The following is a 61871-nucleotide window of genomic DNA, read 5'->3' as shown; positions in this document are numbered from 1 at the left end:
AATTTACGCCGCAGATGAGCATGACAACTGACCCTTGTCCAGTGGTGCTGAAACAATTTTCAGTGTGGGGGTGCTGCCATCAAAGGGCTTCTGAAAATCCAGGAATCATACAAAGAACCAGTCCTGCAGAATGACCCACGCACATTCAGAAAGAGTGGTGATGCGTTGGTTACTTATTGGTAATCTTCATTAGCCTTAGTCCATTGCGTCCTTGTGACAGTCATTACAAAGTAAAGTGATGTCACCCTCCAAGAGGAAGAAAGGACAGGAGGATTCTTAAATGCTAGCGCCATGCACCCAACCTGGGTGCCAAGCCCTTGCCAAAGGACTGATGGGAATTTGGGCAGGATGTAATGTTTGTGACAAGGACAAGATGGACTTAGGGTAATGCAGAGTTCAAAACATTGGTACTCAAATGCAAAACAGAAAATGTATTAAGCGATAATGCTTCACAAATGTATGCATTGAGGCCCAAGTAACCACCCTAGGAATTTCCTAGATTGTTACTCACTGGAATTCAACCCAGGAGGTGGCCATTCCTCTCGTAGACCATCCCTGACCTGGAAGATTTTCTAAAAACCCTTGCAAAGCCAGAAAAATTGACAACTTAATCCACCTACTCAGAGTCATAAAAGTCACCTTCTTGTCTTTTCCAGGCTGTCCAAAAGTCACAAACAAGGAGTCGGTTTTCCTGAACTGCAGAGGCCTGGTGACATAAATGAAAAGAGCTCTTTAAACATCAAGTGTATTCAACAAATGTTCTTCCGGAGAGGAAGGAGAGGGAATGAAAGAAGGAAGAATTATTTCCTAAGATCTATCAAAAATAGACTTAACCTTTGCAGCAAAGGTAGGGCTAGGCCTTAAAGTTACCCCGTCTTCCAAAGTATCAAATGAAGAGAGGACAGCATTTTAAGGCTCCCAGCTCCCCAATTGTTCTCAGCAAGGTGATAGCAAATAGGAAAATAACTTTATAGGAGACAATCTTTAATTGTACAGTATCCAGATCCTCAAAGAGATAAAATTGGAAAGCCTATAAAAGAGTAGGAAGATTCTGAGTTGGAGAAAAGGGATTTTTCATTGTTCTTACCATTGACAAAAGATCATAACAGTCTAGACACCAAAGAGTGTAACTTCGATGAAAGTTCAGAAAAGTCCCTAAAAGCCTTTATCGCAAACCAATGAGCTTTCAGAGTGGAAAGAGATTCAAGTGAAACCCATTCAGAAGAAAATGCAAAATAGCAGACAAACTACAGGTAGGTGCCAAAAGATCATGAGCAGAACATCACGTCTGAAAGGACTTCCAGTTCTTTGAGTAAGACTTCGAAGTAGAAGGCCTGCTGGAGTGCTGAATTAACTCCACTAAGGAAGAGGAAAGACCCTTTGCTAGCAGTCCAGACTTCTCAACCTCCAAAGCGATAGAGTGAGTTGGAGCAAGAAGGTCAGGGCCGACGTTCTGAGAAGAGACACACTTGAGCAGTACCCAAGGAGGTAGAAGAGCCAGGGGTTCAGAAGAGGAAACCATGACATCTCTGGACAATCAGGGCCAACAAGAATCAAGTTCCCTCCCCCTGCTGAGACTTGAAGAGAACCATCTGGATCAATAAAAAGGGGGGGAATGTATAAAGGAGACTTCTCAGCCACTTTATCACCAATACGTCCACTACATAGCCTCCTTGTTCCGGAAACCTGGATCAGAATCGACAAAGATGAGCATTGTCCTTGTTTGAAAAGAGATCCAGAAAGGGTTTCACAAACTCTCGGGATATCTCTCAAAACAACGACCTGGATAACGTCAACTCCAGCAAATTTGGAAACCTCCAGCTGTCTGCCATCACATTGTCGGTGCCCTTGATGTGTACTGCCGACGTATGCAACAGGTTGATCTCTGCCCAATAGCCCAATTGTTCTGCTATTGCATTGAGGGATTTTGAATGCATGCTTCACTGCTGGTTAATGTAAAAGACCGCTACCTTATTCTCTGTCTTTACTAGCACATTTTTCTGAGACAGATGATGATGGGAAAACTTCAAAGCCCTGAAGCTTACCATTAACTCCATCTACTTCCATGACCTCCGACTCTCTAGGAAAGACCACTTGAATCGACATGATCAGTCCAACACAGTAGCTCTCCAGCCAGGTTTGCTGGCATCTGTTGCGAGGAATTCAGGAGGATCCAGGTGTATTAGTGTCCACTTAGACCAGTGGTCTTCAAATTCTTTAATGCCACATCCACCCAAAGGGAAAAAAAAAACATTGGTGCCTCCCCTCTGAATTTTCCAGAATTTTTCTATCAAATTGACACTGTTTAAATATGTCTAGACCTATTTAAACATTGCAGTTAAGTTCTGTTACTGTTTTAAAAATGCAATCAAATACATGACCCCAAATATACTATTCTGGTCAGGCAGGCCGTAATAACAAATTGCAGCGTCATGCTCTGCTGAGTAAACTGATCTCACGGCAGTGAGGAATGCACAGGCCGGGTGGTGCCCGGCGCACGAAAGCGCGCCTTCTTGTGTTGTACGTCTCTTTGCGCAAATGCAAACTCAAATTTCCTGCACTGTGGTCGGCAGGAGAGACATGGGAAGGTGCAGTAGGGAAGGCTTGAGCAACAAACCGTTGGCTATGTTTTGTTGTTACTTTGTTGACATGAGCTAGAGTAATTTAAAGCAGAAGGAACGGCCAGACCTAAAAACAACTCTCTTACCTCCAACGCCGAATAACCACTATAATTAGAATATCTCAAAAGCAGCTGGCCTTGTAAACTTAATGAGCAAGCAAGCCGATGCATTTTGGGTTTTGTTGTAAAAGAATAGAAATCCTATCCATCCTTTCCTTTTCTTCCGGCAACAACCAATGTTACAAAGATATCACAGCACACAGTGACATTGACTGAAAGAAGAGGCGCTGAGGCTGGCGTGCAGCACTCAACAGCTCTTGTTATTGCAATCCAGGCAGGGGACGGAAGGAGAAAAGTATGAAGGAATTGCGATAGTGAGACCGACTCTTCTGTGTATCTGCATGTCATGGAAAAAGGAGAACTCTGTCATGCATGGCTGGTTAGCTCAGTTGGTTAGAGCGTGGTGCTAATAACGCCAAGGTCGCGAGTTCGATCCCCGTACGGGCCAAGTTAGGTTTTTTCTCTCAAGTAAACTCTTTTTTTCTCATTTAATCAAACGCTTTTAAATCCATACACTCTGTTGCTCCAGTACACGTTCACTTTCCATTAGTCCTTCTTTTGCCACTTCTGACAAAAGCTCAAGCCGGCAGCGCCAGTAGAACAACAGAAGTGCAAGAGATTGTCTCTCCAAGATGGAGACACTGGCTCAGACTATGTCACGTGAGAGGTGGAGGGAGACCAAGAGCTTAATATTAGATGCGTGGGGATAAGAGGAACATAACTCAGGTGAACAGATTCTGGATAGTCATGCTATAGCTAGGATCAGCAATGTTACAGGGGAAAGGATAGGAAAATAATTAGGTGACAGAAGTATAGAAGTGGCTGCAAGGGGGCGTGTCTCTTAACAGGGCCGAAAGATACACTGAAGGCGAAGGTGAAGTGAAAGAAGAAAGAAAGATCAAAGGAAATCAACAGTGATTGAGAGAAAACTCACAAAGGCAAATTGAGCAAAAGACAGGACCTGGGGAGTTAGACTACTTCAATGCAAATTTACGCCGCAGATGAGCATGACAACTGACCCTTGTCCAGTGGTGCTGAAACAATTTTCAGTGTGGGGGTGCTGCCATCAAAGGGCTTCTGAAAATCCAGGAATCATACAAAGAACCAGTCCTGCAGAATGAGCCACGCACATTCAGAAAGAGTGGTGATGCGTTGGTTACTTATTGGTAATCTTCATTAGCCTTAGTCCATTGCATCCTTGTGACAGTCATTACAAAGTAAAGTGATGTCACCCTCCAAGAGGAAGAAAGGACAGGAGGATTCTTAAATGCTAGCGCCATGCACCCAACCTGGGTGCCAAGCCCTTGCCAAAGGACTGATGGGAAGGTGGGCAGGATGTAATGTTTGTGACAAGGACAAGATGGACTTAGGGTAATGCAGAGTTCAAAACATTGGTACTCAAATGCAAAACAGAAAATGTATTAAGCGATAATGCTTCACAAATGTATGCATTGAGGCCCAAGTAACCACCCTAGGAATTTCCTAGATTGTTACTCACTGGAATTCAACCCAGGAGGTGGCCATTCCTCTCGTAGACCATCCCTGACCTGGAAGATTTTCTAAAAAGCCTTGCAAAGCCAGAAAAATTGACAACTTAATCCACCTACTCAGAGTCATAAAAGTCACCTTCTTGTCTTTTCCAGGCTGTCCAAAAGTAACAAACAAGGAGTTGGTTTTCCTGAACTGCAGAGGCCTGGTGACATAAATGAAAAGAGCTCTTTAAACATCAAGTGTATTCAACAAATGTTCTTCCGGAGAGGAAGGAGAGGGAATGAAAGAAGGAAGAATTATTTCCTAAGATCTATCAAAAATAGACTTAACCTTTGCAGCAAAGGTAGGGCTAGGCCTTAAAGTTACCCCATCTTCTAAAGTATCAAATGAAGAGAGGACAGCATTTTAAGGCTCCCAGCTCCCCAATTGTTCTCAGCAAGGTGATAGCAAATAGGAAAATAACTTTATAGGAGACAATCTTTAATTGTACAGTATCCAGATCCTCAAAGAGATAAAATTGCAAAGCCTATAAAAGAGTAGGAAGATTCTGAGTTGGAGAAAAGGGATTTTTCATTGTTCTTACCATCGACAAAAGATCATAACAGTCTAGACACCAAAGAGTGTAACATCGACGAAGGTACAGAAAAGTCCCTAAAAGCCTTTATCGCAAACCAATGAGCTTTCAGAGTGGAAAGAGATTCAAGTGAAACCCATTCAGAAGAAAATGCAAAATAGCAGACAAACTACAGGTAGGTGCCAAAAGATCATGAGCAGAACATCACGTCTGAAAGGACTTCCAGTTCTTTGAGTAAGACTTCGAAGTAGAAGGCCTGCTGGAGTGCTGAATTAACTCCACTAAGGAAGAGGAAAGACCCTTTGCTAGCAGTCCAGACTTCTCAACCTCGAAAGCGATAGAGTGAGTTGGAGCAAGAAGGTCAGGGACGACGTTCTGAGAAGAGACACACTTGAGCAGTACCCAAGGAGGTAGAAGAGCCAGGGGTTCAGAAGAGGAAACAATGACATCTCCTCTGGCCAATCAGGGCCAACAAGAATCATGTTCCCTCCCCCTGCTGAGACTTGAAGAGAACCATCTGGATCAATAAAAAGGGGGGGAATGTATAAAGGAGACTTCTCAGCCACTTTATCACCAATACGTCCACTACCTAGGCTCCTTGTTCCGGAAACCTGGATCAGAATCGACAAAGATGAGCATTGTCCTTGTTTGAAAAGAGATCCAGAAAGGGTTTCACAAACTCTCGGCATATCTCTCAAAACAACGACCTGGATAAGTCAACTCCAGCAAATTTGGAAACCTCCAGCTTTCTGCCATCACATTGTCGCTGCCCTTTATGTGTACTGCCGACGTATGCAACAGGTTGATCTCTGCCCAATAGCCCAATTGTTCTGCTATTGCATTGAGGGATTTTCAATGCATGCTTCACTGCTGGTTAATGTAAAAGACCGCTACCTTATTCTCTGTCTTTACTAGCACATTTTTCTGAGACAGATGATGATGGGAAAACTTTAAAGCCCTGAAGCTTACCATCAACTCCATCTACTTCCATGACCTCCGACTCTCTAGGAAAGACCACTTGAATCGACAGGATCAGTCCAACACAGTAGCTCTCCAGCCAGGTTTGCTGGCATCTGTTGCTAGGAATTCAGGAGGATCCAGGTGTATTAGTGTCCACTTAGACCAGTGGTCTTCAAATTCTTTAATGCCACATCCACCCAAAGGGAAAAAAAAACATTGGTGCCTCCCCTCTGAATTTTCCAGAATTCTTCTATCAAATTGACACTGTTTAAATATGTCTAGACCTATTTAAACATTGCAGTTAAGTTCTGTTACTGTTTTAAAAATGCAATCAAATACATGACCCCAAATATACTCTTCTGGTCAGGCAGGCCTTACTAACCAATTGCAGCGTCATGCTCTGCTGAGTAAACTGATCTCACGGCAGTGAGGAATGCACAGGCCGGGTGGTGCCCGGCGCACGAAAGCGCGCCTTCTTGTGTTGTACGTCTCTTTGCGCAAATGCAAACTCAAATTTCCTGCACTGTGGTCAGCAGGAGAGACATGGGAAGGTGCAGTAGGGAAGGCTTGAGCAACAAACCGTTGGCTATGTTTTGTTGTTACTTTGTTGACATGAGCTAGAGTAATTTAAAGCAGAAGGAACGGCCAGACCTAAAAACAACTCTCTTACCTCCAATGCCGAATAACCACTATAATTAGAATATCTCAAAAGCAGCTGGCCTTGTAAACTTAATGAGCAAGCAAGCCGATGCATTTTGGGTTTTGTTGTAAAAGAATAGAAATCCTATCCATCCTTTCCTTTTCTTCCGGCAACAACCAATGTTACAAAGATATCACAGCACACAGTGACATTGACTGAAAGAAGAGGCGCTGAGGCTGGCGTGCAGCACTCAACAGCTCTTGTTATTGCAATCCAGGCAGGTGACGGAAGGAGAAAAGTATGAAGGAATTGCGATAGTGAGACCGACTCTTCTGTGTATCAGCATGTCATGGAAAAAGGATAACTCTGTCATTCATGGCCGGTTAGCTCAGTTGGTTAGAGCATGGTGCTAATAACACCAAGGTTGCGGGTTCGATCCCCGTACGGGACAAGTTACATTCTTTCTCTCAAGTAAACTCTTTTTTTCTCATTTAATCAAACGCTTTTAAATCCATACACTCTGTTGCTCCACTACACGTTCACTTTCCATTAGTCCTTCTTTTGCCACTTCTGACCAAAGCTGAAGCCGGCAGCCCCAGTAGAACAACAGAAGTGCAAGAGATTGTCTCTCCAAGATGGAGACACTGGCTCAGACTATGTCACGTGAGAGGTGGAGGGAGACCAAGAGCTGATTATTAGATGCGTGGGGATAAGAGGAACATAACTCAGGTGAACAGATTCTGGATAGTCATGCTATAGCTAGGATCAGCAACGTTACAGGGGAAAGGATAGGAAAATAATTAGGTGACAGAAGTATAGAAGTGGCTACAAGGGGGCGTGTCTCTTAACAGGGCCGAAAGATACACTGAAGGCGAAGGTGAAGTGAAAGAAGAAAGAAAGATCAAAGGAAATCAACAGTGATTGAGAGAAAACTCACAAAGGCAAATTGAGCAAAAGACAGGACCTGGGGAGTTAGACTACTTCAATGCAAATTTACGCCGCAGATGAGCATGACAACTGACCCTTGTCCAGTGGTGCTGAAACAATTTTCAGTGTGGGGGTGCTGCCATCAAAGGGCTTCTGAAAATCCAGGAATCATACAAAGAACCAGTCCTGCAGAATGAGCCACGCACATTCAGAAAGAGTGGTGATGCGTTGGTTATTTATTGGTAATCTTCATTAGCCTTAGTCCATTGCGTCCTTTTGACAGTCATTACAAAGTAAAGTGATGTCACCCTCCAAGAGGAAGAAAGGACAGGAGGATTCTTAAATGCTAGCGCCATGCACCCAACCTGGGTGCCAAGCCCTTGCCAAAGGACTGATGGGAAGGTGGGCAGGATGTAATGTTTGTGACAAGGACAAGATGGACTTAGGGTAATGCAGAGTTCAAAACATTGGTACTCAAATGCAAAACAGAAAATGTATTAAGCGATAATGCTTCACAAATGTATGCATTGAGGCCCAAGTAACCACCCTAGGAATTTCCTAGATTGTTACTCACTGGAATTCAACCCAGGAGGTGGCTATTCCTCTCGTAGACCATCCCTGACCTGGAAGATTTTCTAAAAAGCCTTGCAAAGCCAGAAAAATTGACAACTTAATCCACCTACTCAGAGTCATAAAAGTCACCTTCTTGTCTTTTCCAGGCTGTCCAAAAGTCACAAACAAGGAGTCGGTTTTCCTGAACTGCAGAGGCCTGGTGACATAAATGAAAAGAGCTCTTTAAACATCAAGTGTATTCAACAAATGTTCTTCCCAAGAGGAAGGAGAGGGAATGAAAGAAGGAAGAATTATTTCCTAAGATCTATCAAAAATAGACTTAACCTTTGCAGCAAAGGTAGGGCTAGGCCTTAAAGTTACCCCGTCTTCCAAAGTATCAAATGAAGAGAGGACAGCATTTTAAGGCTCCCAGCTCCCCAATTGTTCTCAGCAAGGTGATAGCAAATAGGAAAATAACTTTATAGGAGACAATCTTTAATTGTACAGTATCCAGATCCTCAAAGAGATAACATTGGAAAGCCTATAAAAGAGTAGGAAGATTCTGAGTTGGAGAAAAGGGATTTTTCATTGTTCTTACCATTGACAAAAGATCATAACAGTCTAGACACCAAAGAGTGTAACATCGATGAAAGTTCAGAAAAGTCCCTAAAAGCCTTTATCGCAAACCAATGAGCTTTCAGAGTGGAAAGAGATTCAAGTGAAACCCATTCAGAAGAAAATGCAAAATAGCAGACAAACTACAGGTAGGTGCCAAAAGATCATGAGCAGAACATCACGTCTGAAAGGACTTCCAGTTCTTTGAGTAAGACTTCGAAGTAGAAGGCCTGCTGGAGTGCTGAATTAACTCCACTAAGGAAGAGGAAAGACCCTTTGCTAGCAGTCCAGACTTCTCAACCTCCAAAGCGATAGAGTGAGTTGGAGCAAGAAGGTCAGGGACGACGTTCTGAGAAGAGACACACTTGAGCAGTACCCAAGGAGGTAGAAGAGCCAGGGGTTCAGAAGAGGAAACCATGACATCTCTGGCCAATCAGGGCCAACAAGAATCAAGTTCCCTCCCCCTGCTGAGACTTGAAAAGAACCATCTGGATCAATAAAAAGGGGGGGAATGTATAAAGGAGACTTCTCAGCCACTTTATCACCAATACGTCCACTACATAGGCTCCTTGTTCCGGAAACCTGGATCAGAATCGACAAAGATGAGCATTGTCCTTGTTTGAAAAGAGATCCAGAAAGGGTTTCACAAACTCTCAGCATATCTCTCAAAACAACGAGCTGGATAACGTCAACTCCAGCAAATTTGGAAACCTCCAGCTGTCTGCCATCACATTGTCGGTGCCCTTGATGTGTACTGCCGACGTATGCAACAGGTTGATCTCTGCCCAATAGCCCAATTGTTCTGCTATTGCATTGAGGGATTTTGAATGCATGCTTCACTGCTGGTTAATGTAAAAGACCGCTACCTTATTCTCTGTCTTTACTAGCACATTTTTCTGAGACAGATGATGATGGGAAAACTTCAAAGCCCTGAAGCTTACCATTAACTCCATCTACTTCCATGACCTCCGACTCTCTAGGAAAGACCACTTGAATCGACAGGATCAGTCCAACACAGTAGCTCTCCAGCCAGGTTTGCTGGCATCTGTTGCGAGGAATTCAGGAGGATCCAGGTGTATTAGTGTCCACTTAGACCAGTGGTCTTCAAATTCTTTAATGCCACATCCACCCAAAGGGAAAAAAAAAACATTGGTGCCTCCCCTCTGAATTTTCCAGAATTCTTCTATCAAATTGACACTGTTTAAATATGTCTAGACCTATTTAAACATTGCAGTTAAGTTCTGTTACTGTTTTAAAAATGCAATCAAATACATGACCCCAAATATACTATTCAGGTCAGGCAGGCCTTACTAACCAATTGCAGCGTCATCCTCTGCTGAGTAAACTGATCTCACGGCAGTGAGGAATGCACAGGCCGGGTGGTGCCCGGCGCACGAAAGCGCGCCTTCTTGTGTTGTACGTCTCTTTGCGCAAATGCAAACTCAAATTTCCTGCACTGTGGTCGGCAGGAGAGACATGGGAAGGTGCAGTAGGGAAGGCTTGAGCAACAAACCGTTGGCTATGTTTTGTTGTTACTTTGTTGACATGAGCTAGAGTAATTTAAAGCAGAAGGAACGGCCAGACCTAAAAACAACTCTCTTACCTCCAACGCCGAATAACCACTATAATTAGAATATCTCAAAAGCAGCTGGCCTTGTAAACTTAATGAGCAAGCAAGCCGATGCATTTTGGGTTTTGTTGTAAAAGAATACAAATCCTATCCATCCTTTCCTTTTCTTCCGGCGACAACCAATGTTACAAAGATATCACAGCACACAGTGACATTGACTGAAAGAAGAGGCGCTGAGGCTGGCGTGCAGCACTCAACAGCTCTTGTTATTGCAATCCAGGCAGGGGACGGAAGGAGAAAAGTATGAAGGAATTGTGATAGTGAGACCGACTCTTCTGTGTATCTGCATGTCATGGAAAAAGGAGAACTCTGTCATTCATGGCTGGTTAGCTCAGTTGGTTAGAGTGTGGTGCTAATAACGCCAAGGTCGTGAGTTCGATCCCCGTACGGGGCCAAGTTAAGTTTTTTCTCTCAAGTAAACTCTTTTTTCTCATTTAATCAAACGCTTTTAAATCCATACACTCTGTTGCTCCAGTACACGTTCACTTTCCATTAGTCCTTCTTTTGCCACTTCTGACAAAAGCTCAAGCCGGCAGCGCCAGTAGAACAACAGAAGTGCAAGAGATTGTCTCTCCAAGATGGAGACACTGGCTCAGACTATGTCACGTGAGAGGTGGAGGGAGACCAAGAGCTGATTATTAGATGCGTGGGGATAAGAGGAACATAACTCAGGTGAACAGATTCTGGATAGTCATGCTATAGCTAGGATCAGCAATGTTACAGGGGAAAGGATAGGAAAATAATTAGGTGACAGAAGTATAGAAGTGGCTACAAGGGGGCGTGTCTCTTAACAGGGCCGAAAGATACACTGAAGGCGAAGGTGAAGTGAAAGAAGAAAGAAAGATCAAAGGAAATCAACAGTGATTGAGAGAAAACTCACAAAGGCAAATTGAGCAAAAGACAGGACCTGGGGAGTTAGACTACTTCAATGCAAATTTACGCCGCAGATGAGCATGACAACTGACCCTTGTCCAGTGGTGCTGAAACAATTTTCAGTGTGGGGGTGCTGCCATCAAAGGGCTTCTGAAAATCCAGGAATCATACAAAGAACCAGTCCTGCAGAATGAGCCACGCACATTCAGAAAGAGTGGTGATGCGTTGGTTACTTATTGGTAATCTTCATTAGCCTTAGTCCATTGCATCCTTGTGACAGTCATTACAAAGTAAAGTGATGTCACCCTCCAAGAGGAAGAAAGGACAGGAGGATTCTTAAATGCTAGCGCCATGCACCCAACCTGGGTGCCAAGCCCTTGCCAAAGGACTGATGGGAAGGTGGGCAGGATGTAATGTTTGTGACAAGGACAAGATGGACTTAGGGTAATGCAGAGTTCAAAACATTGGTACTCAAATGCAAAACAGAAAATGTATTAAGCGATAATGCTTCACAAATGTATGCATTGAGGCCCAAGTAACCACCCTAGGAATTTCCTAGATTGTTACTCACTGGAATTCAACCCAGGAGGTGGCCATTCCTCTCGTAGACCATCCCTGACCTGGAAGATTTTGTAAAAAGCCTTGCAAAGCCAGAAAAATTGACAACTTAATCCACCTACTCAGAGTCATAAAAGTCACCTTCTTGTCTTTTCCAGGCTGTCCAAAAGTAACAAACAAGGAGTTGGTTTTCCTGAACTGCAGAGGCCTGGTGACATAAATGAAAAGAGCTCTTTAAACATCAAGTGTATTCAACAAATGTTCTTCCGGAGAGGAAGGAGAGGGAATGAAAGAAGGAAGAATTATTTCCTAAGATCTATCAAAAATAGACTTAACCTTTGCAGCAAAGGTAGGGCTAGGCCTTAAAGTTACCCCATCTTCTAAAGTATCAAATGAAGAGAGGACAGCATTTTAAGGCTCCCAGCTCCCCAATTGTTCTCAGCAAGGTGATAGCAAATAGGAAAATAACTTTATAGGAGACAATCTTTAATTGTACAGTATCCAGATCCTCAAAGAGATAAAATTGGAAAGCCTATAAAAGAGTAGGAAGATTCTGAGTTGGAGAAAAGGGATTTTTCATTGTTCTTACCATTGACAAAAGATCATAACAATCTAGACACCAAAGAGTGTAACATCGACGAAGGTACAGAAAAGTCCCTAAAAGCCTTTATCGCAAACCAATGAGCTTTCAGAGTGGAAAGAGATTCAAGTGAAACCCATTCAGAAGAAAATGCAAAATAGCAGAAAAACTACAGGTAGGTGCCAAAAGATCATGAGCAGAACATCACGTCTGAAAGGACTTCCAGTTCTTTGAGTAAGACTTCGAAGTAGAAGGCCTGCTGGAGTGCTGAATTAACTCCACTAAGGAAGAGGAAAGACCCTTTGCTAGCAGTCCAGACTTCTCAACCTCCAAAGCGATAGAGTGAGTTGGAGCAAGAAGGTCAGGGACGACGTTCTGAGAAGAGACACACTTGAGCAGTACCCAAGGAGGTAGAAGAGCCAGGGGTTCAGAAGAGGAAACAATGACATCTCCTCTGGCCAATCAGGGCCAACAAGAATCATGTTCCCTCCCCCTGCTGAGACTTGAAGAGAACCATCTGGATCAATAAAAAGGGGGGGAATGTATAAAGGAGACTTCTCAGCCACTTTATCACCAATACGTCCACTACCTAGGCTCCTTGTTCCGGAAACCTGGATCAGAATCGACAAAGATGAGCATTGTCCTTGTTTGAAAAGAGATCCAGAAAGGGTTTCACAAACTCTCGGCATATCTCTCAAAACAACGACCTGGATAAGTCAACTCCAGCAAATTTGGAAACCTCCAGCTGTCTGCCATCACATTGTCGGTGCCCTTGATGTGTACTGCCGACGTATGCAACAGGTTGATCTCTGCCCAATAGCCCAATTGTTCTGCTATTGCATTGAGGGATTTTCAATGCATGCTTCACTGCTGGTTAATGTAAAAGACCGCTACCTTATTCTCTGTCTTTACTAGCACATTTTTCTGAGACAGATGATGATGGGAAAACTTTAAAGCCCTGAAGCTTACCATCAACTCCATCTACTTCCATGACCTCCGACTCTCTAGGAAAGACCACTTGAATCGACAGGATCAGTCCAACACAGTAGCTCTCTAGCCAGGTTTGCTGGCATCTGTTGCTAGGAATTCAGGAGGATCCAGGTGTATTAGTGTCCACTTAGACCAGTGGTCTTCAAATTCTTTAATGCCACATCCACCCAAAGGGAAAAAAAAACATTGGTGCCTCCCCTCTGAATTTTCCAGAATTCTTCTATCAAATTGACACTATTTAAATATGTCTAGACCTATTTAAACATTGCAGTTAAGTTCTGTTACTGTTTTAAAAATGCAATCAAATACATGACCCCAAATATACTCTTCTGGTCAGGCAGGCCTTACTAACCAATTGCAGCGTCATGCTCTGCTGAGTAAACTGATCTCACGGCAGTGAGGAATGCACAGGCCGGGTGGTGCCCGGCGCACGAAAGCGCGCCTTCTTGTGTTGTACGTCTCTTTGCGCAAATGCAAACTCAAATTTCCTGCACTGTGGTCGGCAGGAGAGACATGGGAAGGTGCAGTAGGGAAGGCTTGAGCAACAAACCGTTGGCTATGTTTTGTTGTTACTTTGTTGACATGAGCTAGAGTAATTTAAAGCAGAAGGAACGGCCAGACCTAAAAACAACTCTCTTACCTTCAATGCCGAATAACCACTATAATTAGAATATCTCAAAAGCAGCTGGCCTTGTAAACTTAATGAGCAAGCAAGCCGATGCATTTTGGGTTTTGTTGTAAAAGAATAGAAATCCTATCCATCCTTTCCTTTTCTTCCGGCAACAACCAATGTTACAAAGATATCACAGCACACAGTGACATTGACTGAAAGAAGAGGCGCTGAGGCTGGCGTGCAGCACTCAACAGCTCTTGTTATTGCAATCCAGGCAGGTGACGGAAGGAGAAAAGTATGAAGGAATTGCGATAGTGAGACCGACTCTTCTGTGTATCAGCATGTCATGGAAAAAGGATAACTCTGTCATTCATGGCCGGTTAGCTCAGTTGGTTAGAGGGTGGTGCTAATAACACCAAGGTTGCGGGTTCGATCCCCGTACGGGACAAGTTACATTTTTTCTCTCAAGTAAACTCTTTTTTTCTCATTTAATCAAACGCTTTTAAATCCATACACTCTGTTGCTCCACTACACGTTCACTTTCCATTAGTCCTTCTTTTGCCACTTCTGACCAAAGCTGAAGCCGGCAGCCCCAGTAGAACAACAGAAGTGCAAGAGATTGTATCTCCAAGATGGAGACACTGGCTCAGACTATGTCACGTGAGAGGTGGAGGGAGACCAAGAGCTGATTATTAGATGCGTGGGGTTAAGAGGAACATAACTCAGGTGAACAGATTCTGGATAGTCATGCTATAGCTAGGATCAGCAACGTTACAGGGGAAAGGATAGGAAAATAATTAGGTGACAGAAGTATACAAGTGGCTACAAGGGGGCGTGTCTCTTAACAGGGCCGAAAGATACACTGAAGGCGAAGGTGAAGTGAAAGAAGAAAGAAAGATCAAAGGAAATCAACAGTGATTGAGAGAAAACTCACAAAGGCAAATTGAGCAAAAGACAGGACCTGGGGAGTTAGACTACTTCAATGCAAATTTACGCCGCAGATGAGCATGACAACTGACCCTTGTCCAGTGGTGCTGAAACAATTTTCAGTGTGGGGGTGCTGCCATCAAAGGGCTTCTGAAAATCCAGGAATCCTCCAAAGAACCAGTCCTGCAGAATGAGCCACGCACATTCAGAAAGAGTGGTGATGCGTTGGTTACTTATTGGTAATCTTCATTAGCCTTAGTCCATTGCGTCCTTGTGACAGTCATTACAAAGTAAAGTGATGTCACCCTCCAAGAGGAAGAAAGGACAGGAGGATTCTTAAATGCTAGCGCCATGCACCCAACCTGGGTGCCAAGCCCTTGCCAAAGGACTGATGGGAAGGTGGGCAGGATGTAATGTTTGTGACAAGGACAAGATGGACTTAGGGTAATGCAGAGTTCAAAACATTGGTACTCAAATGCAAAACAGAAAATGTATTAAGCGATAATGCTTCACAAATGTATGCATTGAGGCCCAAGTAACCACCCTAGGAATTTCCTAGATTGTTACTCACTGGAATTCAACCCAGGAGGTGGCCATTCCTCTCGTAGACCATCCCTGACCTGGAAGATTTTCTAAAAAGCCTTGCAAAGCCAGAAAAATTGACAACTTAATCCACCTACTCAGAGTCATAAAAGTCACCTTCTTGTCTTTTCCAGGCTGTCCAAAAGTCACAAACAAGGAGTCGGTTTTCCTGAACTGCAGAGGCCTGGTGACATAAATGAAAAGAGCTCTTTAAACATCAAGTGTATTCAACAAATGTTCTTCCGGAGAGGAAGGAGAGGGAATGAAAGAAGGAAGAATTATTTCCTAAGATCTATCAAAAATAGACTTAACCTTTGCAGCAAAGGTAGGGCTAGGCCTTAAAGTTACCCCGTCTTCCAAAGTATCAAATGAAGAGAGGACAGCATTTTAAGGCTCCCAGCTCCCCAATTGTTCTCAGCAAGGTGATAGCAAATAGGAAAATAACTTTATAGGAGACAATCTTTAATTGTACAGTATCCAGATCCTCAAAGAGATAACATTGGAAAGCCTATAAAAGAGTAGGAAGATTCTGAGTTGGAGAAAAGGGATTTTTCATTGTTCTTACCATTGACAAAAGATCATAACAGTCTAGACACCAAAGAGTGTAACATCGATGAAAGTTCAGAAAAGTCCCTAAAAGCCTTTATCGCAAACCAATGAGCTTTCAGAGTGGAAAGAGATTCAAGTGAAACCCATTCAGAAGAAAATGCAAAATAGCAGACAAACTACAGGTAGGTGCCAAAAGATCATGAGCAGAACATCACGTCTGAAAGGACTTCCAGTTCTTTGAGTAAGACTTCGAAGTAGAAGGCCTGCTGGAGTGCTGAATTAACTCCACTAAGGAAGAGGAAAGACCCTTTGCTAGCAGTCCAGACTTCTCAACCTCCAAAGCGATAGAGTGAGTTGGAGCAAGAAGGTCAGGGACGACGTTCTGAGAAGAGACACACTTGAGCAGTACCCAAGGAGGTAGAAGAGCCAGGGGTTCAGAAGAGGAAACCATGACATCTCTGGCCAATCAGGGCCAACAAGAATCAAGTTCCCTCCCCCTGCTGAGACTTGAAAAGAACCATCTGGATCAATAAAAAGGGGGGGAATGTATAAAGGAGACTTCTCAGCCACTTTATCACCAATACGTCCACTACATAGGCTCCTTGTTCCGGAAACCTGGATCAGAATCGACAAAGATGAGCATTGTCCTTGTTTGAAAAGAGATCCAGAAAGGGTTTCACAAACTCTCAGCATATCTCTCAAAACAACGAGCTGGATAACGTCAACTCCAGCAAATTTGGAAACCTCCAGCTGTCTGCCATCACATTGTCGGTGCCCTTGATGTGTACTGCCGACGTATGCAACAGGTTGATCTCTGCCCAATAGCCCAATTGTTCTGCTATTGCATTGAGGGATTTTGAATGCATGCTTCACTGCTGGTTAATGTAAAAGACCGCTACCTTATTCTCTGTCTTTACTAGCACATTTTTCTGAGACAGATGATGATGGGAAAACTTCAAAGCCCTGAAGCTTACCATTAACTCCATCTACTTCCATGACCTCCGACTCTCTAGGAAAGACCACTTGAATCGACAGGATCAGTCCAACACAGTAGCTCTCCAGCCAGGTTTGCTGGCATCTGTTGCGAGGAATTCAGGAGGATCCAGGTGTATTAGTGTCCACTTAGACCAGTGGTCTTCAAATTCTTTAATGCCACATCCACCCAAAGGGAAAAAAAAAACATTGGTGCCTCCCCTCTGAATTTTCCAGAATTCTTCTATCAAATTGACACTGTTTAAATATGTCTAGACCTATTTAAACATTGCAGTTAAGTTCTGTTACTGTTTTAAAAATGCAATCAAATACATGACCCCAAATATACTATTCTGGTCTGGCAGGCCTTACTAACCAATTGCAGCGTCATGCTCTGCTGAGTAAACTGATCTCACGGCAGTGAGGAATGCACAGGCCGGGTGGTGCCCGGCGCACGAAAGCGCGCCTTCTTCTGTTGTACGTCTCTTTGCGCAAATGCAAACTCAAATTTCCTGCACAGTGGTCGGCAGGAGAGACATGGGAAGGTGCAGTAGGGAAGGCTTGAGCAACAAACCGTTGGCTATGTTTTGTTGTTACTTTGTTGACATGAGCTAGAGTAATTTAAAGCAGAAGGAACGGCCAGACCTAAAAACAACTCTCTTACCTCCAACGCCGAATAACCACTATAATTAGAATATCTCAAAAGCAGCTGGCCTTGTAAACTTAATGAGCAAGCAAGCCGATGCATTTTGGGTTTTGTTGTAAAAGAATACAAATCCTATCCATCCTTTCCTTTTCTTCCGGCGACAACCAATGTTACAAAGATATCACAGCACACAGTGACATTGACTGAAAGAAGAGGCGCTGAGGCTGGCGTGCAGCACTCAACAGCTCTTGTTATTGCAATCCAGGCAGGGGACGGAAGGAGAAAAGTATGAAGGAATTGCGATAGTGAGACCGACTCTTCTGTGTATCTGCATGTCATGGAAAAAGGAGAACTCTGTCATTCATGGCTGGTTAGCTCAGTTGGTTAGAGCGTGGTGCTAATAACACCAAGGTCGTGAGTTCGATCCCCGTACGGGCCAAGTTACATTTTTTCTCTCAAGTAAACTCTTTTTTCTCATTTAATCAAACGCTTTTAAATCCATACACTCTGTTGCTCCAGTACACGTTCACTTTCCATTAGTCCTTCTTTTGCCACTTCTGACAAAAGCTCAAGCCGGCAGCGCCAGTAGAACAACAGAAGTGCAAGAGATAATCTCTCCAAGATGGAGACACTGGCTCAGACTATGTCACGTGAGAGGTGGAGGGAGACCAAGAGCTGATTATTAGATGCGTGGGGATAAGAGGAACATAACTCAGGTGAACAGATTCTGGATAGTCATGCTATAGCTAGGATCAGCAACGTTACAGGGGAAAGGATAGGAAAATAATTAGGTGACAGAAGTATAGAAGTGGCTACAAGGGGGCGTGTCTCTTAACAGGGCCGAAAGATACACTGAAGGCGAAGGTGAAGTGAAAGAAGAAAGAAAGATCAAAGGAAATCAACAGTGATTGAGAGAAAACTCACAAAGGCAAATTGAGCAAAAGACAGGACCTGGGGAGTTAGACTACTTCAATGCAAATTTACGCCGCAGATGAGCATGACAACTGACCCTTGTCCAGTGGTGCTGAAACAATTTTCAGTGTGGGGGTGCTGCCATCAAAGGGCTTCTGAAAATCCAGGAATCCTCCAAAGAACCAGTCCTGCAGAATGAGCCACGCACATTCAGAAAGAGTGGTGATGCGTTGGTTACTTATTGGTAATCTTCATTAGCCTTAGTCCATTGCGTCCTTGTGACAGTCATTACAAAGTAAAGTGATGTCACCCTCCAAGAGGAAGAAAGGACAGGAGGATTCTTAAATGCTAGCGCCATGCACCCAACCTGGGTGCCAAGCCCTTGCCAAAGGACTGATGGGAAGGTGGGCAGGATGTAATGTTTGTGACAAGGACAAGATGGACTTAGGGTAATGCAGAGTTCAAAACATTGGTACTCAAATGCAAAACAGAAAATGTATTAAGCGATAATGCTTCACAAATGTATGCATTGAGGCCCAAGTAACCACCCTAGGAATTTCCTAGATTGTTACTCACTGGAATTCAACCCAGGAGGTGGCCATTCCTCTCGTAGACCATCCCTGACCTGGAAGATTTTCTAAAAAGCCTTGCAAAGCCAGAAAAATTGACAACTTAATCCACCTACTCAGAGTCATAAAAGTCACCTTCTTGTCTTTTCCAGGCTGTCCAAAAGTAACAAACAAGGAGTTGGTTTTCCTGAACTGCAGAGGCCTGGTGACATAAATGAAAAGAGCTCTTTAAACATCAAGTGTATTCAACAAATGTTCTTCCGGAGAGGAAGGAGAGGGAATGAAAGAAGGAAGAATTATTTCCTAAGATCTATCAAAAATAGACTTAACCTTTGCAGCAAAGGTAGGGCTAGGCCTTAAAGTTACCCCATCTTCTAAAGTATCAAATGAAGAGAGGACAGCATTTTAAGGCTCCTAGCTCCCCAATTGTTCTCAGCAAGGTGATAGCAAATAGGAAAATAACTTTATAGGAGACAATCTTTAATTGTACAGTATCCAGATCCTCAAAGAGATAAAATTGGAAAGCCTTTAAAAGAGTAGGAAGATTCTGAGTTGGAGAAAAGGGATTTTTCATTGTTCTTACCATTGACAAAAGATCATAACAGTCTAGACACCAAAGAGTGTAACATCGATGAAAGTTCAGAAAAGTCCCTAAAAGCCTTTATCGCAAACCAATGAGCTTTCAGAGTGGAAAGAGATTCAAGTGAAACCCATTCAGAAGAAAATGCAAAATAGCAGACAAACTACAGGTAGGTGCCAAAAGATCATGAGCAGAACATCACGTCTGAAAGGACTTTCAGTTCTTTGAGTAAGACTTAGAAGTAGAAGGCCTGCTGGAGTGCTGAATTAACTCCACTAAGGAAGAGGAAAGACCCTTTGCTAGCAGTCCAGACTTCTCAACCTCCAAAGCGATAGAGTGAGTTGGAGCAAGAAGGTCAGGGACGACGTTCTGAGAAGAGACACACTTGAGCAGTACCCAAGGAGGTAGAAGAACCAGGGGTTCAGAAGAGGAAACAATGACATCTCTGGCCAATCAGGGCCAACAAGAATCATGTTCCCTCCCCCTGCTGAGACTTGAAGAGAACCATCTGGATCAATAAAAAGGGGGGGAATGTATAAAGGAGACTTCTCAGCCACTTTATCACCAATACATCCACTACCTAGGCTCCTTGTTCCGGAAACCTGGATCAGAATCGACAAAGATGAGCATTGTCCTTGTTTGAAAAGAGATCCAGAACGGGTTTCACAAACTCTCGGCATATCTCTCAAAACAACGACCTGGATAAGTCAACTCCAGCAAATTTGGAAACCTCCAGCTGTCTGCCATCACATTGTCGGTGCCCTTGATGTGTACTGCCGACGTATGCAACAGGTTGATCTCTGCCCAATAGCCCAATTGTTCTGCTATTGCATTGAGGGATTTTCAATGCATGCTTCACTGCTGGTTAATGTAAAAGACCGCTACCTTATTCTCTGTCTTTACTAGCACATTTTTCTGAGACAGATGATGATGGGAAAACTTCAAAGCCCTGAAGCTTACCATCAACTCCATCTACTTCCATGACCTCCGACTCTCTAGGAAAGACCACTTGAATCGACAGGATCAGTCCAACACAGTAGCTCTCCAGCCAGGTTTGCTGGCATCTGTTGCTAGGAATTCAGGAGGATCCAGGTGTATTAGTGTCCACTTAGACCAGTGGTCTTCAAATTCTTTAATGCCACATCCACCCAAAGGGAAAAAAAAAACATTGGTGCCTCCTCTCTGAATTTTCCAGAATTCTTCTATCAAATTGACACTGCTTAAATATGTCTAGACCTATTTAAACATTGCAGTTAAGTTCTGTTACTGTTTTAAAAATGCAATCAAATACATGACCCCAAATATACTATTCTGGTCAGGCAGGCCTTACTAACCAATTGCAGCGTCATGCTCTGCTGAGTAAACTGATCTCACGGCAGTGAGGAATGCACAGGCCGGGTGGTGCCCGGCGCACGAAAGCGCGCCTTCTTGTGTTGTACGTCTCTTTGCGCAAATGCAAACTCAAATTTCCTGCACTGTGGTCGGCAGGAGAGACATGGGAAGGTGCAGTAGGGAAGGCTTGAGCAACAAACCGTTGGCTATGTTTTGTTGTTACTTTGTTGACATGAGCTAGAGTAATTTAAAGCAGAAGGAACGGCCAGACCTAAAAACAACTCTCTTACCTCCAACGCCGAATAACCACTATAATTAGAATATCTCAAAAGCAGCTGGCCTTGTAAACTTAATGAGCAAGCAAGCCGATGCATTTTGGGTTTTGTTGTAAAAGAATACAAATCCTATCCATCCTTTCCTTTTCTTCCGGCAACAACCAATGTTACAAAGATATCACAGCACACAGTGACATTGACTGAAAGAAGAGGCGCTGAGGCTGGCGTGCAGCACTCAACAGCTCTTGTTATTGCAATCCAGGCAGGGGACGGAAGGAGAAAAGTATGAAGGAATTGCGATAGTGAGACCGACTCTTCTGTGTATCTGCATGTCATGGAAAAAGGAGAACTCTGTCATTCATGGCTGGTTAGCGCAGTTGGTTAGAGCATGGTGCTAATAACACCAAGGTCGTGAGTTCGATCCCCGTACGGGCCAAGTTACGTTTTTTCTCTCAAGTAAACTCTTTTTTCTCATTTAATCAAACGCTTTTAAATCCATACACTCTGTTGCTCCAGTACACGTTCACTTTCCATTAGTCCTTCTTTTGCCACTTCTGACAAAAGCTCAAGCCGGCAGCGCCAGTAGAACAACAGAAGTGCAAGAGATTGTCTCTCCAAGATGGAGACACTGGCTCAGACTATGTCACGTGAGAGGTGGAGGGAGACCAAGAGCTGATTATTAGATGCGTGGGGATAAGAGGAACATAACTCAGGTGAACAGATTCTGGATAGTCATGCTATAGCTAGGATCAGCAACGTTACAGGGGAAAGGATAGGAAAATAATTAGGTGACAGAAGTATAGAAGTGGCTACAAGGGGGCGTGTCTCTTAACAGGGCCGAAAGATACACTGAAGGCGAAGGTGAAGTGAAAGAAGAAAGAAAGATCAAAGGAAATCAACAGTGATTGAGAGAAAACTCACAAAGGCAAATTGAGCAAAAGACAGGACCTGGGGAGTTAGACTACTTCAATGCAAATTTACGCCGCAGATGAGCATGACAACTGACCCTTGTCCAGTGGTGCTGAAACAATTTTCAGTGTGGGGGTGCTGCCATCAAAGGGCTTCTGAAAATCCAGGAATCCTCCAAAGAACCAGTCCTGCAGAATGAGCCACGCACATTCAGAAAGAGTGGTGATGCGTTGGTTACTTATTGGTAATCTTCATTAGCCTTAGTCCATTGCGTCCTTGTGACAGTCATTACAAAGTAAAGTGATGTCACCCTCCAAGAGGAAGAAAGGACAGGAGGATTCTTAAATGCTAGCGCCATGCACCCAACCTGGGTGCCAAGCCCTTGCCAAAGGACTGATGGGAAGGTGGGCAGGATGTAATGTTTGTGACAAGGACAAGATGGACTTAGGGTAATGCAGAGTTCAAAACATTGGTACTCAAATGCAAAACAGAAAATGTATTAAGCGATAATGCTTCACAAATGTATGCATTGAGGCCCAAGTAACCACCCTAGGAATTTCCTAGATTGTTACTCACTGGAATTCAACCCAGGAGGTGGCCATTCCTCTCGTAGACCATCCCTGACCTGGAAGATTTTCTAAAAAGCCTTGCAAAGCCAGAAAAATTGACAACTTAATCCACCTACTCAGAGTCATAAAAGTCACCTTCTTGTCTTTTCCAGGCTGTCCAAAAGTAACAAACAAGGAGTTGGTTTTCCTGAACTGCAGAGGCCTGGTGACATAAATGAAAAGAGCTCTTTAAACATCAAGTGTATTCAACAAATGTTCTTCCGGAGAGGAAGGAGAGGGAATGAAAGAAGGAAGAATTATTTCCTAAGATCTATCAAAAATAGACTTAACCTTTGCAGCAAAGGTAGGGCTAGGCCTTAAAGTTACCCCATCTTCTAAAGTATCAAATGAAGAGAGGACAGCATTTTAAGGCTCCTAGCTCCCCAATTGTTCTCAGCAAGGTGATAGCAAATAGGAAAATAACTTTATAGGAGACAATCTTTAATTGTACAGTATCCAGATCCTCAAAGAGATAAAATTGGAAAGCCTATAAAAGAGTAGGAAGATTCTGAGTTGGAGAAAAGGGATTTTTCATTGTTCTTACCATTGACAAAAGATCATAACAGTCTAGACACCAAAGAGTGTAACATCGATGAAAGTTCAGAAAAGTCCCTAAAAGCCTTTATCGCAAACCAATGAGCTTTCAGAGTGGAAAGAGATTCAAGTGAAACCCATTCAGAAGAAAATGCAAAATAGCAGACAAACTACAGGTAGGTGCCAAAAGATCATGAGCAGAACATCACGTCTGAAAGGACTTTCAGTTCTTTGAGTAAGACTTAGAAGTAGAAGGCCTGCTGGAGTGCTGAATTAACTCCACTAAGGAAGAGGAAAGACCCTTTGCTAGCAGTCCAGACTTCTCAACCTCCAAAGCGATAGAGTGAGTTGGAGCAAGAAGGTCAGGGACGACGTTCTGAGAAGAGACACACTTGAGCAGTACCCAAGGAGGTAGAAGAACCAGGGGTTCAGAAGAGGAAACAATGACATCTCTGGCCAATCAGGGCCAACAAGAATCATGTTCCCTCCCCCTGCTGAGACTTGAAGAGAACCATCTGGATCAATAAAAAGGGGGGGAATGTATAAAGGAGACTTCTCAGCCACTTTATCACCAATACATCCACTACCTAGGCTCCTTGTTCCGGAAACCTGGATCAGAATTGACAAAGATGAGCATTGTCCTTGTTTGAAAAGAGATCCAGAACGGGTTTCACAAACTCTCGGCATATCTCTCAAAACAACGACCTGGATAAGTCAACTCCAGCAAATTTGGAAACCTCCAGCTGTCTGCCATCACATTGTCGGTGCCCTTGATGTGTACTGCCGACGTATGCAACAGGTTGATCTCTGCCCAATAGCCCAATTGTTCTGCTATTGCATTGAGGGATTTTGAATGCATGCTTCACTGCTGGTTAATGTAAAAGACCGCTACCTTATTCTCTGTCTTTACTAGCACATTTTTCTGAGACAGATGATGATGGGAAAACTTCAAAGCCCTGAAGCTTACCATCAACTCCATCTACTTCCATGACCTCCGACTCTCTAGGAAAGACCACTTGAATCGACAGGATCAGTCCAACACAGTAGCTCTCCAGCCAGGTTTGCTGGCATCTGTTGCTAGGAATTCAGGAGGATCCAGGTGTATTAGTGTCCACTTAGACCAGTGGTCTTCAAATTCTTTAATGCCACATCCACCCAATGGAAAAAAAACAACATTGGTGCCTCCTCTCTGAATTTTCCAGAATTCTTCTATCGAATTGACACTGTTTAAATATGTCTAGACCTATTTAAACATTGCAGTTAAGTTCTGTTACTGTTTTAAAAATGCAATCAAATACATGACCCCAAATATACTATTCTGGTCAGGCAGGCCTTACTAACCAATTGCAGCGTCATGCTCTGCTGAGTAAACTGATCTCACGGCAGTGAGGAGTGCACAGGCCGGGTGGTGCCCGGCGCACGAAAGCGCGCCTTCTTGTGTTGTACGTCTCTTTGCGCAAATGTAAACTCAAATTTCCTGCACTGTGGTCGGCAGGAGAGACATGGGAAGGTGCAGTAGGGAAGGCTTGAGCAACAAACCGTTGGCTATGTTTTGTTGTTACTTTGTTGACATGAGCTAGAGTAATTTAAAGCAGAAGGAACGGCCAGACCTAAAAACAACTCTCTTACCTCCAACGCCGAATAACCACTATAATTAGAATATCTCAAAAGCAGCTGGCCTTGTAAACTTAATGAGCAAGCAAGCCGATGCATTTTGGGTTTTGTTGTAAAAGAATACAAATCCTATCCATCCTTTCCTTTTCTTCCGGCAACAACCAATCTTACAAAGATATCACAGCACACAGTGACATTGACTGAAAGAAGAGGCGCTGAGGCTGGCGTGCAGCACTCAACAGCTCTTGTTATTGCAATCCAGGCAGGGGACGGAAGGAGAAAAGTATGAAGGAATTGCGATAGTGAGACCGACTCTTCTGTGTATCTGCATGTCATGGAAAAAGGAGAACTCTGTCATTCATGGCTGGTTAGCTCAGTTGGTTAGAGCGTGGTGCTAATAACGCCAAGGTCGTGAGTTCGATCCCCGTACGGGCCAAGTTACGTTTTTTCTCTCAAGTAAACTCTTTTTTCTCATTTAATCAAACGCTTTTAAATCCATACACTCTGTTGCTCCAGTACACGTTCACTTTCCATTAGTCCTTCTTTTGCCACTTCTGACAAAAGCTCAAGCCGGCAGCGCCAGTAGAACAACAGAAGTGCAAGAGATTGTCTCTCCAAGATGGAGACACTGGCTCAGACTATGTCACGTGAGAGGTGGAGGGAGACCAAGAGCTGATTATTAGATGCGTGGGGATAAGAGGAACATAACTCAGGTGAACAGATTCTGGATAGTCATGCTATAGCTAGGATCAGCAACGTTACAGGGGAAAGGATAGGAAAATAATTAGGTGACAGAAGTATAGAAGTGGCTACAAGGAGGCGTGTCTCTTAACAGGGCCGAAAGATACACTGAAGGCGAAGGTGAAGTGAAAGAAGAAAGAAAGATCAAAGGAAATCAACAGTGATTGAGAGAAAACTCACAAAGGCAAATTGAGCAAAAGACAGGACCTGGGGAGTTAGACTACTTCAATGCAAATTTACGCCGCAGATGAGCATGACAACTGACCCTTGTCCAGTGGTGCTGAAACAATTTTCAGTGTGGGGGTGCTGCCATCAAAGGGCTTCTGAAAATCCAGGAATCCTCCAAAGAACCAGTCCTGCAGAATGAGCCACGCACATTCAGAAAGAGTGGTGATGCGTTGGTTACTTATTGGTAATCTTCATTAGCCTTAGTCCATTGCGTCCTTGTGACAGTCATTACAAAGTAAAGTGATGTCACCCTCCAAGAGGAAGAAAGGACAGGAGGATTCTTAAATGCTAGCGCCATGCACCCAACCTGGGTGCCAAGCCCTTGCCAAAGGACTGATGGGAAGGTGGGCAGGATGTAATGTTTGTGACAAGGACAAGATGGACTTAGGGTAATGCAGAGTTCAAAACATTGGTACTCAAATGCAAAACAGAAAATGTATTAAGCGATAATGCTTCACAAATGTATGCATTGAGGCCCAAGTAACCACCCTAGGAATTTCCTAGATTGTTACTCACTGGAATTCAACCCAGGAGGTGGCCATTCCTCTCGTAGACCATCCCTGACCTGGAAGATTTTCTAAAAAGCCTTGCAAAGCCAGAAAAATTGACAACTTAATCCACCTACTCAGAGTCATAAAAGTCACCTTCTTGTCTTTTCCAGGCTGTCCAAAAGTAACAAACAAGGAGTTGGTTTTCCTGAACTGCAGAGGCCTGGTGACATAAATGAAAAGAGCTCTTTAAACATCAAGTGTATTCAACAAATGTTCTTCCGGAGAGGAAGGAGAGGGAATGAAAGAAGGAAGAATTATTTCCTAAGATCTATCAAAAATAGACTTAACCTTTGCAGCAAAGGTAGGGCTAGGCCTTAAAGTTACCCCATCTTCTAAAGTATCAAATGAAGAGAGGACAGCATTTTAAGGCTCCTAGCTCCCCAATTGTTCTCAGCAAGGTGATAGCAAATAGGAAAATAACTTTATAGGAGACAATCTTTAATTGTACAGTATCCAGATCCTCAAAGAGATCAAATTGGAAAGCCTATAAAAGAGTAGGAAGATTCTGAGTTGGAGAAAAGGGATTTTTCATTGTTCTTACCATTGACAAAAGATCATAACAGTCTAGACACCAAAGAGTGTAACATCGATGAAAGTTCAGAAAAGTCCCTAAAAGCCTTTATCGCAAACCAATGAGCTTTCAGAGTGGAAAGAGATTCAAGTGAAACCCATTCAGAAGAAAATGCAAAATAGCAGACAAACTACAGGTAGGTGCCAAAAGATCATGAGCAGAACATCACGTCTGAAAGGACTTTCAGTTCTTTGAGTAAGACTTAGAAGTAGAAGGCCTGCTGGAGTGCTGAATTAACTCCACTAAGGAAGAGGAAAGACCCTTTGCTAGCAGTCCAGACTTCTCAACCTCCAAAGCGATAGAGTGAGTTGGAGCAAGAAGGTCAGGGACGACGTTCTGAGAAGAGACACACTTGAGCAGTACCCAAGGAGGTAGAAGAACCAGGGGTTCAGAAGAGGAAACAATGACATCTCTGGCCAATCAGGGCCAACAAGAATCATGTTCCCTCCCCCTGCTGAGACTTGAAGAGAACCATCTGGATCAATAAAAAGGGGGGGAATGTATAAAGGAGACTTCTCAGCCACTTTATCACCAATACATCCACTACCTAGGCTCCTTGTTCCGGAAACCTGGATCAGAATCGACAAAGATGAGCATTGTCGTTGTTTGAAAAGAGATCCAGAACGGGTTTCACAAACTCTCGGCATATCTCTCAAAACAACGACCTGGATAAGTCAACTCCAACAAATTTGGAAACCTCCAGCTGTCTGCCATCACATTGTCGGTGCCCTTGATGTGTACTGCCGACGTATGCAACAGGTTGATCTCTGCCCAATAGCCCAATTGTTCTGCTATTGCATTGAGGGATTTTGAATGCATGCTTCACTGCTGGTTAATGTAAAAGACCGCTACCTTATTCTCTGTCTTTACTAGCACATTTTTCTGAGACAGATGATGATGGGAAAACTTCAAAGCCCTGAAGCTTACCATCAACTCCATCTACTTCCATGACCTCCGACTCTCTAGGAAAGACCACTTGAATCGACAGGATCAGTCCAACACAGTAGCTCTCCAGCCAGGTTTGCTGGCATCTGTTGCTAGGAATTCAGGAGGATCCAGGTGTATTAGTGTCCACTTAGACCAGTGGTCTTCAAATTCTTTAATGCCACATCCACCCAAAGGGAAAAAAAAAACATTGGTGCCTCCTCTCTGAATTTTCCAGAATTCTTCTATCAAATTGACACTGTTTAAATATGTCTAGACCTATTTAAACATTGCAGTTAAGTTCTGTTACTGTTTTAAAAATGCAATCAAATACATGACCCCAAATATACTATTCTGGTCAGGCAGGCCTTACTAACCAATTGCAGCGTCATGCTCTGCTGAGTAAACTGATCTCACGGCAGTGAGGAATGCACAGGCCGGGTGGTGCCCGGCGCACGAAAGCGCGCCTTCTTGTGTTGTACGTCTCTTTGCGCAAATGCAAACTCAAATTTCCTGCACTGTGGTCGGCAGGAGAGACATGGGAAGGTGCAGTAGGGAAGGCTTGAGCAACAAACCGTTGGCTATGTTTTGTTGTTACTTTGTTGACATGAGCTAGAGTAATTTAAAGCAGAAGGAACGGCCAGACCTAAAAACAACTCTCTTACCTCCAACGCCGAATAACCACTATAATTAGAATATCTCAAAAGCAGCTGGCCTTGTAAACTTAATGAGCAGGCAAGCCGATGCATTTTGGGTTTTGTTGTAAAAGAATAGAAATCCTATCCATCCTTCCCTTTTCTTCCGGCAACAACCAATGTTACAAAGATATCACAGCACACAGTGACATTGACTGAAAGAAGAGGCGCTGAGGCTGGCGTGCAGCACTCAACAGCTCTTGTTATTGCAATCCAGGCAGGGGACGGAAGGAGAAAAGTATGAAGGAATTGCGATAGTGAGACCGACTCTTCTGTGTATCTGCATGTCATGGAAAAAGGAGAGCTCCTTCATTCATGGCTGGTTAGCTCAGTTGGTTAGAGCGTGGTGCTAATAACGCCAAGGTCGCGAGTTCGATCCCCGTACGGGCAAAGTTACATTTTTTCTCTCAAGTAAACTCTTTTTTTCTCATTTAATCAAACGCTTTTAAATCCATACACTCTGTTGCTCCAGTACACGTTCACTTTCCATTAGTCCTTCTTTTGCCACTTCTGACAAAAGCTCAAGCCGGCAGCGCCAGTAGAACAACAGAAGTGCAAGAGATTGTCTCTCCAAGATGGAGACACTGGCTCAGACTATGTCACGTGAGAGGTGGAGGGAGACCAAGAGCTGATAATTAGATGCGTGGGGATAAGAGGAACATAACTCAGGTGAACAGATTCTGGATAGTCATGCTATAGCTAGGATCAGCAACGTTACAGGGGAAAGGATAGGAAAATAATTAGGTGACAGAAGTATAGAAGTGGCTACAAGGGGGCGTGTCTCTTAACAGGGCCGAAAGATACACTGAAGGCGAAGGTGAAGTGAAAGAAGAAAGAAAGATCAAAGGAAATCAACAGTGATTGAGAGAAAACTCACAAAGGCAAATTGAGCAAAAGACAGGACCTGGGGAGTTAGACTACTTCAATGCAAATTTACGCCGCAGATGAGCATGACAACTGACCCTTGTCCAATGGTGCTGAAACAATTTTCAGTGTGGGGGTGCTGCCATCAAAGGGCTTCTGAAAATCCAGGAATCATACAAAGAACCAGTCCTGCAGAATGAGCCAGGCACATTCAGAAAGAGTGGTGATGCGTTGGTTACTTATTGGTAATCTTCATTAGCCTTAGTCCATTGCGTCCTTGTGACAGTCATTACAAAGTAAAGTGATGTCACCCTCCAAGAGGAAGAAAGGACAGGAGGATTCTTAAATGCTAGCGCCATGCACCCAACCTGGGTGCCAAGCCCTTGCCAAAGGACTGATGGGAAGGTGGGCAGGATGTAATGTTTGTGACAAGGACAAGATGGACTTAGGGTAATGCAGAGTTCAAAACATTGGTACTCAAATGCAAAACAGAAAATGTATTAAGCGATAATGCTTCACAAATGTATGCATTGAGGCCCAAGTAACCACCCTAGGAATTTCCTAGATTGTTACCCACTGGAATTCAACCCAGGAGGTGGCCATTCCTCTCGTAGACCATCCCTGACCTGGAAGATTTTCTAAAAAGCCTTGCAAAGCCAGAAAAATTGACAACTTAATCCACCTACGCAGAGTCATAAAAGTCACCTTCTTGTCTTTTCCAGGCAGTCCAAAAGTCACAAACAAGGAGTTGGTTTTCCTGAACTGCAGAGGCCTGGTGACATAAATGAAAAGAGCTCTTTAAACATCAAGTGTATTCAACAAATGTTCTTCCGGAGAGGAAGGAGAGGGAATGAAAGAAGGAAGAATTATTTCCTAAGATCTATCAAAAATAGACTTAACCTTTGCAGCAAAGGTAGGGCTAGGCCTTAAAGTTACCCCATCTTCTAAAGTATCAAATGAAGAGAGGACAGCATTTTAAGGCTTCCAGCTCCCCAATTGTTCTCAGCAAGGTGATAGCAAATAGGAAAATAACTTTATAGGAGACAATCTTTAATTGTACAGTATCCAGATCCTCAAAGAGATAAAATTGGAAAGCCTATAAAAGAGTAGGAAGATTCTGAGTTGGAGAAAAGGGATTTTTCATTGTTCTTACCATTGACAAAAGATCATAACAGTCTAGACACCAAAGAGTGTAACATCGATGAAAGTTCAGAAAAGTCCCTAAAAGCCTTTATCGCAAACCAATGAGCTTTCAGAGTGGAAAGAGATTCAAGTGAAACCCATTCAGAAGAAAATGCAAAATAGCAGACAAACTACAGGTAGGTGCCAAAAGATCATGAGCAGAACATCACGTCTGAAAGGACTTCCAGTTCTTTGAGTAAGACTTCGAAGTAGAAGGCCTGCTGGAGTGCTGAATTAACTCCACTAAGGAAGAGGAAAGACCCTTTGCTAGCAGTCCAGACTTCTCAACCTCCAAAGCGATAGAGTGAGTTGGAGCAAGAAGGTCAGGGACGACGTTCTGAGAAGAGACACACTTGAGCAGTACCCAAGGAGGTAGAAGAGCCAGGGGTTCAGAAGAGGAAACAATGACATCTCTGGCCAATCAGGGCCAACAAGAATCATGTTCCCTCCCCCTGCTGAGACTTGAAGAGAACCATCTGGATCAATAAAAAGGGGGGGAATGTATAAAGGAGACTTCTCAGCCACTTTATCACCAATACGTCCACTACCTAGGCTCCTTGTTCCGGAAACCTGGATCAGAATCGACAAAGATGAGCATTGTCCTTGTTTGAAAAGAGATCCAGAAAGGGTTTCACAAACTCTCGGCATATCTCTCAAAACAACGACCCGGATAACGTCAACTCCAGCAAATTTGGAAACCTCCAGCTGTCTGCCATCACATTGTCGGTGCCCTTGATGTGTACTGCCGACGTATGCAACAGGTTGATCTCTGCCCAATAGCCCAATTGTTCTGCTATTGCATTGAGGGATTTTGAATGCATGCTTCACTGCTGGTTAATGTAAAAGACCGCTACCTTATTCTCTGTCTTTACTAGCACATTTTTCTGAGACAGATGATGATGGGAAAACTTCAAAGCCCTGAAGCTTACCATCAACTCCATCTACTTCCATGACCTCTGACTCTCTAGGAAAGACCACTTGAATCGACAGGATCAGTCCAACACAGTAGCTCTCCAGCCAGGTTTGCTGGCATCTGTTGGGAGGAATTCAGGAGGATCCAGGTGTATTAGTGTCCACTTAGACCAGTGGTCTTCAAACTCTTTAATGCCACATCCACCCAAAAGGAAAAAAAAACATTGGTGCCTCCCCTCTGAATTTTCCAGAATTCTTCTATCAAATTGACACTGTTTAAAAATGTCTAGACCTATTTAAACATTGCAGTTAAGTTCTGTTACTGTTTTAAAAATGCAATCAAATACATGACCCCAAATATACTATTCTGGTCAGGCAGGCATTACTAACCAATTGCAGCGTCATGTTCTGCTGAGTAAACTGATCTCACAGCAGTGAGAAATGCACAGGCCGGGTGGTGCCCGGCGCACAAAAGCGCGCCTTCTTGTGTTGTACGTCTCTTTGCGCAAATGCAAACTCAAATTTCCTGCACTGTGGTCGGCAGGAGACACATGGGAAGGTGCAGTAGGGAAGGCTTGAGCAACAAACCGTTGGCTATGTTTTGTTGTTACTTTGTTGACATGAGCTAGAGTAATTTAAAGCAGAAGGAACGGCCAGACCTAAAAACAACTCTCTTACCTCCAACGCCGAATAACCACTATAATTAGAATATCTCAAAAGCCGCTGGCCTTGTAAACCTAATGAGCAAGCAAGCCGATGCATTTTGGGTTTTGTTGTAAAAGAATACAAATCCTATCCATCCTTTCCTTTTCTTCCGGCAACAACCAATGTTACAAAGATATCACAGCACACAGTGACATTGACTGAAAGAAGAGGCGCTGAGGCTGGCGTCCAGCACTCAACAGCTCTTGTTATTGCAATCCAGACAGGGGACGGAAGGAGAAAAGTATGAAGGAATTGCAATAGTGAGACCGACTCTTCTGTGTATCTGCATGTCATGGAAAAAGGATAACTCTGTCATTCATGGCCGGTGAGCTCAGTTGGTTAGAGTGTGGTGCTAATAACGTCAAGGTCGCGGGTTCGATCCTCGTACAGGCCAAGTTACGTTTTTTCTCTCAAGTAAACTCTTTTTTTCTCATTTAATCAAACGCTTGTAAATCCATACACTCTGTTGCTCCAGTACACGTTCACTTTCCATTAGTCCTTTTTTTGCCACTTCTGACCAAAGCTGAAGCCGGCAGCCCCAGTAGAACAACAGAAGTGCAAGAGATTGTCTCTCCAAGATGGAGACACTGGCTCAGACTATGTCACGTGAGAGGTGGAGGGAGACCAAGAGCTGATTATTAGATACGTGGGGATAAGAGGAACATAACTCAGGTGAACAGATTCTGGATAGTCATGCTATAGCTAGGATCAGCAACGTTACAGGGGAAAGGATAGGAAAATAATTAGGTGACAGAAGTATAGAAGTGGCTACAAGGGGGCGTGTCTCTTAACAGGGCCGAAAGATACACTGAAGGCGAAGGTGAAGTGAAAGAAGAAAGAAAGATCAAAGGAAATCAACAGTGATTGAGAGAAAACTCACAAAGGCAAATTGAGCAAAAGACAGGACCTGGGGAGTTAGACTACTTCAATGCAAATTTACGCCGCAGATGAGCATGACAACTGACCCTTGTCCAGTGGTGCTGAAACAATTTTCAGTGTGGGGGTGCTGCCATCAAAGGGCTTCTGAAAATCCAGGAATCATACAAAGAACCAGTCCTGCAGAATGAGCCACGCACATTCAGAAAGAGTGGTGATGCGTTGGTTACTTATTGGTAATCTTCATTAGCCTTAGTCCATTGCGTCCTTGTGACAGTCATTACAAAGTAAAGTGATGTCACCCTCCAAGAGGAAGAAAGGACAGGAGGATTCTTAAATGCTAGCGCCATGCACCCAACCTGGGTGCCAAGCCCTTGCCAAAGGACTGATGGGAAGGTGGGCAGGATGTAATGTTTGTGACAAGGACAAGATGGACTTAGGGTAATGCAGAGGTCAAAACATTGGTACTCAAATGCAAAACAGAAAATGTATTAAGCGATAATGCTTCACAAATGTATGCATTGAGGCCCAAGTAACCACCCTAGGAATTTCCTAGATTGTTACTCACTGGAATTCAACCCAGGAGGTGGCCATTCCTCTCGTAGACCATCCCTGACCTGGAAGATTTTCTAAAAAGCCTTGCAAAGCCAGAAAAATTGACAACTTAATCCACCTACTCAGAGTCATAAAAGTCACCTTCTTGTCTTTTCCAGGCTGTCCAAAAGTCACAAACAAGGAGTTGGTTTTCCTGAACTGCAGAGGCCTGGTGACATAAATGAAAAGAGCTCTTTAAACATCAAGTGTATTCAACAAATGTTCTTCCGGAGAGGAAGGAGAGGGAATGAAAGAAGGAAGAATTATTTCCTAAGATCTATCAAAAATAGACTTAACCTTTGCAGCAAAGGTAGGGCTAGGCCTTAAAGTTACCCCATCTTCTAAAGTATCAAATGAAGAGAGGACAGCATTTTAAGGCTCCCAGCTCCCCAATTGTTCTCAGCAAGGTGATAGCAAATAGGAAAATAACTTTATCGGAGACAATCTTTAATTGTACAGTATCCAGATCCTCAAAGAGATAAAATTGGAAAGCCTATAAAAGAGTAGGAAGATTCTGAGTTGGAGAAAAGGGATTTTTCATTGTTCTTACCATTGACAAAAGATCATAACAGTCTAGACACCAAAGAGTGTAACATCGATGAAAGTTCAGAAAAGTCCCTAAAAGCCTTTATCGCAAACCAATGAGCTTTCAGAGTGGAAAGAGATTCAAGTGAAACCCATTCAGACGAAATTGCAAAATAGCAGACAAACTACAGGTAGGTGCCAAAAGATCATGAGCAGAACATCACGTCTGAAAGGACTTCCAGTTCTTTGAGTAAGACTTCGAAGTAGAAGGCCTGCTGGAGTGCTGAATTAACTCCACTAAGGAAGAGGAAAGACCCTTTGCTAGCAGTCCAGACTTCTCAACCTCCAAAGCGATAGAGTGAGTTGCAGCAAGAAGGTCAGGGACGACGTTCTGAGAAGAGACACACTTGAGCAGTAGCCAAGGAGGTAGAAGAGCCAGGGGTTCAGAAGAGGAAACGATGACATCTCTGGCCAATCAGGGCCAACAAGAATCAAGTTCCCTCCCCCTGCTGAGACTTGAAGAGAACCATCTGGATCAATAAAAAGGGGGGGAATGTATAAAGGAGACTTCTCAGCCACTTTATCACCAATACGTCCACTACCTAGGCTCCTTGTTCCGGAAACCTGGATCAGAATCGACAAAGATGAGCATTGTCCTTGTTTGAAAAGAGATCCAGAAAGGGTTTCACAAACTCTCGGCATATCTCTCAAAACAACGACCTGGATAACTTCAACTCCAGCAAATTTGGAAACCTCCAGCTGTCTGCCATCACATTGACGGTGCCCTTGATGTGTACTGCCGACGTATGCAACAGGTTGATCTCTGCCCAATAGCCCAATTGTTCTGCTATTGCATTGAGGGATTTTGAATGCATGCTTCACTGCTGGTTAATGTAAAAGACCGCTACCTTATTCTCTGTCTTTACTAGCACATTTTTCTGAGACAGATGATGATGGGAAAACTTCAAAGCCCTGAAGCTTACCATCAACTCCATCTACTTCCATGACCTCCGACTCTCTAGGAAAGACCACTTGAATCGACAGGATCAGTCCAACACAGTAGCTCTCCAGCCAGGTTTGCTGGCATCTGTTGCTAGGAATTCAGGAGGATCCAGGTGTATTAGTGTCCACTTAGACCAGTGGTCTTCAAATTCTTTAATGCCACATCCACCCAAAGGGAAAAAAAAACCATTGGTGCCTCCCCTCTGAATTTTCCAGAATTCTTCTATCAAATTGACACTGTTTAAATATGTCTAGACCTATTTAAACATTGCAGTTAAGTTCTGTTACTGTTTTAAAAATGCAATCAAATACATGACCCCAAATATACTATTCTGGTCAGGCAGGCCTTACTAACCAATTGCAGCGTCATGCTCTGCTGAGTAAACTGATCTCACGGCAGTGAGGAATGCACAGGCCGGGTGGTGCCGGGCGCACGAAAGCGCGCCTTCTTGTGTTGTACGTCTCTTTGCGCAAATGCAAACTCAAATTTCCTGCACTGTGGTCGGCAGGAGAGACATGGGAAGGTGCAGTAGGGAAGGCTTGAGCAGCAAACCGTTGGCTATGTTTTGTTGTTACTTTGTTGACATGAGCTAGAGTAATTTAAAGCAGAAGGAACGGCCAGACCTAAAAACAACTCTCTTACCTCCAACGCCGAATAACCACTATAATTAGAATATCTCAAAAGCAGCTGGCCTTGTAAACTTAATGAGCAAGCAAGCCGATGCATTTTGGGTTTTGTTGTGAAAGAATACAAATCCTATCCATCCTTTCCTTTTCTTCCGGCAACAACCAATGTTACAAAGATATCACAGCACACAGTGACATTGACTGAAAGAAGAGGCGCTGAGGCTGGCGTCCAGCACTCAACAGCTCTTGTTATTGCAATCCAGACAGGGGACGGAAGGAGAAAAGTATGAAGGAATTGCAATAGTGAGACCGACTCTTCTGTGTATCTGCATGTCATGGAAAAAGGATAACTCTGTCATTCATGGCCGGTGAGCTCAGTTGGTTAGAGTGTGGTGCTAATAACGTCAAGGTCGCGGGTTCGATCCTCGTACAGGCCAAGTTACGTTTTTTCTCTCAAGTAAACTCTTTTTTTCTCATTTAATCAAACGCTTGTAAATCCATACACTCTGTTGCTCCAGTACACGTTCACTTTCCATTAGTCCTTTTTTTGCCACTTCTGACCAAAGCTGAAGCCGGCAGCCCCAGTAGAACAACAGAAGTGCAAGAGATTGTCTCTCCAAGATGGAGACACTGGCTCAGACTATGTCACGTGAGAGGTGGAGGGAGACCAAGAGCTGATTATTAGATGCGTGGGGATAAGAGGAACATAACTCAGGTGAACAGATTCTGGATAGTCATGCTATAGCTAGGATCAGCAACGTTACAGGGGAAAGGATAGGAAAATAATTAGGTGACAGAAGTATAGAAGTGGCTACAAGGGGGCGTGTCTCTTAACAGGGCCGAAAGATACACTGAAGGCGAAGGTGAAGTGAAAGAAGAAAGAAAGATCAAAGGAAATCAACAGTGATTGAGAGAAAACTCACAAAGGCAAATTGAGCAAAAGACAGGACCTGGGGAGTTAGACTACTTCAATGCAAATTTACCCGGCAGATGAGCATGACAACTGACCCTTGTCCAGTGGTGCTGAAACAATTTTCAGTGTGGGGGTGCTGCCATCAAAGGGCTTCTGAAAATCCAGGAATCATACAAAGAACCAGTCCTGCAGAATGAGCCACGCACATTCAGAAAGAGTGGTGATGCGTTGGTTACTTATTGGTAATCTTCATTAGCCTTAGTCCATTGCGTCCTTGTGACAGTCATTACAAAGTAAAGTGATGTCACCCTCCAAGAGGAAGAAAGGACAGGAGGATTCTTAAATGCTAGCGCCATGCACCCAACCTGGGTGCCAAGCCCTTGCCAAAGGACTGATGGGAAGGTGGGCAGGATGTAATGTTTGTGACAAGGACAAGATGGACTTAGGGTAATGCAGAGTTCAAAACATTGGTACTCAAATGCAAAACAGAAAATGTATTAAGCGATAATGCTTCACAAATGTATGCATTGAGGCCCAAGTAACCACCCTAGGAATTTCCTAGATTGTTACTCACTGGAATTCAACCCAGGAGGTGGCCATTCCTCTCGTAGACCATCCCTGACCTGGAAGATTTTCTAAAAAGCCTTGAAAAGCCAGAAAAATTGACAACTTAATCCACCTACTCAGAGTCATAAAAGTCACCTTCTTGTCTTTTCCAGGCTGTCCAAAAGTCACAAACAAGGAGTTGGTTTTCCTGAACTGCAGAGGCCTGGTGACATAAATGAAAAGAGCTCTTTAAACATCAAGTGTATTCAACAAATGTTCTTCCGGAGAGGAAGGAGAGGGAATGAAAGAAGGAAGAATTATTTCCTAAGATCTATCAAAAATAGACTTAACCTTTGCAGCAAAGGTAGGGCTAGGCCTTAAAGTTACCCCATCTTCTAAAGTATCAAATGAAGAGAGGACAGCATTTTAAGGCTCCCAGCTCCCCAATTGTTCTCAGCAAGGTGATAGCAAATAGGAAAATAACTTTATCGGAGACAATCTTTAATTGTACAGTATCCAGATCCTCAAAGAGATAAAATTGGAAAGCCTATAAAAGAGTAGGAAGATTCTGAGTTGGAGAAAAGGGATTTTTCATTGTTCTTACCATTGACAAAAGATCATAACAGTCTAGACACCAAAGAGTGTAACATCGATGAAAGTTCAGAAAAGTCCCTAAAAGCCTTTATCGCAAACCAATGAGCTTTCAGAGTGGAAAGAGATTCAAGTGAAACCCATTCAGACGAAATTGCAAAATAGCAGACAAACTACAGGTAGGTGCCAAAAGATCATGAGCAGAACATCACGTCTGAAAGGACTTCCAGTTCTTTGAGTAAGACTTCGGAGTAGAAGGCCTGCTGGAGTGCTGAATTAACTCCACTAAGGAAGAGGAAAGACCCTTTGCTAGCAGTCCAGACTTCTCAACCTCCAAAGCGATAGAGTGAGTTGCAGCAAGAAGGTCAGGGACGACGTTCTGAGAAGAGACACACTTGAGCAGTACCCAAGGAGGTAGAAGAGCCAGGGGTTCAGAAGAGGAAACGATGACATCTCTGGCCAATCAGGGCCAACAAGAATCAAGTTCCCTCCCCCTGCTGAGACTTGAAGAGAACCATCTGGATCAATAAAAAGGGGGGGAATGTATAAAGGAGACTTCTCAGCCACTTTATCACCAATACATCCACTACCTAGGATCCTTGTTCCGGAAACCTGGATCAGAATCGACAAAGATGAGCATTGTCCTTGTTTGAAAAGAGATCCAGAAAGGGTTTCACAAACTCTCGGCATATCTCTCAAAACAACGACCTGGATAACGTCAACTTCAGCAAATTTGGAAACCTCCAGCTGTCTGCCATCACATTGTCGGTGCCCTTGATGTGTACTGCCGACGTATGCAACAGGTTGATCTCTGCCCAATAGCCCAATTGTTCTGCTATTGCATTGAGGGATTTTGAATGCATGCTTCACTGCTGGTTAATGTAAAAGACTGCTACCTTATTCTCTGTCTTTACTAGCACATTTTTCTGAGACAGATGATGATGGGAAAACTTCAAAGCCCTGAAGCTTACCATCAACTCCATCTACTTCCATGACCTCCGACTCTCTAGGAAAGACCACTTGAATCGACAGGATCAGTCCAACACAGTAGCTCTCCAGCCAGGTTTGCTGGCATCTGTTGGGAGGAATTCAGGAGGATCCAGGTGTATTAGTGTCCACTTAGACCAGTGGTCTTCAAACTCTTTAATGCCACATCCACCCAAAAGGAAAAAAAAACATTGGTGCCTCCCCTCTGAATTTTCCAGAATTCTTCTATCAAATTGACACTGTTTAAATATGTCTAGACCTATTTAAACATTGCAGTTAAGTTCTGTTACTGTTTTAAAAATGCAATCAAATACATGACCCCAAATATACTATTCTGGTCAGGCAGGCATTACTAACCAATTGCAGCGTCATGTTCTGCTGAGTAAACTGATCTCACAGCAGTGAGAAATGCACAGGCCGGGTGGTGCCCGGCGCACAAAAGGGCGCCTTCTTGTGTTGTACGTCTCTTTGCGCAAATGCAGACTCAAATTTCCTGCACTGTGGTCGGCAGGAGAGACATGGGAAGGTGCAGTAGGGAAGGCTTGAGCAACAAACCGTTGGCTATGTTTTGTTGTTACTTTGTTGACATGAGCTAGAGTAATTTAAGGCAGAAGGAACGGCCAGACCTAAAAACAACTCTCTTACCTCCAACGCCGAATAACCACTATAATTAGAATATCTCAAAAGCCGCTGGCCTTGTAAACTTAATGAGCAAGCAAGCCGATGCATTTTGGGTTTTGTTGTAAAAGAATACAAATCCTATCCATCCTTTCCTTTTCTTCCGGCAACAACCAATGTTACAAAGATATCACAGCACACAGTGACATTGACTGAAAGAAGAGGCGCTGAGGCTGGCGTCCAGCACTCAACAGCTCTTGTTATTGCAATCCAGACAGGGGACGGAAGGAGAAAAGTATGAAGGAATTGCAATAGTGAGACCGACTCTTCTGTGTATCTGCATGTCATGGAAAAAGGATAACTCTGTCATTCATGGCCGGTGAGCTCAGTTGGTTAGAGTGTGGTGCTAATAACGTCAAGGTCGCGGGTTCGATCCTCGTACAGGCCAAGTTACGTTTTTTCTCTCAAGTAAACTCTTTTTTTCTCATTTAATCAAACGCTTGTAAATCCATACACTCTGTTGCTCCAGTACACGTTCACTTTCCATTAGTCCTTTTTTTGCCACTTCTGACCAAAGCTGAAGCCGGCAGCCCCAGTAGAACAACAGAAGTGCAAGAGATTGTCTCTCCAAGATGGAGACACTGGCTCAGACTATGTCACGTGAGAGGTGGAGGGAGACCAAGAGCTGATTATTAGATGCGTGGGGATAAGAGGAACATAACTCAGGTGAACAGATTCTGGATAGTCATGCTATAGCTAGGATCAGCAACGTTACAGGGGAAAGGATAGGAAAATAATTAGGTGACAGAAGTATAGAAGTGGCTACAAGGGGGCGTGTCTCTTAACAGGGCCGAAAGATACACTGAAGGCGAAGGTGAAGTGAAAGAAGAAAGAAAGATCAAAGGAAATCAACAGTGATTGAGAGAAAACTCACAAAGGCAAATTGAGCAAAAGACAGGACCTGGGGAGTTAGACTACTTCAATGCAAATTTACGCCGCAGATGAGCATGACAACTGACCCTTGTCCAGTGGTGCTGAAACAATTTTCAGTGTGGGGGTGCTGCCATCAAAGGGCTTCTGAAAATCCAGGAATCATACAAAGAACCAGTCCTGCAGAATGAGCCACGCACATTCAGAAAGAGTGGTGATGCGTTGGTTACTTATTGGTAATCTTCATTAGCCTTAGTCCATTGCGTCCTTGTGACAGTCATTACAAAGTAAAGTGATGTCACCCTCCAAGAGGAAGAAAGGACAGGAGGATTCTTAAATGCTAGCGCCATGCACCCAACCTGGGTGCCAAGCCCTTGCCAAAGGACTGATGGGAAGGTGGGCAGGATGTAATGTTTGTGACAAGGACAAGATGGACTTAGGGTAATGCAGAGTTCAAAACATTGGTACTCAAATGCAAAACAGAAAATGTATTAAGCGATAATGCTTCACAAATGTATGCATTGAGGCCCAAGTAACCACCCTAGGAATTTCCTAGATTGTTACTCACTGGAATTCAACCCAGGAGGTGGCCATTCCTCTCGTAGACCATCCCTGACCTGGAAGATTTTCTAAAAAGCCTTGCAAAGCCAGAAAAATTGACATCTTAATCCACCTACTCAGAGTCATAAAAGTCACCTTCTTGTCTTTTCCAGGCTGTCCAAAAGTCACAAACAAGGAGTTGGTTTTCCTGAACTGCAGAGGCCTGGTGACATAAATGAAAAGAGCTCTTTAAACATCAAGTGTATTCAACAAATGTTCTTCCGGAGAGGAAGGAGAGGGAATGAAAGAAGGAAGAATTATTTCCTAAGATCTATCAAAAATAGACTTAACCTTTGCAGCAAAGGTAGGGCTAGGCCTTAAAGTTACCCCATCTTCTAAAGTATCAAATGAAGAGAGGACAGCATTTTAAGGCTCCCAGCTCCCCAATTGTTCTCAGCAAGGCGATAGCAAATAGGAAAATAACTTTATCGGAGACAATCTTTAATTGTACAGTATCCAGATCCTCAAAGAGATAAAATTGGAAAGCCTATAAAAGAGTAGGAAGATTCTGAGTTGGAGAAAAGGGATTTTTCATTGTTCTTACCATTGACAAAAGATCATAACAGTCTAGACACCAAAGAGTGTAACATCGATGAAAGTTCAGAAAAGTCCCTAAAAGCCTTTATCGCAAACCAATGAGCTTTCAGAGTGGAAAGAGATTCAAGTGAAACCCATTCAGACGAAATTGCAAAATAGCAGACAAACTACAGGTAGGTGCCAAAAGATCATGAGCAGAACATCACGTCTGAAAGGACTTCCAGTTCTTTGAGTAAGACTTCGAAGTAGAAGGCCTGCTGGAGTGCTGAATTAACTCCACTAAGGAAGAGGAAAGACCCTTTGCTAGCAGTCCAGACTTCTCAACCTCCAAAGCGATAGAGTGAGTTGCAGCAAGAAGGTCAGGGACGACGTTCTGAGAAGAGACACACTTGAGCAGTACCCAAGGAGGTAGAAGAGCCAGGGGTTCAGAAGAGGAAACGATGACATCTCTGGCCAATCAGGGCCAACAAGAATCAAGTTCCCTCCCCCTGCTGAGACTTGAAGAGAACCATCTGGATCAATAAAAAGGGGGGGAATGTATAAAGGAGACTTCTCAGCCACTTTATCACCAATACGTCCACTACCTAGGCTCCTTGTTCCGGAAACCTGGATCAGAATCGACAAAGATGAGCATTGTCCTTGTTTGAAAAGAGATCCAGAAAGGGTTTCACAAACTCTCGGCATATCTCTCAAAACAACGACCTGGATAACGTCAACTTCAGCAAATTTGGAAACCTCCAGCTGTCTGCCATCACATTGTCGGTGCCCTTGATGTGTACTGCCGACGTATGCAACAGGTTGATCTCTGCCCAATAGCCCAATTGTTCTGCTATTGCATTGAGGGATTTTGAATGCATGCTTCACTGCTGGTTAATGTAAAAGACCGCTACCTTATTCTCTGTCTTTACTAGCAAATTTTTCTGAGACAGATGATGATGGGAAAACTTCAAAGCCCTGAAGCTTACCATCAACTCCATCTACTTCCATGACCTCCGACTCTCTAGGAAAGACCACTTGAATCGACAGGATCAGTCCAACACAGTAGCTCTCCGGCCAGGTTTGCTGGCATCTGTTGGGAGGAATTCAGGAGGATCCAGGTGTATTAGTGTCCACTTAGACCAGTGGTCTTCAAACTCTTTAATGCCACATCCACCCAAAGGGAAAAAAAAACATTGGTGCCTCCCCTCTGAATTTTCCAGAATTCTTCTATCAAATTGACACTGTTTAAATATGTCTAGACCTATTTAAACATTGCAGTTAAGTTCTGTTACTGTTTTAAAAATGCAATCAAATACATGACCCCAAATATACTATTCTGGTCAGGCAGGCCTTACTAACCAATTGCAGAGTCATGCTCTGCTGAGTAAACTGATCTCACGGCAGTGAGGAATGCACAGGCCGGGTGGTGCCCGGTGCACGAATGCGCACCTTCTTGTGTTGTACGTCTCTTTGCACAAATGCAAACTCAAATTTCCTGCACTGTGGTCGGCAGGAGAGACATGGGAAGGTGCAGTAGGGAAGGCTTGAGCAACAAACCGTTGGCTATGTTTTGTTGTTACTTTGTTGACATGAGCTAGAGTAATTTCAAGCAGAAGGAACGGCCAGACTTAAAAACAACTCTCTTACCTCCAACGCCGAATAACCACTATAATTAGAATATCTCAAAAGCAGCTGGCCTTGTAAACTTAATGAGCAAGCAAGCCGATGCATTTTGGGTTTTGTTGTAAAAGAATAGAAATCCTATCCATCCTTTCCTTTTCTTCCGGCAACAACCAATGTTACAAAGACATCACAGCACACAGTGACATTGACTGAAAGAAGAGGCGCTGAGGCTGGCGTTCAGCACTCAACAGCTCTTGTTATTGCAATCCAGGCAGGGGACGGAAGGAGAAAAGTATGAAGGAATTGCGATAGTGAGACCGACTCTTCTGTGTATCTGCATGTCATGGAAAAAGGATAACTCTGTCACTCATGGCCGGTTAGCTCAGTTGGTTAGAGCGTGGTTCTAATAACGCCAAGGTCGTGGGTTCGATCCCCGTACGGGCCACGTTAAGTTTTTTCTCTCAAGTAAACTCTTTTTTTCTCATTTAATCAAACGCTTTTAAATCCATACACTCTGTTGCTCCAGTACACGTTCACTTTCCATTAGTCCTTCTTTTGCCACTTCTGACCAAAGCTCAAGCCGGCAGCGCCAGTAGAACAACAGAAGTGCAAGAGATTGTCTCTTCAAGATGGAGACACTAGCTCAGAATATGTCACGTGAGAGGTGGAGGGAGACCAAGAGCTGATTATTAGATGCGTGGGGATAAGAGGAACATAACTCAGGTGAACAGATTCTGGATAGTCATGCTATAGCTAGGATCAGCAACGTTACAGGGGAAAGGATAGAAAAATAATTAGGTGACAGAAGTATAGAAGTGGCTACAAGGGGGCGTGTCTCTTAACAGGGCCGAAAGATACACTGAAGGCGAAGGTGAAGTGAAAGAAGAAAGAAAGATCAAAGGAAATCAACAGTGATTGAGAGAAAACTCACAAAGGCAAATTGAGCAAAAGACAGGACCTGGGGAGTTAGACTACTTCAATGCAAATTTACGCCGCAGATGAGCATGACAACTGACCCTTGTCCAGTGGTGCTGAAACAATTTTCAGTGTGGGGGTGCTGCCATCAAAGGGCTTCTGAAAATCCAGGAATCATACAAAGAACAAGTCCTGCAGAATGAGTCACGCACATTCAGAAAGAGTGGTGATGCGTTGGTTACTTATTGGTAATCTTCATTAGCCTTAGTCCATTGCGTCCTTGTGACAGTCATTACAAAGTAAAGTGATGTCACCCTCCAAGAGGAAGAAAGAACAGGAGGATTCTTAAATGCTAGCGCCATGCACCCAACCTGGGTGCCAAGCCCTTGCCAAAGGACTGATGGGAAGGTGGGCAGGATGTAATGTTTGTGACAAGGACAAGATGGACTTAGGGTAATGCAGAGTTCAAAACATTGGTACTCAAATGCAAAACAGAAAATGTATTAAGCGATAATGCTTCACAAATGTATGCATTGAGACCCAAGTAACCACCCTAGGAATTTCCTAGATTGTTACTCACTGGAATTCAACCCAGGAGGTGGCCATTCCTCTCGTAGACCATCCCTGACCTGGAAGATTTTCTAAAAAGCCTTGCAAAGCCAGAAAAATTGACAACTTAATCCACCTACTCAGAGTCATAAAAGTCACCTTCTTGTCTTTTCCAGGCTGTCCAAAAGTCACAAACAAGGAGTCGGTTTTCCTGAACTGCAGAGGCCTGGTGACATAAATGAAAAGAGCTCTTTAAACATCAAGTGTATTCAACAAATGTTCTTCCGGAGAGGAAGGAGAGGGAATGAAAGAAGGAAGAATTATTTCCTAAGATCTATCAAAAATAGACTTAACCTTTGCAGCAAAGGTAGGGCTAGGCCTTAAAGTTACCCCATCTTCCAAAGTATCAAATGAAGAGAGGACAGCATTTTAAGGCTCCCAGCTCCCCAATTGTTCTCAGCAAGGTGATAGCAAATAGGAAAATAACTTTATAGGAGACAATCTTTAATTGTACAGTATCCAGATCCTCAAAGAGATAAAATTGCAAAGCCTATAAAAGAGTAGGAAGATTCTGAGTTGGAGAAAAGGGATTTTTCATTGTTCTTACCATTGACAAAAGATCATAACAGTCTAGACACCAAAGAGTGTAACATCGATGAAAGTTCAGAAAAGTCCCTAAAAGCCTTTATCGCAAACCAATGAGCTTTCAGAGTGGAAAGAGATTCAAGTGAAACCCATTCAGACGAAATTGCAAAATAGCAGACAAACTACAGGTAGGTGCCAAAAGATCATGAGCAGAACATCACGTCTGAAAGGACTTCCAGTTCTTTGAGTAAGACTTCGGAGTAGAAGGCCTGCTGGAGTGCTGAATTAACTCCACTAAGGAAGAGGAAAGACCCTTTGCTAGCAGTCCAGACTTCTCAACCTCCAAAGCGATAGAGTGAGTTGCAGCAAGAAGGTCAGGGACGACGTTCTGAGAAGAGACACACTTAAGCAGTACCCAAGGAGGTAGAAGAGCCAGGGGTTCAGAAGAGGAAACGATGACATCTCTGGCCAATCAGGGCCAACAAGAATCAAGTTCCCTCACCCTGCTGAGACTTGAAGAGAACCATCTGGATCAATAAAAAGGGGGGGAATGTATAAAGGAGACTTCTCAGCCACTTTATCACCAATACATCCACTACCTAGGATCCTTGTTCCGGAAACCTGCATCAGAATCGACAAAGATGAGCATTGTCCTTGTTTGAAAAGAGATCCAGAAAGGGTTTCACAAACTCTCGGCATATCTCTCAAAACAACGACCTGGATAACGTCAACTTCAGCAAATTTGGAAACCTCCAGCTGTCTGCCATCACATTGTCGGTGCCCTTGATGTGTACTGCTGACGTATGCAACAGGTTGATCTCTGCCCAATAGCCCAATTGTTCTGCTATTGCATTGAGGGATTTTGAATGCATGCTTCACTGCTGGTTAATGTAAAAGACCGCTACCTTATTCTCTGTCTTTACTAGCACATTTTTCTGAGACAGATGATGATGGGAAAACTTCAAAGCCCTGAAGCTTACCATCAACTCCATCTACTTCCATGACCTCCCACTCTCTAGGAAAGACCACTTGAATCGACAGGATCAGTCCAACACAGTAGCTCTCCAGCCAGGTTTGCTGGCATCTGTTGGGAGGAATTCAGGAGGATCCAGGTGTATTAGTGTCCACTTAGACCAGTGGTCTTCAAACTCTTTAATGCCACATCCACCCAAAAGGAAAAAAAAACATTGGTGCCTCCCCTCTGAATTTTCCAGAATTCTTCTATCAAATTGACACTGTTTAAATATGTCTAGACCTATTTAAACATTGCAGTTAAGTTCTGTTACTGTTTTAAAAATGCAATCAAATACATGACCCCAAATATACTATTCTGGTCAGGCAGGCATTACTAACCAATTGCAGCGTCATGTTCTGCTGAGTAAACTGATCTCACAGCAGTGAGAAATGCACAGGCCGGGTGGTGCCCGGCGCACAAAAGCGCGCCTTCTTGTGTTGTACGTCTCTTTGCGCAAATGCAGACTCAAATTTCCTGCACTGTGGTCGGCAGGAGAGACATGGGAAGGTGCAGTAGGGAAGGCTTGAGCAACAAACCGTTGGCTATGTTTTGTTGTTACTTTGTTGACATGAGCTAGAGTAATTTAAAGCAGAAGGAACGGCCAGACCTAAAAACAACTCTCTTACCTCCAACGCCGAATAACCACTATAATTAGAATATCTCAAAAGCCGCTGGCCTTGTAAACTTATTGAGCAAGCAAGCCAATGCATTTTGGGTTTTGTTGTAAAAGAATACAAATCCTATCCATCCTTTCCTTTTCTTCCGGCAACAACCAATGTTACAAAGATATCACAGCACACAGTGACATTGACTGAAAGAAGAGGCGCTGAGGCTGGCGTCCAGCACTCAACAGCTCTTGTTATTGCAATCCAGACAGGGGACGGAAGGAGAAAAGTATGAAGGAATTGCAATAGTGAGACCGACTCTTCTGTGTATCTGCATGTCATGGAAAAAGGATAACTCTGTCATTCATGGCCGGTGAGCTCAGTTGGTTAGAGTGTGGTGCTAATAAAGTCAAGGTCGCGGGTTCGATCCTCGTACAGGCCAAGTTACGTTTTTTCTCTCAAGTAAACTCTTTTTTTCTCATTTAATCAAACGCTTGTAAATCCATACACTCTGTTGCTCCAGTACACGTTCACTTTTCATTAGTCCTTTTTTTGCCACTTCTGACCAAAGCTGAAGCCGGCAGCCCCAGTAGAACAACAGAAGTGCAAGAGATTGTCTCTCCAAGATGGAGACACTGGCTCAGACTATGTCACGTGAGAGGTAGAGGGAGACCAAGAGCTGATTATTAGATGCGTGGGGATAAGAGGAACATAACTCAGGTGAACAGATTCTGGATAGTCATGCTATAGCTAGGATCAGCAACGTTACAGGGGAAAGGATAGGAAAATAATTAGGTGACAGAAGTATAGAAGTGGCTACAAGGGGGCGTGTCTCTTAACAGGGCCGAAAGATACACTGAAGGCGAAGGTGAAGTGAAAGAAGAAAGAAAGATCAAAGGAAATCAACAGTGATTGAGAGAAAACTCACAAAGGCAAATTGAGCAAAAGACAGGACCTGGGGAGTTAGACTACTTCAATGCAAATTTACGCCGCAGATGAGCATGACAACTGACCCTTGTCCAGTGGTTCTGAAACAATTTTCAGTGTGGGGGTGCTGCCATCAAAGGGCTTCTGAAAATCCAGGAATCATACAAAGAACCAGTCCTGCAGAATGAGCCACGCACATTCAGAAAGAGTGGTGATGCGTTGGTTACTTATTGGTAATCTTCATTAGCCTTAGTCCATTGCGTCCTTGTGACAGTCATTACAAAGTAAAGTGATGTCACCCTCCAAGAGGAAGAAAGGACAGGAGGATTCTTAAATGCTAGCGCCATGCACCCAACCTGGGTGCCAAGCCCTTGCCAAAGGACTGATGGGAAGGTGGGCAGGATGTAATGTTTGTGACAAGGACAAGATGGACTTAGGGTAATGCAGAGTTCAAAACATTGGTACTCAAATGCAAACCAGAAAATGTATTAAGCGATAATGCTTCACAAATGTATGCATTGAGGCCCAAGTAACCACCCTAGGAATTTCCTAGATTGTTACTCACTGGAATTCAACCCAGGAGGTGGCCATTCCTCTCGTAGACCATTCCTGACCTGGAAGATTTTCTAAAAAGCCTTGCAAAGCCAGAAAAATTGACAACTTAATCCACCTACTCAGAGTCATAAAAGTCACCTTCTTGTCTTTTCCAGGCTGTCCAAAAGTCACAAACAAGGAGTTGGTTTTCCTGAACTGCAGAGGCCTGGTGACATAAATGAAAAGAGCTCTTTAAACATCAAGTGTATTCAACAAATGTTCTTCCGGAGAGGAAGGAGAGGGAATGAAAGAAGGAAGAATTATTTCCTAAGATCTATCAAAAATAGACTTAACCTTTGCAGCAAAGGTAGGGCTAGGCCTTAAAGTTACCCCATCTTCTAAAGTATCAAATGAAGAGAGGACAGCATTTTAAGGCTCCCAGCTCCCCAATTGTTCTCAGCAAGGTGATAGCAAATAGGAAAATAACTTTATCGGAGACAATCTTTAATTGTACAGTATCCAGATCCTCAAAGAGATAAAATTGGAAAGCCTATAAAAGAGTAGGAAGATTCTGAGTTGGAGAAAAGGGATTTTTCATTGTTCTTACCATTGACATAAGATCATAACAGTCTAGACACCAAAGAGTGTAACATCGATGAAAGTTCAGAAAAGTCCCTAAAAGCCTTTATCGCAAACCAATGAGCTTTCAGAGTGGAAAGAGATTCAAGTGAAACCCATTCAGACGAAATTGCAAAATAGCAGACAAACTACAGGTAGGTGCCAAAAGATCATGAGCAGAACATCACGTCTGAAAGGACTTCCAGTTCTTTGAGTAAGACTTCGAAGTAGAAGGCCTGCTGGAGTGCTGAATTAACTCCACTAAGGAAGAGGAAAGACCCTTTGCTAGCAGTCCAGACTTCTCAACCTCCAAAGCGATAGAGTGAGTTGCAGCAAGAAGGTCAGGGACGACGTTCTGAGAAGAGACACACTTGAGCAGTACCCAAGGAGGTAGAAGAGCCAGGGGTTCAGAAGAGGAAACGATGACATCTCTGGCCAATCAGGGCCAACAAGAATCAAGTTCCCTCCCCCTGCTGAGACTTGAAGAGAACCATCTGGATCAATAAAAAGGGGGGGAATGTATAAAGGAGACTTCTCAGCCACTTTATCACCAATACGTCCACTACCTAGGCTCCTTGTTCCGGAAACCTGGATCAGAATCGACAAAGATGAGCATTGTCCTTGTTTGAAAAGAGATCCAGAAAGGGTTTCACAAACTCTCGGCATATCTCTCAAAACAACGACCTGGATAACGTCAACTTCAGCAAATTTGGAAACCTCCAGCTGTCTGCCATCACATTGTCGGTGCCCTTGATGTGTACTGCCGACGTATGCAACAGGTTGATCTCTGCCCAATAGCCCAATTGTTCTGCTATTGCATTGAGGGATTTTGAATGCATGCTTCACTGCTGGTTAATGTAAAAGACCGCTACCTTATTCTCTGTCTTTACTAGCACATTTTTCTGAGACAGATGATGATGGGAAAACTTCAAAGCCCTGAAGCTTACCATCAACTCCATCTACTTCCATGACCTCCGACTCTCTAGGAAAGACCACTTGAATCGACAGGATCAGTCCAACACAGTAGCTCTCCAGCCAGGTTTGCTGGCATCTGTTGGGAGGAATTCAGGAGGATCCAGGTGTATTAGTGTCCACTTAGACCAGTGGTCTTCAAACTCTTTAATGCCATATCCACCCAAAAGGAAAAAAAAACATTGGTGCCTCCCCTCTGAATTTTCCAGAATTCTTCTATCAAATTGACACTGTTTAAATATGTCTAGACCTATTTAAACATTGCAGTTAAGTTCTGTTACTGTTTTAAAAATGCAATCAAATACATGACCCCAAATATACTATTCTGGTCAGGCAGGCATTACTAACCAATTGCAGCGTCATGTTCTGCTGAGTAAACTGATCTCACAGCAGTGAGAAATGCACAGGCCGGGTGGTGCCCGGCGCACAAAAGCGCGCCTTCTTGTGTTGTACGTCTCTTTGCGCAAATGCAGACTCAAATTTCCTGCACTGTGGTCGGCAGGAGAGACATGGGAAGGTGCAGTAGGGAAGGCTTGAGCAACAAACCGTTGGCTATGTTTTGTTGTTACTTTGTTGACATGAGCTAGAGTAATTTAAAGCAGAAGGAACGGCCAGACCTAAAAACAACTCTCTTACCTCCAACGCCGAATAACCACTATAATTAGAATATCTCAAAAGCCGCTGGCCTTGTAAACTTATTGAGCAAGCAAGCCGATGCATTTTGGGTTTTGTTGTAAAAGAATACAAATCCTATCCATCCTTTCCTTTTCTTCCGGCAACAACCAATGTTACAAAGATATCACAGCACACAGTGACATTGACTGAAAGAAGAGGCGCTGAGGCTGGCGTCCAGCACTCAACAGCTCTTGTTATTGCAATCCAGACAGGGGACGGAAGGAGAAAAGTATGAAGGAATTGCAATAGTGAGACCGACTCTTCTGTGTATCTGCATGTCATGGAAAAAGGATAACTCTGTCATTCATGGCCGGTGAGCTCAGTTGGTTAGAGTGTGGTGCTAATAACGTCAAGGTCGCGGGTTCGATCCTCGTACAGGCCAAGTTACGTTTTTTCTCTCAAGTAAACTCTTTTTTTCTCATTTAATCAAACGCTTGTAAATCCATACACTCTGTTGCTCCAGTACACGTTCACTTTCCATTAGTCCTTTTTTTGCCACTTCTGACCAAAGCTGAAGCCGGCAGCCCCAGTAGAACAACAGAAGTGCAAGAGATTGTCTCTCCAAGATGGAGACACTGGCTCAGACTATGTCACGTGAGAGGTGGAGGGAGACCAAGAGCTGATTATTAGATGCGTGGGGATAAGAGGAACATAACTCAGGTGAACAGATTCTGGATAGTCATGCTATAGCTAGGATCAGCAACGTTACAGGGGAAAGGATAGGAAAATAATTAGGTGACAGAAGTATAGAAGTGGCTACAAGGGGGCGTGTCTCTTAACAGGGCCGAAAGATACACTGAAGGCGAAGGTGAAGTGAAAGAAGAAAGAAAGATCAAAGGAAATCAACAGTGATTGAGAGAAAACTCACAAAGGCAAATTGAGCAAAAGACAGGACCTGGGGAGTTAGACTACTTCAATGCAAATTTACGCCGCAGATGAGCATGACAACTGACCCTTGTCCAGTGGTGCTGAAACAATTTTCAGTGTGGGGGTGCTGCCATCAAAGGGCTTCTGAAAATCCAGGAATCATACAAAGAACCAGTCCTGCAGAATGAGCCACGCACATTCAGAAAGAGTGGTGATGCGTTGGTTACTTATTGGTAATCTTCATTAGCCTTAGTCCATTGCGTCCTTGTGACAGTCATTACAAAGTAAAGTGATGTCACCCTCCAAGAGGAAGAAAGGACAGGAGGATTCTTAAATGCTAGCGCCATGCACCCAACCTGGGTGCCAAGCCCTTGCCAAAGGACTGATGGGAAGGTGGGCAGGATGTAATGTTTGTGACAAGGACAAGATGGACTTAGGGTAATGCAGAGTTCAAAACATTGGTACTCAAATGCAAAACAGAAAATGTATTAAGCGATAATGCTTCACAAATGTATGCATTGAGGCCCAAGTAACCACCCTAGGAATTTCCTAGATTGTTACTCACTGGAATTCAACCCAGGAGGTGGCCATTCCTCTCGTAGACCATCCCTGACCTGGAAGATTTTCTAAAAAGCCTTGCAAAGCCAGAAAAATTGACATCTTAATCCACCTACTCAGAGTCATAAAAGTCACCTTCTTGTCTTTTCCAGGCTGTCCAAAAGTCACAAACAAGGAGTTGGTTTTCCTGAACTGCAGAGGCCTGGTGACATAAATGAAAAGAGCTCTTTAAACATCAAGTGTATTCAACAAATGTTCTTCCGGAGAGGAAGGAGAGGGAATGAAAGAAGGAAGAATTATTTCCTAAGATCTATCAAAAATAGACTTAACCTTTGCAGCAAAGGCAGGGCTAGGCCTTAAAGTTACCCCATCTTCTAAAGTATCAAATGAAGAGAGGACAGCATTTTAAGGCTCCCAGCTCCCCAATTGTTCTCAGCAAGGTGATAGCAAATAGGAAAATAACTTTATCGGAGACAATCTTTAATTGTACAGTATCCAGATCCTCAAAGAGATAAAATTGGAAAGCCTATAAAAGAGTAGGAAGATTCTGAGTTGGAGAAAAGGGATTTTTCATTGTTCTTACCATTGACAAAAGATCATAACAGTCTAGACACCAAAGAGTGTAACATCGATGAAAGTTCAGAAAAGTCCCTAAAAGCCTTTATCGCAAACCAATGAGCTTTCAGAGTGGAAAGGGATTCAAGTGAAACCCATTCAGACGAAATTGCAAAATAGCAGACAAACTACAGGTAGGTGCCAAAAGATCATGAGCAGAACATCACGTCTGAAAGGACTTCCAGTTCTTTGAGTAAGACTTCGAAGTAGAAGGCCTGCTGGAGTGCTGAATTAACTCCACTAAGGAAGAGGAAAGACCCTTTGCTAGCAGTCCAGACTTCTCAACCTCCAAAGCGATAGAGTGAGTTGCAGCAAGAAGGTCAGGGACGACGTTCTGAGAAGAGACACACTTGAGCAGTACCCAAGGAGGTAGAAGAGCCAGGGGTTCAGAAGAGGAAACGATGACATCTCTGGCCAATCAGGGCCAACAAGAATCAAGTTCCCTCCCCCTGCTGAGACTTGAAGAGAACCATCTGGATCAATAAAAAGGGGGGGAATGTATAAAGGAGACTTCTCAGCCACTTTATCACCAATACGTCCACTACCTAGGCTCCTTGTTCCGGAAACCTGGATCAGAATCGACAAAGATGAGCATTGTCCTTGTTTGAAAAGAGATCCAGAAAGGGTTTCACAAACTCTCGGCATATCTCTCAAAACAACGACCTGGATAACGTCAACTTCAGCAAATTTGGAAACCTCCAGCTGTCTGCCATCACATTGTCGGTGCCCTTGATGTGTACTGCCGACGTATGCAACAGGTTGATCTCTGCCCAATAGCCCAATTGTTCTGCTATTGCATTGAGGGATTTTGAATGCATGCTTCACTGCTGGTTAATGTAAAAGACCGCTACCTTATTCTCTGTCTTTACTAGCAAATTTTTCTGAGACAGATGATGATGGGAAAACTTCAAAGCCCTGAAGCTTACCATCAACTCCATCTACTTCCATGACCTCCGACTCTCTAGGAAAGACCACTTGAATCGACAGGATCAGTCCAACACAGTAGCTCTCCGGCCAGGTTTGCTGGCATCTGTTGGGAGGAATTCAGGAGGATCCAGGTGTATTAGTGTCCACTTAGACCAGTGGTCTTCAAACTCTTTAATGCCACATCCACCCAAAGGGAAAAAAAAACATTGGTGCCTCCCCTCTGAATTTTCCAGAATTCTTCTATCAAATTGACACTGTTTAAATATGTCTAGACCTATTTAAACATTGCAGTTAAGTTCTGTTACTGTTTTAAAAATGCAATCAAATACATGACCCCAAATATACTATTCTGGTCAGGCAGGCCTTACTAACCAATTGCAGAGTCATGCTCTGCTGAGTAAACTGATCTCACGGCAGTGAGGAATGCACAGGCCGGGTGGTGCCCGGTGCACGAATGCGCGCCTTCTTGTGTTGTACGTCTCTTTGCACAAATGCAAACTCAAATTTCCTGCACTGTGGTCGGCAGGAGAGACATGGGAAGGTGCAGTAGGGAAGGCTTGAGCAACAAACCGTTGGCTATGTTTTGTTGTTACTTTGTTGACATGAGCTAGAGTAATTTCAAGCAGAAGGAACGGCCAGACTTAAAAACAACTCTCTTACCTCCAACGCCGAATAACCACTATAATTAGAATATCTCAAAAGCAGCTGGCCTTGTAAACTTAATGAGCAAGCAAGCCGATGCATTTTGGGTTTTGTTGTAAAAGAATAGAAATCCTATCCATCCTTTCCTTTTCTTCCGGCAACAACCAATGTTACAAAGACATCACAGCACACAGTGACATTGACTGAAAGAAGAGGCGCTGAGGCTGGCGTTCAGCACTCAACAGCTCTTGTTATTGCAATCCAGGCAGGGGACGGAAGGAGAAAAGTATGAAGGAATTGCGATAGTGAGACCGACTCTTCTGTGTATCTGCATGTCATGGAAAAAGGATAACTCTGTCACTCATGGCCGGTTAGCTCAGTTGGTTAGAGCGTGGTTCTAATAACGCCAAGGTCGTGGGTTCGATCCCCGTACGGGCCACGTTAAGTTTTTTCTCTCAAGTAAACTCTTTTTTTCTCATTTAATCAAACGCTTTTAAATCCATACACTCTGTTGCTCCAGTACACGTTCACTTTCCATTAGTCCTTCTTTTGCCACTTCTGACCAAAGCTCAAGCCGGCAGCGCCAGTAGAACAACAGAAATGCAAGAGATTGTCTCTCCAAGATGGAGACACTAGCTCAGACTATGTCACGTGAGAGGTGGAGGGAGACCAAGAGCTGATTATTAGATGCGTGGGGATAAGAGGAACATAACTCAGGTGAACAGATTCTGGATAGTCATGCTATAGCTAGGATCAGCAACGTTACAGGGGAAAGGATAGAAAAATAATTAGGTGACAGAAGTATAGAAGTGGCTACAAGGGGGCGTGTCTCTTAACAGGGCCGAAAGATACACTGAAGGCGAAGGTGAAGTGAAAGAAGAAAGAAAGATCAAAGGAAATCAACAGTGATTGAGAGAAAACTCACAAAGGCAAATTGAGCAAAAGACAGGACCTGGGGAGTTAGACTACTTCAATGCAAATTTACGCCGCAGATGAGCATGACAACTGACCCTTGTCCAGTGGTGCTGAAACAATTTTCAGTGTGGGGGTGCTGCCATCAAAGGGCTTCTGAAAATCCAGGAATCATACAAAGAACAAGTCCTGCAGAATGAGTCACGCACATTCAGAAAGAGTGGTGATGCGTTGGTTACTTATTGGTAATCTTCATTAGCCTTAGTCCATTGCGTCCTTGTGACAGTCATTACAAAGTAAAGTGATGTCACCCTCCAAGAGGAAGAAAGAACAGGAGGATTCTTAAATGCTAGCGCCATGCACCCAACCTGGGTGCCAAGCCCTTGCCAAAGGACTGATGGGAAGGTGGGCAGGATGTAATGTTTGTGACAAGGACAAGATGGACTTAGGGTAATGCAGAGTTCAAAACATTGGTACTCAAATGCAAAACAGAAAATGTATTAAGCGATAATGCTTCACAAATGTATGCATTGAGGCCCAAGTAACCACCCTAGGAATTTCCTAGATTGTTACTCACTGGAATTCAACCCAGGAGGTGGCCATTCCTCTCGTAGACCATCCCTGACCTGGAAGATTTTCTAAAAAGCCTTGCAAAGCCAGAAAAATTGACAACTTAATCCACCTACTCAGAGTCATAAAAGTCACCTTCTTGTCTTTTCCAGGCTGTCCAAAAGTCACAAACAAGGAGTCGGTTTTCCTGAACTGCAGAGGCCTGGTGACATAAATGAAAAGAGCTCTTTAAACATCAAGTGTATTCAACAAATGTTCTTCCGGAGAGGAAGGAGAGGGAATGAAAGAAGGAAGAATTATTTCCTAAGATCTATCAAAAATAGACTTAACCTTTGCAGCAAAGGTAGGGCTAGGCCTTAAAGTTACCCCATCTTCCAAAGTATCAAATGAAGAGAGGACAGCATTTTAAGGCTCCCAGCTCCCCAATTGTTCTCAGCAAGGTGATAGCAAATAGGAAAATAACTTTATAGGAGACAATCTTTAATTGTACAGTATCCAGATCCTCAAAGAGATAAAATTGCAAAGCCTATAAAAGAGTAGGAAGATTCTGAGTTGGAGAAAAGGGATTTTTCATTGTTCTTACCATTGACAAAAGATCATAACAGTCTAGACACCAAAGAGTGTAACATCGATGAAAGTTCAGAAAAGTCCCTAAAAGCCTTTATCGCAAACCAATGAGCTTTCAGAGTGGAAAGAGATTCAAGTGAAACCCATTCAGACGAAATTGCAAAATAGCAGACAAACTACAGGTAGGTGCCAAAAGATCATGAGCAGAACATCACGTCTGAAAGGACTTCCAGTTCTTTGAGTAAGACTTCGGAGTAGAAGGCCTGCTGGAGTGCTGAATTAACTCCACTAAGGAAGAGGAAAGACTCTTTGCTAGCAGTCCAGACTTCTCAACCTCCAAAGCGATAGAGTGAGTTGCAGCAAGAAGGTCAGGGACGACGTTCTGAGAAGAGACACACTTGAGCAGTACCCAAGGAGGTAGAAGAGCCAGGGGTTCAGAAGAGGAAACGATGACATCTCTGGCCAATCAGGGCCAACAAGAATCAAGTTCCCTCCCCCTGCTGAGACTTGAAGAGAACCATCTGGATCAATAAAAAGGGGGGGAATGTATAAAGGAGACTTCTCAGCCACTTTATCACCAATACATCCACTACCTAGGCTCCTTGTTCCGGAAACCTGCATCAGAATCGACAAAGATGAGCATTGTCCTTGTTTGAAAAGAGATCCAGAAAGGGTTTCACAAACTCTCGGCATATCTCTCAAAACAACGACCTGGATAACGTCAACTTCAGCAAATTTGGAAACCTCCAGCTGTCTGCCATCACATTGTCGGTGCCCTTGATGTGTACTGCCGACGTATGCAACAGGTTGATCTCTGCCCAATAGCCCAATTGTTCTGCTATTGCATTGAGGGATTTTGAATGCATGCTTCACTGCTGGTTAATGTAAAAGACCGCTACCTTATTCTCTGTCTTTACTAGCACATTTTTCTGAGACAGATGATGATGGGAAAACTTCAAAGCCCTGAAGCTTACCATCAACTCCATCTACTTCCATGACCTCCGACTCTCTAGGAAAGACCACTTGAATCGACAGGATCAGTCCAACACAGTAGCTCTCCAGCCAGGTTTGCTGGCATCTGTTGGGAGGAATTCAGGAGGATCCAGGTGTATTAGTGTCCACTTAGACCAGTGGTCTTCAAACTCTTTAATGCCACATCCACCCAAAAGGAAAAAAAAACATTGGTGCCTCCCCTCTGAATTTTCCAGAATTCTTCTATCAAATTGACACTGTTTAAATATGTCTAGACCTATTTAAACATTGCAGTTAAGTTCTGTTACTGTTTTAAAAATGCAATCAAATACATGACCCCAAATATACTATTCTGGTCAGGCAGGCATTACTAACCAATTGCAGCGTCATGTTCTGCTGAGTAAACTGATCTCACAGCAGTGAGAAATGCACAGGCCGGGTGGCGCCCGGCGCACAAAAGCGCGCCTTCTTGTGTTGTACGTCTCTTTGCGCAAATGCAGACTCAAATTTCCTGCACTGTGGTCGGCAGGAGAGACATGGGAAGGTGCAGTAGGGAAGGCTTGAGCAACAAACCGTTGGCTATGTTTTGTTGTTACTTTGTTGACATGAGCTAGAGTAATTTAAAGCAGAAGGAACGGCCAGACCTAAAAACAACTCTCTTACCTCCAACGCCGAATAACCACTATAATTAGAATATCTCAAAAGCCGCTGGCCTTGTAAACTTATTGAGCAAGCAAGCCGATGCATTTTGGGTTTTGTTGTAAAAGAATACAAATCCTATCCATCCTTTCCTTTTCTTCCGGCAACAAGCAATGTTACAAAGATATCACAGCACACAGTGACATTGACTGAAAGAAGAGGCGCTGAGGCTGGCGTCCAGCACTCAACAGCTCTTGTTATTGCAATCCAGACAGGGGACGGAAGGAGAAAAGTATGAAGGAATTGCAATAGTGAGACCGACTCTTCTGTGTATCTGCATGTCATGGAAAAAGGATAACTCTGTCATTCATGGCCGGTGAGCTCAGTTGGTTAGAGTGTGGTGCTAATAAAGTCAAGGTCGCGGGTTCGATCCTCGTACAGGCCAAGTTACGTTTTTTCTCTCAAGTAAACTCTTTTTTTCTCATTTAATCAAACGCTTGTAAATCCATACACTCTGTTGCTCCAGTACACGTTCACTTTCCATTAGTCCTTTTTTTGACACTTCTGACCAAAGCTGAAGCCGGCAGCCCCAGTAGAACAACAGAAGTGCAAGAGATTGTCTCTCCAAGATGGAGACACTGGCTCAGACTATGTCACGTGAGAGGTGGAGGGAGACCAAGAGCTGATTATTAGATGCGTGGGGATAAGAGGAACATAACTCAGGTGAACAGATTCTGGATAGTCATGCTATAGCTAGGATCAGCAACGTTACAGGGGAAAGGATAGGAAAATAATTAGGTGACAGAAGTATAGAAGTGGCTACAAGGGGGCGTGTCTCTTAACAGGGCCGAAAGATACACTGAAGGCGAAGGTGAAGTGAAAGAAGAAAGAAAGATCAAAGGAAATCAACAGTGATTGAGAGAAAACTCACAAAGGCAAATTGAGCAAAAGACAGGACCTGGGGAGTTAGACTACTTCAATGCAAATTTACGCCGCAGATGAGCATGACAACTGACCCTTGTCCAGTGGTGCTGAAACAATTTTCAGTGTGGGGGTGCTGCCATCAAAGGGCTTCTGAAAATCCAGGAATCATACAAAGAACCAGTCCTGCAGAATGAGCCACGCACATTCAGAAAGAGTGGTGATGCGTTGGTTACTTATTGGTAATCTTCATTAGCCTTAGTCCATTGCGTCCCTGTGACAGTCATTACAAAGTAAAGTGATGTCACCCTCCAAGAGGAAGAAGGAACAGGAGGATTCTTAAACTAGCGCCATGCACCCAACCTGGGTGCCAAACCCTTGCCAAAGGACTGATGGGAAGGTGGGCAGGATGTAATGTTTGTGACAAGGACAAGATGGACTTAGGGTAATGCAGAGTTCAAAACATTGGTACTCAAATGCAAAACAGAAAATGTATTAAGCGATAATGCTTCACAAATGTATGCATTGAGGCCCAAGTAACCACCCTAGGAATTTCCTAGATTGTTACTCACTGGAATTCAACCCAGGAGGTGGCCATTCTTCTCGTAGACCATCCCTGACCTGGAAGATTTTCTAAAAAGCCTTGCAAAGCCAGAAAAATTGACATCTTAATCCACCTACTCAGAGTCATAAAAGTCACCTTCTTGTCTTTTCCAGGCTGTCCAAAAGTCACAAACAAGGAGTTGGTTTTCCTGAACTGCAGAGGCCTGGTGACATAAATGAAAAGAGCTCTTTAAACATCAAGTGTATTCAACAAATGTTCTTCCGGAGAGGAAGGAGAGGGAATGAAAGAAGGAAGAATTATTTCCTAAGATCTATCAAAAATAGACTTAACCTTTGCAGCAAAGGTAGGGCTAGGCCTTAAAGTTACCCCATCTTCTAAAGTATCAAATGAAGAGAGGACAGCATTTTAAGGCTCCCAGCTCCCCAATTGTTCTCAGCAAGGTGATAGCAAATAGGAAAATAACTTTATCGGAGACAATCTTTAATTGTACAGTATCCAGATCCTCAAAGAGATAAAATTGGAAAGCCTATAAAAGAGTAGGAAGATTCTGAGTTGGAGAAAAGGGATTTTTCATTGTTCTTACCATTGACAAAAGATCATAACAGTCTAGACACCAAAGAGTGTAACATCGATGAAAGTTCAGAAAAGTCCCTAAAAGCCTTTATCGCAAACCAATGAGCTTTCAGAGTGGAAAGAGATTCAAGTGAAACCCATTCAGAAGAAATTGCAAAATAGCAGACAAACTACAGGTAGGTGCCAAAAGATCATGAGCAGAACATCACGTCTGAAAGGACTTCCAGTTCTTTGAGTAAGACTTCGAAGTAGAAGGCCTGCTGGAGTGCTGAATTAACTCCACTAAGGAAGAGGAAAGACCCTTTGCTAGCAGTCCAGACTTCTCAACCTCCAAAGCGATAGAGTGAGTTGCAGCAAGAAGGTCAGGGACGACGTTCTGAGAAGAGACACACTTGAGCAGTACCCAAGGAGGTAGAAGAGCCAGGGGTTCAGAAGAGGAAACGATGACATCTCTGGCCAATCAGGGCCAACAAGAATCAAGTTCCCTCCCCCTGCTGAGACTTGAAGAGAACCATCTGGATCAATAAAAAGGGGGGGAATGTATAAAGGAGACTTCTCAGCCACTTTATCACCAATACGTCCACTACCTAGGCTCCTTGTTCCGGAAACCTGGATCAGAATCGACAAAGATGAGCATTGTCCTTGTTTGAAAAGAGATCCAGAAAGGGTTTCACAAACTCTCGGCATATCTCTCAAAACAACGACCTGGATAACGTCAACTTCAGCAAATTTGGAAACCTCCAGCTGTCTGCCATCACATTGTCGGTGCCCTTGATGTGTACTGCCGACGTATGCAACAGGTTGATCTCTGCCCAATAGCCCAATTGTTCTGCTATTGCATTGAGGGATTTTGAATGCATGCTTCACTGCTGGTTAATGTAAAAGACCGCTACCTTATTCTCTGTCTTTACTAGCAAATTTTTCTGAGACAGATGATGATGGGAAAACTTCAAAGCCCTGAAGCTTACCATCAACTCCATCTACTTCCATGACCTCCGACTCTCTAGGAAAGACCACTTGAATCGACAGGATCAGTCCAACACAGTAGCTCTCCGGCCAGGTTTGCTGGCAAATGTTGGGAGGAATTCAGGAGGATCCAGGTGCATTAGTGTCCACTTAGACCAGTGGTCTTCAAACTCTTTAATGCCACATCCACCCAAAGGGAAAAAAAAACATTGGTGCCTCCCCTCTGAATTTTCCAGAATTCTTCTATCAAATTGACACTGTTTAAATATGTCTAGACCTATTTAAACATTGCAGTTAAGTTCTGTTACTGTTTTAAAAATGCAATCAAATACATGACCCCAAATATACTATTCTGGTCAGGCAGGCCTTACTAACCAATTGCAGAGTCATGCTCTGCTGAGTAAACTGATCTCACGGCAGTGAGGAATGCACAGGCCGGGTGGTGCCCGGTGCACGAATGCGCGCCTTCTTGTGTTGTACGTCTCTTTGCACAAATGCAAACTCAAATTTCCTGCACTGTGGTCGGCAGGAGAGACATGGGAAGGTGCAGTAGGGAAGGCTTGAGCAACAAACCGTTGGCTATGTTTTGTTGTTACTTTGTTGACATGAGCTAGAGTAATTTCAAGCAGAAGGAACGGCCAGACTTAAAAACAACTCTCTTACCTCCAACGCCGAATAACCACTATAATTAGAATATCTCAAAAGCAGCTGGCCTTGTAAACTTAATGAGCAAGCAAGCCGATGCATTTTGGGTTTTGTTGTAAAAGAATAGAAATCCTATCCATCCTTTCCTTTTCTTCCGGCAACAACCAATGTTACAAAGACATCACAGCACACAGTGACATTGACTGAAAGAAGAGGCGCTGAGGCTGGCGTTCAGCACTCAACAGCTCTTGTTATTGCAATCCAGGCAGGGGACGGAAGGAGAAAAGTATGAAGGAATTGCGATAGTGAGACCGACTCTTCTGTGTATCTGCATGTCATGGAAAAAGGATAACTCTGTCACTCATGGCTGGTTAGCTCAGTTGGTTAGAGCGTGGTTCTAATAACGCCAAGGTCGTGGGTTCGATCCCCGTACGGGCCACGTTAAGTTTTTTCTCTCAAGTAAACTCTTTTTTTCTCATTTAATCAAACGCTTTTAAATCCATACACTCTGTTGCTCCAGTACA

At 43.6% G+C, this 61871-nt stretch overlaps 2 non-coding genes across 2 annotated transcripts; both read left to right on the top strand.

The window, feature by feature from the left end:
- The first annotated feature begins 3054 nt into the window (after positions 1-3054).
- TRNAI-AAU (transfer RNA isoleucine (anticodon AAU)) lies at positions 3055-3128 on the top strand. The gene has a single exon. It is a non-coding gene; the product is annotated as a tRNA-Ile (tRNA).
- A 21926-nt stretch (positions 3129-25054) lies between these two features.
- Positions 25055-25128, top strand: TRNAI-AAU (transfer RNA isoleucine (anticodon AAU)). Its single transcript has one exon. It is a non-coding gene; the product is annotated as a tRNA-Ile (tRNA).
- The last annotated feature ends 36743 nt before the right edge of the window (positions 25129-61871 follow it).

Source organism: Pleurodeles waltl, chromosome 12, assembly GCF_031143425.1.
Source record: "Pleurodeles waltl isolate 20211129_DDA chromosome 12, aPleWal1.hap1.20221129, whole genome shotgun sequence".
NCBI classification, from domain to species: domain Eukaryota; kingdom Metazoa; phylum Chordata; class Amphibia; order Caudata; family Salamandridae; genus Pleurodeles; species Pleurodeles waltl.
Note: the sequence above shows the minus strand (reverse complement) of the source record. Positions and strands in the feature narration are given on the sequence as shown.